The 63,984-nt window shown below is 47.3% G+C and overlaps 2 protein-coding genes across 3 annotated transcripts; both read left to right on the top strand.

Moving 5' to 3' along the window:
- Window positions 1-3,792: 3,792 nt before the first annotated feature.
- Window positions 3,793-31,085, top strand: LOC102716536. Its single transcript, XM_040527980.1, has 5 exons — window positions 3,793-4,165; window positions 23,606-24,056; window positions 28,406-29,975; window positions 30,084-30,351; window positions 30,746-31,085. Exons 1-5 carry the CDS (start codon window positions 3,793-3,795, stop codon window positions 30,973-30,975), a joined length of 2,892 nt encoding a protein of 963 aa, XP_040383914.1. The 3' UTR covers window positions 30,976-31,085.
- A 22,492-nt stretch (window positions 31,086-53,577) lies between these two features.
- Window positions 53,578-56,261, top strand: LOC102715977. 2 transcript variants are annotated; one of them, XM_015841767.1, is made up of 6 exons: window positions 53,578-53,669; window positions 53,780-54,042; window positions 54,502-54,725; window positions 54,815-55,211; window positions 55,290-55,376; window positions 55,719-56,261. In XM_015841767.1, the coding sequence occupies exons 2-6, from the start codon at window positions 53,796-53,798 to the stop codon at window positions 55,760-55,762; spliced, it is 999 nt and encodes a 332-aa protein (XP_015697253.1). In that variant the 5' UTR covers window positions 53,578-53,669; window positions 53,780-53,795; the 3' UTR covers window positions 55,763-56,261. The 2 variants fall into 2 exon arrangements, with proteins under 2 accessions (XP_015697253.1, XP_015697254.1); XM_015841768.1 differs by having other exon boundaries at window positions 53,606-53,621.
- Window positions 56,262-63,984: the final 7,723 nt, after the last annotated feature.

The following is a 63,984-nucleotide window of genomic DNA, read 5'->3' as shown; positions in this document are numbered from 1 at the left end:
CACCCAGCGTCACGGTCTCACTGCCGTCGTCGCCCGTGCGACATTGTCCTCACGTCGCTGTATCGGCGTCGTTCTCGCCCTCACCGCCATCATCATCCATTCGGTGAGCTCCCGCTCTCCTTCCCCTTCCTCCTTCCACTCTCTCCCTTGGCTCGCCGCCGTGAGCTGCCCCCTCGCGCGACGTTTTCCCCTGTCACGCCCAGAAATTCCTCACACGAATTTCTAAACTTAATTGTGTATTAAATCCCTGTCCAGGACCAGCCAGGATACACAAAAAGACAATGTTGATTACATAACCATCGTTCTTAGAAACAACTGAAAATTACACTTATTCTAGCGGAAATGCAGCGGAAAGAAAAACAAAGGGGTAGACTAGCTCCAGCGGGTACGGCTCCAGTCCACAGGCAACGCTTCGACGGCGAATCAGCTCACTCCTGAGAGGCACCTCCATCTGACTCGACTTCTAGCTCTGGGGTGGGAAAGTTAAGCAAGGCTGAGTACAAACCACCGTACTCAACAAGTAACACGGACAAGGGAAAGAATAAATGATGCATAGGGATTAACAAGGACAGGCTAGAGTTAGTTGCAATAAAGCAGCAGTTTAAACCAATAACAGAGATTAAAAAGAGCAAAGGTAATTAAACACAGTAAAACATAAATAAATAACAGATATAAAATACCACAACACTGTTCAACGTTACACCACGTTGCAACAGGCCCAACAACTACTCAACGTTACACCACGTTGCAGTAGTCCCGAGTGAAAACCAATTACTCAAGTTATTAGAGGTTCACTAATCACAGTGAGGCTGGGAGTTCGCCTGTAACCGTGGGCACGGCTATTCGAATAGTTTATACTCTGATCAGAGGTGTACTACTGTACCCACAAGACACGACTCCACTACACTTGAACGTGCGCCGACATACCACCATGGTATACCGGAAAGGAGACCGTGATCGCACCACACTTCAGGTTTCACCCCCTCCTTTACACCAAGTCGGGCAGTCCCCTCTTGTGCCTTGGTAGATCCGGAAGCAGGAGAAGCTTTCGTTACACCACGATTGCCCGTCCATACTCCATCACGCCTACCCTTGCCTGGGTACGTCAAATAGTTCGAAGTCATGCTTCAAGTCCCACCTTACCCATTTCGGCATGTGGTTAGCACTTATTTACTTCCAGGGTTTCCCGTGAACCGGTCCTTAATCGCCATGGGTGCGACTCTCAAAACCATGCACCCACAGCCCACCATTATCAATATTTTAGTTGACATTAACCCGAAACGGGTAGTGAATCATTATCTTAGCTATTCAGAACTAAGCATGATTAAATGTGATCCCATGAGCTATTTGTTCTAAGCATGGATAAGCATTAACCTAGGCCTAACTCTAATCAAGTTACCCCTGGTCCAGCAATGAATAAACTTGGATAAACAACGGCATAATAATAAGGTTTACCCGAAAATAACATAAAGTAAGTACTTTGACTAAAACAATGCATATTTGAAATAATAAAGCGGGGAATTTGCAATAATGGGTTCAATATGTTCAAGGATGAGTGTCACTTGCCTTGCTCTGGCCCTTGGGGAACTTCGGCGACGATCTCGAAGTAAACCGGCTCTTCGGCGGGGTCCGAATCTAAGCGACAAAGCACAAAAATAAAAAAAACAGGCACAAACTCTACTGAAACAGCAAAAGAAACTATTTTTAATGGATTCTTGAAAATTTTATGAATTTAATGCAATTTGAATGGACCTAAACGGAGACTAGATGAATTACTTATGAATTTTAGAAGTTTTTTGGGTTTTTAACTAAACAGAAAAGTCCTAAATCAATTATTGCGCAATTAATGGGGCTGCTGACGTCAGCGAGGAGAGAGGAAGCTGACGGCTGACAGGTGGGGACCACCTGTCGGTGAGAGAGAGAGGGAGGGAGAGACTGACACGCGGGCCCGGGGAGGAGAGAGAGGAGGCGGGCGCGGGGAACGACTGACGGGTGGGGCCCACTCGTCAGCGGGAGGGGAACAGAGAGGAGCAGAGCGCGCGGGCTCGGGCGGACGGCGGCGACCGGCGGGCGACGCGGCGGTGGCGGCGCACGGCGACGGCGACGGCGCGACGGCGACGGCACGACGGCGACGACCGGCGAGCGGCGACGGCGCGACGGCGACAACGGCCGAGGCGGCGACGCACAGGCGCAACCGGCAGAACAGCGGCGACGGCTGGCATGGCGACGGCCGACGAGCGGCGAGCGCGGACACGCGCGGGCGCAAGCGACGGCGGCTGGACGTCGGCGACGCGGAGGCGACGACGACCACGGCGACCGGTGGGAGGAGCGAGCTTCGCACTCGTCCGGCGACGGCGCGCGACTCGACGGCGGTCGGCCGGAAAGGGGGAGAGAGAGGGGAGGAGGGTACGGGTGCTCACCGGCGGCGGCGAGAGCGCGGGCGGGTTGGCGAGGTCGAGGCGGAGGAGGCGACGCGGGTGAGAGCGGGAGATCGGCAGCGGCGGCGGAGATCGACGGGTGGCGGCGACGGGCGAGACGCGGCGGCGACCGAGCGGCGAGGGAACGCGCGGCACCGAGGAGGCTCCCTGGCGACGGCGAGGGCGGCAGCAAGTCGGCGACAGCGGGACGGAGGTGGTGACGCAACAGGGCGGCGCTGACCGGCGGCTAGCGACGAGATTGCGCGGCGGCTCGGAATTTATAGGGTGGCGGCACCGGCTAGGGCGGGCGGAGGTTGGAGACCGAGTCGGGGACGACGCGGTCTCGACAGCGGCGGTTGCGGCGGCGGCGCGGAGTCGGACTCGGCCGGCGCGGCACGGCGAAACGGTCACTGACAGGTGGGCCCCACCTGTCAGTGGCGCGGGAGAGAGGAGGGAGGCGGCGCAGAGTCGCGGCGCGGGCGAGCGGGCGAGCGCGGGAGCTGGGCCGGAGCAGCGGCCCAGGCGGGGCGCGCGCGAAGGGGGGAGGGAGGCCGGTCGGCTGGGCCGGCCGAGGGGAAGGCGGTGGGCCGGCTCGGCTGGGCCGGCCCGGGAAGAAAAGGAAAAAGAAAAAGAAAAGGAAAAAGAAAGAGGGAGGAAAATTGGACTTCGGCCCAATTTGAGAAGGAAGGGAAAAAGAAAGGAAAAAGGAGGAAAAAAGGAAAACCCCACTTTTGCCGAGTTTTAAATAAATTTTTTTGGCCAAATTTTATACTTCTGCAATTTAAATTTAAGTCCTGTTAGTCGATTTGCGAGCCTCGATTTAATTGAATTAATTTCTTTTAGAGGGATTTTTCCTGAGTTAATTAAGCCAATTGTTATTTACGGATTTCTTTTTTCGATTTTAGGCTTAGGACGAAACTCCGGGTGTGACATCCCCGCCGAGCCGCCACTGCCCGCATCCTCGCTGTGCCACCGTGCTCGTGCCCGTGCCACGACGTCGACGACAGTGACTTGCCACCGTTGCACGCCCGCCCTCACCGCTCAGCCCTGTCCGCCAATCGCGCGCGTGATTCCCGCGACACGATCGCCGGTGGATTTCCCACGATTCTCACCTCCCCGTGATCCCCGGCGCAATTGCCGCGCCGCTAATCCCACCCGTCGCAATCACCGGACGTCGCCTCTCTCTTCCGCCCTTTAAAATCCACCCCCGGTCCGCGCTGCCACATTTCTTCGCCTCCCCGTGCACACCCCTCATCGTCGCCTTTCGAGCACCGACGCTGCTGTCTTGGGACGTCGCCAACCATCACTCCCCTCCGACCGTCGTGCCACCCCGGTGAGCTCGCTCTCTCCCTTCCCTCTGCCTTCCCCTATTTCCATGCACCGCCGCAAATGCCAGCCGTCGCCACCATCTTTCCCTTCCTCCTTCCCTCCTCGTTGCTACCGCCACCGCCGCGTGCACTCGTCACCATCGTCGCCCATCGCCGCTAGCTGCGACGCGCCACTGCTCGCTACCTTGCTACGCCATGTCGTTGTGCCGCCGCCGCGCGCGCACACTCTGTCGGTGGTCGCCTCCGCGTCGGCCGTTGCCGGATGCAGCTGTCGCCTGTCCCCTTCCCCTCCTCGCTGCGCCGTCATGCCGCTTGGCCTCGCCGCCACCACCCTCGGATATCACGCCGCCGTCAAGGCCGCCGCCTCTCCTCTCCTCTTCCACCACCGCTTAGCAGCTCCGCTCGCCTGCGCTGCCGCCGGTCACCGGCCGTCGCTAGACCCACGCCGTTGCCGCCGCCCGGCCGCCCCCTCCCTCTGCCTCGGCCAAGCCAATCTCCCCTCTCTCCCCTGTTTTGTGCCACCGGCCGGTGGGGCCCACCTGTCGGTGAGGCGTCTCACTAACCGGTGGGGACCAGCCGTCGGTCTCTCTCTCCTCATGGGCCCCCTTGCGCTAGCTCTCTCGCTCCCCCACCATGGGCCCCACCTGTCTATCCCTCTCCCTCACTGGACCGTGGGCCCCACCCAACATTGCCCCCTCTCTCTCTCTCTCTTTCTCTGTCTGACCCGTCGGGCCAGGCTATCAGCCTCCCTTCCTCTCTCACACCCGAGTAGTGGACCCCATGTGTCGTACTCTTTCTCCTCTCCTTGAGTCACTGCCCTGTGGGCCCTGGATGCTAGCCTCCTCTCTCTCATGTGCTGACGTCAGCTCCTCCAATTAATTGCGCAATAAATCAATAAGGTTTTGCTCTGTTTGTCGTAGGTTTTTCGCCCGTCGAAGCGCCGATCGGTCCCGAAGTGGTCGTTGAAGTTCCTCGGGAGTGAAAGCAAGGCAAGTGGCACCTCTCTTTGATCATATTGACCCTATTCTCCCGCTTTAAATTCAAACATGCATCATTTTATGCAAATTTACTGTACTTTACCTATTGGGCTATTACCTTTATTTATATCCGTTGATTCCTATTCTTATTGTGATCCGAGAGTTAGCTTGACTAGAATTAGGGTTAAGAAATGCTTAGCCATGCTTAGTTCAACTAGCTCACATGATTCATTTAATTATTGTTAGACTTTGCTAGACCTTTAATGGTTGTGATAATGATTAATCTCCCGATGTGGATTAATTACAAATAAAGTATTGCTTATGGTGGGCTATGGGCGCATGGTTTTGAGAGTCGCGCCCATAGCAATTAAGGACCGGTTCTCGGGAAACCCTAGAAGTCTTACACGTACTAACCACATGCCAAAATGGGTAAGGTGGGATTTGAAGCATGGCTTCGAACTATTTGACGTACCATGGCAAGGGTGGGTGTGATGGAGTATGAATGGGCAATCGGGGTGTAACGAAAGCCTCTGCTGCTTCCGGATTCACCAAGGCACAAGAGGGGACTACCCGACTTGGTGTAAAGGAGGGGGTGAAACCTAAAGTGCGGTTAACTTAAATAGGGAGGGTTATGTGACGGGTTCTATCACAGTTTCCTTTCCATGGTATCATGGTGATACACCGGCGCACGTTCAAGTGTAGTGGAACTGTATCTTGTGGGTAAAGTTGTACAACTTTGATCAGAGTAAAACTATTCGAATAGCTGTGCCCGTGGTTATGGGGTGAACTTACAGATTCACTCGGATTAGATGAACCCTTAATAACCTGATTAATTTGGAACTGGTTTGACCCTGCGCAACGTGGTGTAATGTTGGCAGTGGTTTGGGTCTGTCGCAATGCGGTGTAACATTGGGCAGAGGGTTAACCCTGTCGCTACGTGGCGTAACGTTCGACAGCGATTTGGGCCTGTTACAACGTGGTGTAATGTTGGACAGTCGTTGATTATTTTAAATGTTTACTTTACTTTTTATTTCAGTCTATTTTATCTACTGTTTTGCTAATTGCTAATACTTTTATGCAAAGTTAACCATTAGCCTATCCTTGACACCCTATTGCATTCATTTATTCTCCACCAGAGTAGATCTGTGTTACTTGTTGAGTACGGTGGTTTGTACACAGCCTTGCATAAATTTTCCCCCACCAGAGCAAGCGCCAGAGTTTCAATCAGAAGGTCGTCCGCAAGGTTGAAGTAAGATTCAGTCCGCCGTTAAGAATGGCTGTGGTATGGAGCCGTCTTCGCCAGCTGAAACTGAAGATTAGAGGGTGCTAGTCTTATTTTTCTTTTTCCTTGCATTTCGATAGACAACTAGTTTTATTAGAGGGTGCTAGTCGTGGAACTGTATATTAATTTGTCATAGTGTGTACTCAGGCTGATTCCTGGACCGAGGTTTAATACATGCTATTGTTCAGAAATTGGTGTAAATTTCTAGGCATGACATTCGACCACCCCCAGAAGTTAACTAATCCTCCCTCGTTTTCTACGCGCACGCTTCCCAGACTGATAAACGGTATATTTTTTGTAAAAATTTTCTATAGGAAAGTTGTTTTAAAAAATCATATTAATCTATTTTATATTTTTTAAATAATTAAAAATTAATTAATTATGTACTAATCTATTACTATATTTTCCGTGTCAGGGCATAAGTACTTATGCCCTAGTGCCGAACGCGGCCTAAGTAAGTATGCCAACAAGAATGAGCCGACGAATGTTAAAAAGGGTGAATTGCAGGAATGAAACTATGAGAATCATGGATGAACATTAAACCCTTGATTAAAGCAGAGTATATTGCGGCAAGAATAGAAGTAAAATAGCACTGCAACAGAGGGTTAGATAGCAACATATTACCTCAGGGATCTCGTATGATGGGGCCATTGTCGTGGAAACAGGTGTTGCTAGAGATGGCAAACTTGGAGATGGAGAAACCCTAGCGGCGACACAGAATCAGAACAGTCATAGTTGATCAAGAGCAGAGGATGTTTCGAGCTGGTGCGGTGAAGAGAAAGTGAGCGAAGAATTCAGGGGAGATCGCAAGGATTAGTAGGAGTTCAATGGGTGAGCGCGAGCAAAGTTGAGAATAGCGGAATCGGGAAAAGGAGAGCCATATAAAGCAAGCCAATAGGAATGTGACCATTAACACAGTGCGTAGAGAGTGAAAGCCATTAGACTATGCATTTAAAACATAAATGAGCTGATGGATAATCGGTTACAACAGAAGAAATTTCAGAACGATAAAATCATTCTGAAATTGGGGGCATGTGTTAACGCCAGAATTTAGAAATAACCGTTGAAGGAAAAATCGGGAACAGTAACCGAATCGGAGAAGAAGGAAGGATGATTGGACTGAGAAAAGGTGGAAGAGGACTCGGATACAGCCGATAGAGTTTGAGTCGGATTGGAAAAGGAGTCCGATTGAGCCTGAGAAGCATGCAGATCGATTCGGAAGCAAGATAGAATCCGTGTAAAGTGTTTATATGTAAATATTGGAGTTTGTTTTAGGTAATATCTCCAAACATAGTCCGTGTGCAATAAGTTAGGTATTAGATACAGATCCATATCCGATTTAGTTAGTTTTTGGGTTATAAATATATCACCCCGACGGTTTGTAAAGGACATCAACAATCTTATGATCAATACATCTTCGGCACATCGCCAAACTTTTGACAGAAGCGAGCTCTCTGCGCGAGGTTTGTCAGCTTCAGAATGTAGTTCACGATTGTTAACTCGTCGATCTGCTAGATAGGACTGCCTTGATTTAGTTCGATCTCCTATCTAGTTGTTCGACGATTTATCTGAGGATTGTTATTGCTTTGATCTGGTCTTGGTTTGGAGTAATAATAGGTTCTCGACCAAGGTTGCACTAGTGCTTTGGTTGATCTGTTGATATGAGCTTGGTTAACTTGATTCTGCCTCGGTTTAGTCTGATCAATCTAGTTAATCAGATTCGTATTTATAGATTGGATCGAGTGTTCGAATGATCTTATCGCTGGAGTTTTAGCCAGCATTATCTGGAGTGTTCCATCGGCTTGTTTGTTAAATTTGTAGATCTTCACGTTTTCTATAGTTATATTGTGCTAGAATACATATTGTCTCGGTTTGGTATGATCTATGTCTTTCTGGTTCGATCTACCGTAGAAGTCTATCCGATCTATTGAGTTTAATAGATGAGTTGATAAATTACGCTGGTTTAATAGTTAATTTTCGGTATGCTACAATGTTATGCTAATTTCATGTTTACTTATGTTTAAATCTGAACTACGTTGGTTTAGTCCGACCTTCTAGATTTAACGTGAGCATGCATGTGGTTGTTTATTATTGTTTTATGCAATATTAAATCTAGTAATCCAGTTTTGCCACATTTAATTCGTTTTGCGCCCTATGGGCTAGTGACTGCATGTGCGATAAGTACTAAATCAGTCTGATCGGCTGATTAGTCTTGAAACTGTCTCGGTTAAGTCCTATCTTTCAAGAGAAATTAGTTGTTTGAATTATTTAGCGGTTATCCTACTCTTAATTCAGCTGATAAGGTATATTTTATGTTATATCGTGAAATTCCTGTAAAGCTGACTGCTTTAACATATCGGCTAGGGTCCTAAAGTGATATCGGCTATCCAGCTGATGGAGTCTTTGCGTTTAACAGTTTTTCATGTCTTTTCATATCTTGTTAGTTACAGGTTCAAACTAACTGGCACGCTTGGTTTCTTTGAGAATTTAGGTCCTGCACTAGTGTCACGCCCAGAAATTTACACCAAATTTATGAACAATAGCATGTATTAAATCTCGGTCCAGGCATCAGCCCGAGTACACACTATGAAAAATCAATACACAGTTCCACGACTTAAAAACAAATAAAAACAATTAGCTATCGAAATGCAGCGGAAAAGGAAAACAAACTAAACCATCTAATCTTCAGCTTCAGCTGGCGATAACGGCTCCACACCATAGGCATTCTCAACGGCGGACTGAACCTCACTTCAACCTTCGGAACAACCTTCTTCTGACACAGGCTCTGGCACTTGCTCTGGTGGGGGAAAATTAAGCAAGGCTGAGTACAAACCACCATACTCAACAAGTAACACCCAAGAGAGGGAGAATAATGAATGCAATAGGGTACAAGGAATAGGCCAAGGTTAAATTGCACATAAGCTGTAGTGATTTAGCAAAACAGAAGATAAAATAGACTGAAATAAAAGTAAAGTAACATTTAAAATAAACATCCACTGTCTAACGTTACACCACGTTGCAATAGGCCCAGACCGCTGTCGAACGTTACACCACGTAGCGATAGGGTCAACCCTCTGCCCAACGCTAAACCATGGGCACGACTCTCAAAACCATGCACCCACAGCCCGCCATAAGCAATATTTTAGTTGTATTAATCCTCAACGGGAAATTAATAATGATTACAACAATTAAAGGTCTATCAAAGTCTAACAAATAATTAAATAAGAATTGGTGAGCTAGTTGAACTAAGCATGGCTAAGCATTGACTAACCCTAATTCTAGTCAAATTAACCCTGGGATGACAATAATAGATGGGAATCAACGGATATATTGGTAAATGCCCAGTAGATAAATACCATAAATGGATTTGCACAAAACAATGCATGTTTGAATGTAAAGCGAGGAATTTTATAAACATAGGTTCAACATCATCAAAGAAGGGTGCCACTTGCCTTGCTTAGACCCACGAGGAACTTCGGCGACGACTTCGAGAACGAACGGCGCTTCAACGGGGTCAAAACCTACGACAAACAAGGCAAAACAAACAAAACAGGCTATAAAACTACTGAAACAGAGAAAGAAACTATTTTTAATGGATTCTTGGCATTTTTCTGGATTTAATGAAACTTGAATGGACCTAAACGGAGACTAGATGAATTACTTATGAATTTTAGAAGTTTTCTAGGTTTTTTAACTAAACAGAAAAGTCCTAAATCAATTATTGCGCAATTAATGGGGCTGCTGACGTCAGCAAGGAGAGAGGAGGCGCTGACAGGTGGGGGCCACCTGTCGGTGGGAGAGAGGGGAGAGAGAGACTGACACGCGGGCCCAGGGAGGAGAGAGAGGAAGGGAGGGCGCGGTGGCGGCTGACACGCGGGCCCGACCGAGAGGGAGGGCCTGACGGGTGGGACCCGCTGGCCAGAGAGAGAAAACAGAGAGGGGGAGGAGAGCGCGGCTGGCAGCGAGCGGAGCGATGGCGCGGTGGAGACGCCGTACTCGGCTTCGGCCGGAGCGGAGGAGGGAGAGGGCGGCTGAGCGGCGGCGGTAGGCAACCAGCGATGGCGACGGGGTCCGGCGACCAGTGGTGGCGAACGCTCGGCGACGGCCGGTGACTGGCGGCGGCAGAGGTGAGCGGAGCAGCCAAGCGGCAGCGACAGGGGAGAGGAGAGGCGGCCTTGACGGCGGCGCGGGGGCAGCGACGGCCGGCGACGGCTCAACAACATGGCGGTGGTTGGTGGTCGGCGGAGGCGAAGGTGGTGGCGGGCGGAGGGGCGACGGCGACGCAAAGATGCCGATTGCGACGAAGTGGGGAACGGCGGCGTTGTCACGCCCAGAAATTTACACCAAATTTCTGAACAATAGCATGTATTAAATCTCTGTCCAGGCATCAGCCCGAGTACACACTATGATAAATTAATACACAGTTCCACGACTTAAAAACAAATAAAAACAATTATCTATCGAAATGCAGCGGAAAAAGAAAACAAACTAAACCATCTAATCTTCAGCTTCAGCTGGCGATGACGGCTCCACACCACAGGCATTCTTGACGGCGGACTGAACCTTACTTCAACCTTCGGAACAACCTTCTGACTCAGGCTCTGGCACTTGCTCTGGTGGGGGAAAATTAAGCAAGGCTAAGTACAAACCACCGTACTCAACAAGTAACACCCAAGAGAGGGAGAATAATGAATGCAATAGGGTATCAAGGGATAGGCTAAGGTTAAATTGCACAAAGCTGCAGTAATTTAGCAAAACAGAAGATAAAATAGACTGAAATAAAAGTAAAGTAACATTTAAAATAATCATCCACTGTTCAACGTTACACCACGTTGCAACAGGCCCAGACCACTGTCGAACGTTACACCACGTGGCAACAGGGTCAACCCTCTGTCCAACGTTAAACCACGTTGCGACAGACCCAAACCACTGCCAATGTTACACCACATTGCGCAGGGTCAAACCAGTTCCAAGATTAATCAGGTTATTAATGGTTCAACTAATCCCAGTGAGTCTGTTAGTTCGCCCAATAACCGCAGGCATGGCTATTCGAATAGTTTTACTCTGCAGAGGTGTACAACTTTACCCACAAGACATGGCTGCCAAGCATGTTACCATGCCCCAACGTATCACCACGATACCTCAGTACGGAAACCATGATAAGACCTTTCACCTAACCCTCCCTAGACAATCGCACCACACTTCAGGTTTCACCCCCTCCTTTACACCAAGTCGGGCAGTCCCCTCTTGTGCCTTGGTAGATCCGGAAGCAGCAGAGGCTTTCGTTACACCACGATTGCCCGTCCATACTCCTTCACGCCTACCCTTGCCTCGGTACGTCGAATAGGGACAAGCTAGATTACGAGTCTCACCGTTGCCCATTCTGGCTTGTGGTTAGTACGTGTAAGACCTTCAGGGTTTCCTGAGAACCGGTCCTTAGTTGCCATGGGCACGACTCTCAAAACCATGCACCCACAACCCACCATAAGCAATATTTTAGTTGTCATTAATCCACATTGGGGAAAATGGGTAATGATCACAACCATTAAAGGTCTATCAAAGTCTAATCAAACTGTAATAGTAATTAAACGATAATTGGTGAGCTAGTTGAACTAAGCATGGCTAAGCATTGCCTAACCCTAAGTCTAGTCAAATTAACCCTGGGATGTCAATAATAAATGGGAATCAACAGATATATTGGTAAATGCCCAATAGGTAAATAAAGTAAATACCTTTGAAATACAATGCATGTTTGAATGTAAAGCGAGCAATTTTATAAACATAGGTTCAATATGATCAAAGAAGGGTGCCACTTGCCTTGCATAGACCCACGAGGAACTTCGGCGACGACTTCGAGAACAAACGGCGCTGCGACGGGGTTAAAACCTACGACAAACAAGACAAAGCAAACAAAATAGGCTATAAAACTACTGAAACAGACAAAGAAACTATTTTTAATGGATTCTTGGCATTTTTCTGGATTTAATGAAACTTGAATGGACCTAAACGGAGACTAGACGAATTACTTATGAATTTTAGAAGTTTTCTGGGTTTTTAAGCTAAACAAAAAAGTCCTAAATCAATTATTGCGCAATTAATGGGGCTGCTGACGTCAGCGGAGGAGAGAGGGGCTGACGGCTGACAGGTGGGGGCCACCTGTCAGTGGGAGAGAGGGGAAGTGGGCGGCTGACACGCGGGCCTGGGGAGGAGAGAGAGGAAGGGAGGGTGCGGCGGCGGCTGACGGGTGGGACCCGCTCGTCAGCGAGGCTGGAACAGAGAGGAGGGGAGTGGAGAGCGCGGCCGGCGGCGGGAGCTAGCGGCGGCGGGGAGCGGTGGAGACGGCGAGGGCCGAGGAGAAGGGGGAGGTGGCGACGGCGATGACCGGCGGCGCGAGGGCGTCGACGTCGGCGACATCAACCGGCGACCGAAGGGCGACGACGGCGCGGGGGAGAGCTCGGCGGCGATGATGGAGGGAACGGGAGAGGGAGAGGGGAAACGCTCACCGGCGGCGACAGAGAAGGCGGCGGAGTCGAGCGGAGCGGCCAAGCGTCAGCGACAGAGGAGAGGAGAAGCGGCCTCGACCGCGGCGCGAGGGCAGCGACGGCCGGCGACGGCTCGGCAACAGGGCGGTGGCGGCTCGGGGAGGACGACGACAGTGACGCGACGAGCGCGGCGGTGCTTCGACGGTGGCGGGGTCGCGTCGGCGACAGCAAGGCGAGGGTGGCGGCCGGCGGACGGGCGACGGAGACGGCCGAAGCGCGCAAGAATGCGGCGGCGGCGGCTCTGGCGGCCACGGGCGGAGAGGAAAAGAGAGGGATAGAGAGGACAGCAACGGCTTACCGGCGACGAGGACGGCGGCGGCAAGTCGGCGAGGAGAGAGGACCGGTGGTGACGGCAAGGGAGACGACGCCAGGGTGGCACGTCGGCGGCCAACAGTGGCGCACGCGCCTGGCGGTGGCACATGGGCCGGCGGCGGCTACCGAAGGGGAAGAAAAAGGAGGGAGGAGGGGAAGAGGATAGCTCACCAGCGGCGACGGCAGCACCTCGGCGGGGAGGAGGAACGGACGGTGGCGAACGGAGCGGGGCGGCGACATCGCGAGCGCGGACGACGAAGTCGGCACGACGGCGAAGAGGACGAGGAGGTGGCGAGGAAGCTCGGCGACCACCGGTGGCGACGAAGGCCAGCGGAAGGTCGGCGAAGCCGAGGCGGAGGTGGTGACACGGGTGTGCGGCGACATCCGACGGCCGACGGGGAGATCGGCGGCTGACGGCGACGGAGGGAAGCTTCGGCGGAGAGGGGGAAAGTGGCGGCGGGGCGGCGGTGCGAGGATTTTATAGGTGGCGGCGCCGGCTAGGGCGGAGCGGCCGGTGGAGACCGAGTCGACGATGCGGCGGACTCGGCGGCAGCGGTTGCGGCGGTGGTTGCAGCGGCGGCGCGGCGTCCGGAGGAGTCGGGCGGAGGCAGACTCGGCCGGCTTGGCGCGGCGCGGGCGCGGGCGCTGGCGAAGGTTGGTCGCTGACAGGTGGGACCCACCTGTTAGTGGCGCAGGGGAGGAGGGAGGCGAGACGGACTTCACCGCGAGCGCGGGCGAGCGAGCGGGCGAGCTGGCGAGCTGGCCGGGCGGCGGCCCAGGCGGAGGCGCGCTCGGGCGGAGGAGGCCGGAGCCGGTCGGCTGGGCCGGCCGAGAGGAAGTGGGCCGGCTCGGCTGGGCCGGCCCGGGAAGGAGAAAAAGAGAAAGAAAAAGGAAAAAGAAAAGGGAGGGAGGAAAATTGGACTTCGGCCCAATTTGAGAAGGAAGGGAAAAGAAAGGAAAAAGGAGGGAAAAAAGAAAACCCCACTTTTGCCGAGTTTTAAATTAATTTGTTTGGCTAAATTTTATACTTCTGCAATTTGAATTTAAATCCAGTTAATTTATTTGGAACCCCGATTTAGTTAAATTAATTCCTTTTAGAGGGATTCTTCCTGAGTTAATTAAGCCAATTGTTATTTACGGTTTTGTTTTACGATTTTAGGCTTGGGATGAAACTCCGGGCGTGACAGGCGTGGAGACACGGCCGAGAGGGAGAGGGATCGGGGCGGCGCGGCGGTGGGTCAGCTGGCGGCGTGGGTACGCACGGGTGTGGGCGGAGGGAGCTCAGCGACGGCGTCACGAGGGTGACGGTGATGGCGGAGGGTGGTGGACGGCGGTGACGTCCGGCAGGGAGTTGGCGAGCGACGGCCCCAGGCAACGCGGCGACGACGTGCGGCGTGGCGGCGAGGGTCAGGGAGAAAGAGGAGGGGGGAGACCGAGGCGACGCCGAGGATGGCCGGGGAGAGGAGGAGGAGCGGCGCCGGCGACGGCTTGGCAGCGTGGCGCGTGCGCGGGGAGGCAGAGGAGGATGGAGGGAGGGGGAAACTGTGGCGACGACGGCCGCGGACTAGCGGCGACGACCGACGGCGCGGAGAGGGGCGGCGCTAAAGATCGGTGGTTAGGCGGTGACCGAGGAAGAGAGGAGGCGCATGGCCGACGGCGACGGTGAACGGCGCACGCACGGAGGGGAGGCGGTGCGGCTCGACGGGTGCGGCCGGCCCGGCGAGCAGCTGGCGGCGGCGGTGCGGTGGCACGGCGCAGCGCGGCCAGCGGCGTGGCAGCGGCGCATGCCCGGCCAGGGCGACGGTGAGGCCGACGCGCAGCGCGGCTGCGGCATAGAGCGAGGCGGGCATCGGCGCTGACGCGGCGGCGTGCAGCTTGGTCGCGGGCGGAGGAGGACGACGGGCACGCGCGACCGAGAAGGAGCGGAGAGGTGGCCGGGTGACGGCGGAGGACGTCGGCCGACAGTGAGCGGCGGGGCGCACTCGCGGTAGCACGAAGAAAAAGAGGAAGGGAGGAGAGCGGGCTCACCGACGGACGACGGCGGTGAGGGCGCGAGGAGAAAGAAAGAGGGAGAGAGGAGAGGAGAGCTCACCAGCGGCGACGGCAACACCTCGGCGAGGAGGAGGAACGGACGATGGCGAACGGAGCGGGGCGGCGACGTCGCGAGCGCGGACGGCGACGCGCGGACGACGAAGTCGGCACGACGGCGAAGAGGACGAGGAGGCGGCGAGGAAGCTCGGCGACCACCGGTGGCAACGAAGGCCGGCGGAAGGTTGGCGAAGCCGAGGCGGAGGTGGTGACGCAGGTAGGCGGCAACGCCCGACGGCCGACGAGGAGATCGGCGGCTGACGGCGATGGAGGGAAGCTTCGGGCGGAGAGGGGGTAAGTGGCGGCGGGGCAGAGGCACGGGGATTTTATAGGGTGGCGGCGCCGGCTAGGGCGGGATGGCCGGTGGAGACCGAGTCGACGACGCGGCGGGCTCGGCGGCGGCGGTTGCGGCGCGGCGGTTGCAGCGGCGGCGCGGCGTCTGGAGGAGTCGGGGCAGAGGCGGACTCGGCCGGTGCCCGGGTTCGGTCGCTGACAGGCGGGGCCCGCCTGTCAGTGGCGCAAGGGAGGAGGGAGGCGAGGCGGACTTCGCTGCGGCGCGGGCGCGGGGGCGGGCGAGCTGGGCCGACGGCCCAGGCGGAGGGGAACGCGCGCGGGAGGGGCAGGACGCCGGTGGCCTGCTCGGCTGGGCCGACCGAACGGGGAAAGTGGTGGTGGGCCGGCTCGGCTGGGCCGGCCCGGGAAGGAGGAGAAGAAAAAGAAAAAGGAAAAAGAAAAGGGAGGGAGGAAAATTGGACTTCGGCCCAATTTGAGAAGGAAGGGAAAAAGGAAGGAAAAAAGGAGGGAAAAAGGAAAACCCCACTTTTGCCGAGTTTTAAATTAATTTGTTTGGCCAAATTTTATACTTCTGCAATTTAATTAAATTAATTCCTTTTAGAGGGATTTTTCCTGAGTTAATTAAGCCAATTGTTATTTACGAACTTCTTTTTACGATTTTGGGCTTGGGATAAAACTCCGGGCGTGACAACTAGAGCGTTGTAAGCAGTGACTCCCAGGCCTCTGTGTGTGACACGTCAGCAAGCACATTTTTGACGTCAACACAAATCCTACTATCCATCTACTCGGACATGCACAGCAATCACGCTTCTTCAAAGACACTAGTCAGCAAAACCTACAGGCAATGTTTCTTCTAGCCAACAATCAATACTGATGCACCGGACCTGGTCAAGAAATATGAAACGTGTCAATTCTTCGCAAGACAGACACACATTTGGGCTCTATACTTGCAAACGATCCCCCTCTCATTGCCATTCGTTGTCTGGGGGCTCGACATAGTCGAACCGTTCAAACCGGTGTCAGGAGGGTTCACTCATCTTTTGTCGCCATCTATAAATTCACCAAGTGGATTGAACCAAGACCAGTCACAACTATTGATGTGACATAAGTCCTGTAGGTGGACATTCTGGTTCCCAGTGACTTAGTGGCGAATTAAGCAGCTATTTTTGTGGTTTGGTATGAAAAGTATGGTCAAATAACAACTAAAGCAGTACCAAACTTGCATACAAGCAAAATCGAACGGAGCTTGTTACCCAGGAAATCTAGAACCTCTCTCTATCCCTGTTAAACCTTGGCAGGCGATAACTTTAGACTTCATTGACGGATTGCCTAAATCTAAGCACTATGACTGCATTTTTTGTAGTGGTGAATAAGGTTTCGAAATATGCTCACTTCTTTCCACTGACCCATCCTTTTGGTACCAAAGGAGTGGCCATAAGCTTCAGGGAGTTTTGGGTGGGGGATCGGGTTTATGTCAAACTACAACCCTATGTACAGAATTTGGTAGCACACCAAGCTAACCATAAGCTCTGCTTCAAATATTTTGGACTCTTCCAAGTGATAACCAGGGTTGGGATAGTTGCTTAATGACTGCAATTACAAGACACTAGTAAGATTCATCCAGTGTTTCATGTATCGAAATTGAAATATTCAAAGGGATTTTTTGGACCAATTCAATAATCTTTGCCAACAAATTTTGGTTCTCTGCAAATTCCTTCAGAGATCCTAGACCATCGAGTTGTTAAACAAGGTAATACTCAAGTCCAGATCCTAACTTGCTGGTTTGACTGCAAGAAAGACGATGCTATCAGGGAGAATTTGGAGGACTTGTGTCACACCCGGAGTTTTGTCCCAAGCCTTAAATCGTAAAAGAAATCCGTAAATAACAATTAGCTTAATTAACTCAGGAAAAAATCCCTCTAAAAGAAATTAATTTAATTAAATCGGGGTTCGCAAATCATTAACTGGATTTAAATTCAAATTGCAGAAGTATAAAATTTGGCCAAACAAATTAATTTAAAACTCGGCAAAAGTGAGGTTTTCCTTTTTCCCTCCTTTTTCCTTTCTTTTTCCCTTCCTTCTCAAATTGGGCCGAAGTCCAATTTTCCTCCTCTCCCTTTTTCTTTTTTCTCCTTTTTCTTTTTTCCTTCCAAGGCCGGCCGACCCGAGCCGGCCCACCTCTTCCTCCAGGCCGGCCCAGCCGACCGACCTTCTCCCCGCGCGCGCGCCTCCTCCTCCCGGCCGGGCCACCTCGGCCCAGCTCGCCCGCGCCGCGCCCGCGAAGTCCGTTGCCGCTCCCTCCTCCCTCGCGCCACTGACAGGTGGGGCCCACCTGTCAGCGACCAAGCCCTCGCCAGCGCGCCGCGCCGCGCCAGCCGAGTCCTAGTCCGCCGCCGCTGCAACCACCGCCGCAACCGCCGCCGCCGAGACCGCGCCGCGCCTAACTCGGTCTCCAACCTCCGCCCCGCCCTAGCCGGCCGCCCCGCACTATAAATCCCCACCGCCGCCGCGCCGCCGCCCACTTTTCCTCTCCGCCCGAGTCGCCGCCGCGCTGCCCTGTCGTCGCCGTCGTTCGATCTCGCTGCCGGACGCCCTTCGCCGCCGTCCAGCCGCGTCATCACCTCCGCCTTGCCGTCGCCGACTTGCTGCCGCCCCGGTCGTTGCCGGCGGGCCTCTCTAGCACCCCGCGCCCTTCGCCGCTCCTTCATCCTCTCCACCGCCGCGCCTCGTCGCCTCACCGCCGTCCGCCAATCTCGTCACCGCACGTCGCTAGGCACCGCTCGTCTGCGTCACCACCTCCGCCTCGATCTCGCCGACTCACCCGCACGGTCGCCGCCGCCGGTGAGCGTCTCCTTCCTCCTCCCCTCTCTTTTTTCCTTCCCGGCCGCCGCCACCGAGCCGCACGCCGTCGCCGGACGTGTGCGGAGCTCGTCGTCACCGCCGCCCGCTGCTGTCGTTGTCGCCTTCGTGACGCCGTCGTCAAGCCGCCGCACCACGCGCCCGTCCGTGCCCGCGCTCGTCGCCCGGTCGTCGTCGCCGCGCCAGTCCGTCACCGCCGCTTTGCCCGGCTACGCCGCGTGCACCGCCGCCTCGGTCGTGCGCCGCGCGCCGTCGCCGGACGTCGGTCGTCGCCGTCACGCTGTCGTCGCCGTCGCCGTGCGCCGCCGTTGTCGCCGCCGCCGGCTGCCGCCATCCGCCAGAGCCGCTCTCCCCCCTCTCTGTTCCCCTCTCGCCGGCCGACGGGTCCTACCCATCGGTTGCCCCGCGCCCCTCCTCCCTCTCTCCTCCCGTGGGACCCACTGGTCAGCCTCTCCGCTCGCCTCTCTGTTTCTCCCTCGCCGACCGACGGGCCCCACCCGTTAGCCGCCGCCGCGCCCCTCCTCCCTCTCTCCTCCCCGGGCCCGCGTATCAGTCCCTCCTTCCCCCTCTCCCTCACCGATAGGTGGTCCCCACCTGTCAGCCGTCAGCGCTTCCTCTCTTCTCGCTGACGTCAGCAGCCCCATTAATTGCGCAATAATTGATTTATGACTTTTCTGTTTAGTTAAAAAACCCAGAAAACTTCTAAAATTCATAAGTAATTCATCTTGTCTCTGTTTAGGTCCATTCAAATTTCATTAAATTCATAAAATTGTCAAGAATTCATTAAAAATACTTTCTTTTCCTGTTTCAGTAGAGTTTGTGCCTGTTTTATTTATTTTTGTGCTTTGTCGCTTAGATTCAGACCCCGTCGAAGAGCCGGTTTACTTCGAGATCATCGCCGAAGTTCCCCAGGGGCCAGAGCAAGGCAAGTGGCACTCATCTTTGATCATATTGAACTCATTATTGCAAATTCCCCGCTTTCTTTATTCAAATATGCATTGTTTTAATTAAAGTATTTACTGTATTTATTTTCTTCGGGTAAACCTTATTATTGTGCCGTTGTTTATCCAACTTTATTCATTGCTAAACCAGGGGTAACTTGATTAGAGTTAGGCCTAGGTTAATGCTTAGCCGTGCTTAGAACAAGTAGCTCATGGGATCACATTTAATCATTCTTAATCCTGAATAGCTGTAATAATGATTCATTACCCGGTTCGGGTTAATGTCAACTAAAATATTGATATTGGTGGGCTGTGGGTGCATGGTTTTGAGAGTCACACCCATGGCAATTAAGGACCGGTTCACGGGAAACCCTGGAAGTAATTAAGTGCTAACAACATACCGAAATGGGTAAGGTGGGATTTGAAGCATGACTTCGAACTATTTGACGTACCGAGGCAAGGGTAGGCGTGATGGAGTATGGACGGGCAATCGTGGTGTAACGAAAGCCTCTGCTGCTTCCGGATCTACCAAGGCACAAGAGGGGACTGCCTGACTTGGTGTAAAGGAGGGGGTGAAACCTGAAGTGTGGTGCGATTAAATAGGGAGGGTTATGTGATGGGTCCTATCACGGCCTCCTTTCTGGTATACCATGGTGGTATGTCGGCGCACGTTCAAGTGTAGTGGAGTCGTGTCTTGTGGGTACAGTAGTGCACCTCTGATCAGAGTATAAACTATTCGAATAGCCGTGCCCACGGTTACGGGCGAGCTCCTAGATTCACTGTGATTAGTGAACCTTTAATAACTTGAGTAAACTGGTTTTCACTCGGGACTACTGCAACGTGGTGTAACGTTGAGTAGTGGTTGGGCCTGTTGCAACATGGTCTAACGTTGGACAGCGTTGTGGTACTTTACAACTGTTATTTACTTATCCTTTATTGTATTCAATTACCTTTATTCTTTTGAATCTCTGTTATTTGTTTAAACGCTGCTTTATTGCAACTAACCTTAAGCCTGTCCTTGATAATCCCTATGCATCATTTATCTCCCCTTTTCCGTGTTACTTGTTGAGTACGGTGGTTTGTACTCAGCCTTGCTTAACTTTCCCTACCAGAGCTGGAAGTCGAGTCCGATGGAGGTGTTTGAGCTGATCTACCGTCGAAGCTTTGCCTGTGGACTGGAGCCGTACCCGCTGGAGCTAGTCTACCTTTTTCTTTCCGCTGCATTTCCGCTAGAATAAGTGTTATTTTCAGTTGTTTCTAAGAACGATGGTTATGTAATCAACATTGTCTTTTTGTGTACCCTGGCTGGTCCTGGACAGGGATTTTAATACACAATTAAGTTCAGAAATTCGTGTGAGGAATTTCTGGGCGTAACAACTTGCATATAAGATTCCCGGATGCATCGGCTTGGGGGCAAGCCAGTATCCAAGAGAAGAGGATTGATAGGACACGGTCTAACCGAACTGATGGCGCAACTAATGTAGAAGAAGAAGGCAAGACGCAAGGCAGCGTGTCGAATACGTTATAGTGGCGCAAGGAGGGCGTGGGCTGCATAGTGCAGGACCATCGGCCCAAGAATAGCTGCAACGGACCGGATTAGGCGCGAGCATGAGTGAGTTGTTACAACTGACTTGGAAGCTGGCAATGGGGAATGTGTATAAAAACAGAGGAAGAACAAAGCAGAGGATTAGCTAGGAACATGAGGTGAACGTAGGTAGTGGTGGTCGATTCAGTTGGATTGAGATGAAATTCTATATCGTGTTCTGATTTCGTAATCGAGTTCTTCGTTGTTGAGTGAGTCATAACAGAAAACTCCCACACTTTAAGCCATAATAGAGCTAGACCTCAATGTTGATGCTGCCATCAGCATAGTTAGAGGGAAGACATCGACATCCACGACCTCACCCCCCTGCATCTTCAACCTACATCGAAGTCCAAGGAAGAACACCCCATCAGATTCAGCCACCAACGGGGAAGAACAACAGCAAGATCCACCATACGATGCTTCAGCAAGCTCTACCTCCTCTTACACGGCTACAGTGAGCTCGTCCCACACACTGCAGGTGGCTCCTATGAGTTCTTCCTCACCAAAGATGGCTCTAGCGAGTTCCTCCACTCCCCACATGTCACTCTGACATGCTCTCCCTCTCACAAGGCTATGGCGAGCTCCTTCCTCACCCCCGCACGCTCTCTCCTCACCTAGATGCCGCTTCATATGAGCTCCTTCCTCACTGTCCGCACTAGTGAGCTAGGCTACTTGCGGTGTTGTAATGGATAGACGGCGTGATACTCATGGTCCCAGCTCCTCCTCCCCTACAAGCCGCTCCGATGAGCTAGGCTACGTGCGACCAAGCAGCACAACGGTTGAGGTTGCTAGTAACGGTGATAAGTTGACGGCGTGACGGTGGCTTTGCATGATATAACGGATGAGAACAAATGGATGTAGCATAGAATGAAAAAACAACATCACCATAGTATATAATGAAAGGGATTCAAATTAGGTGACAAGTACTAAAAATACTACAAATTCAATAGTATATAACTAAATTTCTCGAACAAAATAGGTCCAAACTAAAACCTAGATAAAAATAACATTAGGAATCTTTTGTTTATTTTATTGTGATTGAAATTATTAATATATATATGTTTTAATTATAAATCATATATTTTTGTAAATTTATATAAAATGTATGACAGTAAAAAAGTAAAGGAGATATGAGAGAGCAGGGTTCACGTTACCGCAGTAACCATGGTCTCTACCGAGGGATGGCTTCGGTATATCACAGTAGGACTGTTTAAATTTGAGAAGAATTTAAAAAAAATGAGAAAATTTGGTAAAAAAATATATGCGTTAGAGATTAATTTGTTGTGAAGTTTGGTGCAAGAAATAGATGAAAAGAATAAATTTACGAACAATTAAAAATTCATTTGTGAAAAAAGAGGGAAAAAAAGAAATTTATAATAATTTATTAGGTAAAAGTGTTCGTACGCACGTGTTTATATGAAGAACTATATATGTGGATGCTATTTTCGATGAGATTGATTTGTAGAAATGTATAGTGTTTGTATGTTGTCCGGTTAGGTTATTATGGAAAATAAAATTTGCAGCTTTTACTTGTTAATTCATACTGGAATACTTGATATCTTTCTCAATTAATTTAGATAACATTTGTAACTTTTAGGGATATGTATGCAGGATAGATACACATGATTCTTGGAATAAAATATGTAATTTATTTCTAAGTTAAATGAATACAGGTGCAAAATCTCTGATGTTGTGTGGAAACATCGAGAACCTATAATCATGTTTTTCCAAAAACATGTTCTAACTTTCAAAATTATAGTTAACTACTAATTTTCTATTTTTCTTATAATTTTATAGTTTTTCTAGAATTTTTTTATAATTTTTTACCGCGATTTAAATTGTCCACGGTTTTTGCTCGAAACCGCAAGATTTTCACTCGAAACCGTGCGGTTTTGACATCTTACCGTGCGGGTTTGACTGACAAGACCGCGGTAACCGTGGATTTTGAATTCCAAAATTCAAAATTCAAAATTACATGTGCAGTAACCGCGCCTGCATTGAGGGGCGGTAGGAGGCCTTCCCATTGTTTCACAGAGCCCTAGGAGAGTAGAAAAATGCTATTATACCATCCTTAGAATGTGCGTTCGCTGAAATGCCATTTTAGATTTTACATTTGCCAGAATACCACTCTCAAACAACTCAGCTTGTCAAAATACCATTTGTCATACTTGCTACATATAAAAATGTGTGCATTTATATTATCATCAATCTTATGACCAAAATGCCCCTGCTTAAACATACTGCACCAGCTGAGTTTGTTGGGAATTTAGCTGGATTGGGGATTTAAATGAAATGGTTTAATAATTTTTATCATGTTGAAACCTTGTTAGATGAACTATGCATGTTGTTTGACATAAGTGAGATGCAAATTTTTAATGCATATTAACTATTAAAATGCTATTGTTGGTACTTTTAGTGATTCTATGCTAATCTTTTCCCCTCAATATTGTATTGATTATTTCAAAACATGTTCTAAATCAAACTAGTTCTCAATTTTAAATGAAACTATCACATTTAAATTTATTAGCCTATAAACATGTTCTAAAGTATCTCATAAGCATAACTAGTTCACATATTTAAATTAAACCGTCCCATTAAAATCCCTATTCCAACTAATTTCCCAGCAAACTCGGCTAGTGCATGTGTTTAAGCAGAGGTATTTTGGTCATAAGATTAATAGAAATATGAATATATATATTTTTATATGTAGCAAGTAGGAAAAATAGTATTTTCATAAGCTAAATGGTTTAAGAGTGACATCCTAGGCAATGCAAATGGCAAAATCTACTATGGTTGAGTAGCTTCGAGTCTTCGAGATGGTATAATAGCAATTTTATGGTGGGAGAGAGTACTCGAGTGGATTCGTCGCCCAAACAAACTGGAGAGAAGGAGGCCTCTTCCCAAATCCCTCGAGTCCGAGGCCAAGGGGGAGCCAGCCTACCTCGCCGTGGTCCAACGGGGAGCAAACGGCCTCGTCAAGATCTGCCGGCGCCCGGGAAGGTAAGCGAGAGATCTGTGCTGGAGGGACTCATACTAGGGTTCTACAGCGCGGCGATTGAGCGCCTCCCCATGGACAAGATGCCGGCGCTGCTGGCGCCGGCCATCGTCGACGGTGGCTTCTGCTTCGGGCCCCTGGATCCGGTCTCCAATATCATCGCCAACGCCGTCAGGCACCTCCCGCCCTCCGGCGCAGATGTGGAGGAATTTGGGATGCGTCAGGGCTTCACCAAGGACGGGGACAGGGAGGGATTTGGGATGAGCCACCCCTTCGCCAACGAGGCGGTGCAGCGGTCGATCAAAGCCCTTGTCGGGTTCTTGGCCTTCTACTTCCGCTACCTACCTACTCTAGAGGCACAGCACTACCTCTTCGCCGCCAAGGGGGATCTTCTCGCCGCTGTCCACCTCGTCGAGGCAGAGCGCTGCACGGGCGCGTTCGACGTCGGCTCCCACACCACCAAAACCATGATTTCCCGTGAACCGGTCCTTAATTGCCATGGTGCGACTCTCAAAACCATGCACCCACAGCTCACCATTATCAATATTTTAGTAGACATTAACCCGAACTGGGTGATGAATCATAATTAATAGCTATCCAGAACTAGTGATGATTAAGTGTGATCCCATGAGCTACTTGTTCTAAGCACGGCTAAGCATTAATCTAGACCTAACTCTACTCAAGTTACCCCTGGTCTAACATGAATAAAGTTGGGTAAGCAACGTCATAATAATAAGGATTACCCAAAAAATAAATACAGTAAATACTTTAATTGAAAAATGCAAATTTGAATAAATAAAGCGGGGAATTTGCAATAATAGGTTCAATATGATCAAAGATGAGTGCCACTTGCCTTGCTTTGGCCCCCGAGGTACTTCGGCGACGATCTCGAAGTAAACCGGCGCTTCGGCGAGGTCCGAATCTAAGCGACAAAGCATAAAAATAAATAAAACAAGCACAAACTCTACTGAAACAGTAAAAGAAAGTATTTTTAATGGATTCTTGACAATTTTATCAATTTAATGAGATTTGAATGGGCCTAAACAGAGACTAGATGAATTAGATATGAATTTTAGAAGTTTGTGGGTTTTTAACTAAACAGAAAAGTCCTAAATCAATTATTGCACAATTAATAGGGCTGCTAACGTCAGCGAGGAGAGAGGAGGCGCGCCGACAGGTGGGATCCACCTGTCGGTGAGGGAGAGAGGGGAGGAGAGAGGAGAGGGGGGTCGGCCGGGCTGACGGCTGGGGCCCGGACGACAGAGAGAGGGGGATGGCCAGCTAGCGGCTGCCAGGTGGGCCATGGGGCGAGGGAGAGAAGGTGAGGCCGATGGGTGGGCCCGTCGGCCAGAGAGAGAGAGTAGGGGAGCGGGAAGGGAGGCGCTCGGCCAGCGGCAGGCGACGACAGCCGGCGACAGCGACGGCGTACGGTGACGGTGCAGGGCGTGGCGGCGACGGCGCGGCAGCGACGACCGGCGACCGGCGGCGACGACGGCGACGGGGCGACCGCGCACGGCCGGGACGACGGCGAATGCGGCGCACAGCGGTGACGCGACGGGGATGCCGGCGACAGCGCGCGGGAATGGGAGGCGCTCGCGCAGGAAGGCGGTCGCGTCACCACATCGGCATGGCGGTGGCGACGTCGGGCGGCGGTCTAACGGCGATGACCGGCGAACCACGGCGCCCGACGGCGACGACAAGGATGAGGGAGAGGAGGAGAGGGAGGTAGGGACGCTCACCGGCGGAGGCGAAGGCGGTGGAGGGTCGACGACGAGGCGGGACAGGTGATGACGGCCGATGGCGAGGTAATCCGACGGTGGGCGGCGAGATTGGATGGCGGGGGCGATAGAGCTTGGTCGCGGCGGCAACTCGGGTGGAGAGGGGAAAATTGACGGCGGGGCGGAGAGGCAGGGATTTTATAGGGTGGCGGCACTGGCTAGGGCGGGGCGGCGGTTGCGGAGACCGAGTCGGGCTCGGCGCGGAATTGGCGGAGGCGGTTGCGGACGCAGCGGCGGAGTCTAGCTCGACCACGGCGGTGACGCGGGCTCGGTTCGGCCGGGAGGGAGGCGAAGCGGACTTCGGTGGCGCGGGCGAGCGCTGGGCCGACGGGCGCGGAAGCTAAGCCGGGGCGGCCCGAGAGGGGGAGAGGGAGGCGCGCGGCGGGGGAGGGAGAGATCGGCTCGGCTGGGCCGGCCTGGAGGAATGGGAGGGCCGGCTCGGCTAGGCCGGCCCAAGGAGGGAGGGGGGAAGAAAAAGAAAAAGAAGAAAAAGGGAGAGGGGAGGAAAATTGGACTTCGGCCCAATTTGGAAAAGAAAGGAAAAAAAGAAAGAGAAAGAGGGGAAAAAAAGGAAAGCCCCACTTTTGCCGAGTTTTAAATTAATTTTTTTGACAAAATTTTATACTCTGTAATTTAAGTTTAAATCCTGTTAATCGATTTGGAAGCACAATTTAATTAAATTAATTTCTTTAGAGGGATTTTTCCTGAGTTAATTAAGCTAATTATTATTTACGAATTTTTTTTACGAATTAAGGCTTAGGATAAAACTCCGGGTGTGACAATACTGAAGTGAAGCTGTACATTGGTTATGCTAAAGTTGTTTATTTTAATATTATGCAACTATAGGATACTGTTTGTGCAATTTTAGCATACAGGTTAATTTTGCAATTGTAGTGTGACAGATAGTTAAAGAAAAATAAATCAAATGACTAATAAAAATAGAAAAAATTAGATCAAAATGAAGAATTGTTGGGGGCAGAATGCAAAATGTGGGATTGATGTAATTGCGAGATCCAGTGTAAAAAATCTAGAAAATTAGGACATTCATAAAAAGGCCATAAAAAATAAAAAGTACATAGGAAGGCCCTGTTTGTTTCCATTCAAGATTATTACAATCTGGATTATTAGGAATAATCTAAAACAAACAGATAGGTTATTGTGATAGCTTATTACAATATGTAAGCTAGATTACTATAATATGATAAGCACCTACATAGGTGTTTTTTTTTCGGATTATTGGTTGGCTAAAGACCCACTGCGCTTTGACATTTCGAAGTCACGCACGTTGCCACCGCTTACCTCTAAAATAGTTAAGAGCATTTCAGACTTTAGTCATGCAAACCCAGTAATCTAGTCTATCCAATAATCTGATAAACAAACAGATTACGGTTTATTCTCTTTCAGTTATTGTAATCTAGCTTATAGTAATCTAGATTAATAATCTAGCTTACAATAATTCTAAGTAGAAACAAACGTAGCCTAAGTTGTACTTTATTTATGCTAAAGTTGTGTTTCCCTTATGCTAAAATTGTGTGTTTTCAATTATGCAGATATTGGCTAAGGTTTGAGCAACTTTATTCTACGCATTGTGCAAGTAGCAAAGTGATTAGTGAAGGAGGCAAAATGGTAAATGTTGAACGTCAATGATTTTTGTTTCAAAAACAAAATTAGCTTGAAGACCAACTGGAGCTACGGCCACAGGCTCTTGAGCTCCTGCTTGAAACGCAACCAAGCGTGTGTCAGTTGACTCAGTTCAACAAAAAAAACCAAAAAAAATCAAATAAGGCCAAATCGGAATGTATATGTGTTCCCCCCATTTTGACAGATCAAAAAAAGGACATGCATCCAAACTAGAGTACTAGCAAACTTAGTGTTCTCACACAAATCAACGCAAACAAAAATCCCACTTTCACACAAATCAGCACGAACGAAAACGAATTTCCCTAATCCCCTCTAGGAGCTGCTGCAAGTGGGGGAAAAAAATTTTCTGCTGCGCGAGAAGAAAACAAAGCGTGCCTTGGGTGGACAGTTCAAGTTAACGGGCCGGGACAAAACTAAAGCCCGTGACTAATTTGGGCTTGATTAGTAACGTGCTAAAGTCTGCTGCGAGTATGCATCGTGACTTAAATTTTCAGGCAGCTGCAAAATAGCAAAAGCAAAACAAAATCATATCACCATGTTATATAATGAAAGCGATTCGAATTAGGTGACAAATACCAAAAACACTTCAAATTCAGTAGTATATAGCTAAATTTCTCGAATGAAACAGGTCCAAACTAAAACCTGGACAAAAAAACATTAGAACCTTGGAGGAATCTGACGTCCAAGAATTCAGCTGCTAAAAAAAAATAATACTCCCATCACATTCAAATACATGACGGCTAACTTTTTATCACATGACCATTCATCTTATTTAAAAATTAAATAATTATCATTTATTTTACTATGATTAGATTTATTAATACATATATTTAACAATACATATATTTTACATAAAACTTTTAAATAAGATGTATGATGGTCAAAAAGTAAAAGTGGCTTCTATGTGAACTTTTAACTAGTTCACATATTTAAATTAAATCATCCCATTAAAATCCCTATTCCAGCTAATTTCCCAGCAAATTCGGCTAGTGCATGTGTTCAAGCAGGGTATTTTGGTCTTAAGATTAATAGAAATATGAATATATATATTTTTATATGTAGCACTAAATGGTTTGAGTGACATATTTTGGATGACGTTCCCGCGAATGTTTCAGGATAGTATAGTGCTATTTTTTTTATATTATAAAACTTTGTACGCTTATCTAAATTAAGTCTTGAAGTTGAAGATGTATAATAGCAATTTTACGTTTGGAGAGAGTGCTCGAGCGGATTCGTCGCCCAAACAAACTGGAGAAAAGGAGGCCCCTTCCCAAATCCCTCAAGTCCGAGGCCAAGGGGGAGCCAGCCTACCTCGCCGCGGTCCAATGGGGAGCAAACGGCCTCGTCACGATCTGCTGGCGCCCAGGAAGGTAAGCGAGAGATCTGCGCTGGAGGGACTCATACTAGGGTTCTACAGCGCGGCGATTGAGCGCCTCCCCGTGGACGAGATGCCGGCGCTGCTGGCGCCGGCCATCGTCGACGGTGGCTTCTGCTTCGGGCCCCTGGATGCGGTCTCCAATATCATCGCCAACGCCGTCAGGCACCTCCCGCCCTCCGGCGCACATGTGGAGGAATTTGGGATGCGTGAGGGCTTCACCAAGGACGGGGACGGGGAGGGATTTGGGATGAGCCACCCCTTCGCCAACGAGGCGGTGCAGCGGTCGATCAAAGCCCTCGTCGGGTTCTTGGCCTTCTACTTCCGCTACCTACCCACTCTAGAGGCGCAGCACTACCTCTTCGCCGCCAAGGGGGATCTCCTCGCCGCCGTCCACCTCGTCGAGGCAGAGCGCTGCACGGGCGCGTTCGACGTCGGCTCCCACACCACCAAGACCGCCCTCCGGTGCGCCGCGGGGGCCGCGGGCCACGCCGACCTGGACAGCCTGGTCACGGCGATGCGCTCGCTCTCCTCGAGGTCGCACGAGATCGCCGGTGTTCTCGCTAGGGCCGATGGCCGCCGTCTCACCCGCGCCGCGGTCGAGGACCTCCGTTGCTTACTCCTACAAGAAACCAGTGACGGCGGCGAGCAGGCAGCGATGGCTCTCGTCCCTCGGCGGGCGCGGCTCGCCGCCACGTTCTGCCCGCTCTCCCAATTCGGGGTCACTGTCAAGGACGAGAGAACGCTCGAACGGTGCACCAAGTCCCTGGAAAGAGTACTCCTCGACAAGATCCACGGCTTCTACCTGGAGGCGCTCGCTCTACTACCCCAGGACCAGCTCCGCCGCCGTTACCACCGCAGCGTCGTGATGGCCGGCCACTGCTACGGCCCTCTCGACCCCGTCTCCAACATCGTGCTCAACACCATCTGGTACGACGCCGCATTCCCAGTTCCCAACAAGAAGCAGCAGCCCGAGCTGGACATGGTCGGGAGGTGGGCGCTGATCCGTGCCGAGCGCCGCTGCCTCGTCGGCCTCGTCGCGGGCCTCCGTGCCTTTGCCGGGGACCACGGCCTCTCTGAAGTCGCTGCCATCCGGTGTCTCCTGCGTGCCAACGGGGATTTCGCCACCGCCATGAGCGTGCTGCAGCCAGCACTCCTGGGGCACCGACAACCTACCACAATGCCGTCCGAGTCCGAGCTGCACCGCCTGATGGCCGCCATGGCTCAGCGGTTGGAGCTGTACCGCGTGATGGCCGTCGCGGCCCAGCACCCCAGCCCTGACAGACTCCATGAGTTCCTATTGTCTGATCGCGTTTGTGCTTTGCGAACTCCATGGGAGTCTCGCAGATTCTCTCGAGAGGACGTGCGTTCCGTGATCAGGTCGCTGGACCTGGAACCACCACCGCCCCTTGGCATGCCATCAGAGCTGCTACGTTTGACGACTCAGGCCCAAAACACCATCAAACTGTTCCCTGATGCTAAGAAGCGCTTCTGTGCCGACATGAGCTCTTTCCACAGGAAGGCGAAGGCTGCATTGGACGACTATGTCCTGCAGAACATGGTATATATATGCCTCGGTTTATTCTCTGATTCTGTGTTCTTGATCACTAGTTTCTTGCAAGCACTGCAAATGGTAGCTGGAAGTGAACTGTGTTTTGTATGTTTGCAGGGCCCTGAATATGTGATGCATGTCGTCTGTGGTGCGAACGAAATGGTTGCGGATCGCGATGGCCCGGAGTACAGCAGCATTAACCGGCCACCCTCGTTCAACAAATTTCACTACTCACACATCAACTTCCTGGCGAGCCCTGTGGGCTCGAGTGCCGCCAACATGTCCCCGACCCTTTTCTTCGCGGAGTGCGTCAACTACAATGAAGAAAGCGACCGTGACAGGAAGAACATTTGCTGCCCTGTTGTCGTGCCGCCAACAAATGCCGGTGCGTCTCTCATTTACTTATTGGTGCTTTTGGTTTGACATGCCTTTTACTAGTCTCATTCACCAAGTAATGTTAATGTTAGTAGTAACTGAAGGTAAAATTGCAATCTGGAGCTACAAAATAAAAAAAGTCACCTGCATTTTGTTGTTTATACATGTGCTGGCACAAAGACAAGGAAGCTCTCTTATTTTTCTCATTTTTCGCAGCACGCTTCCCTGTCTGCTAAAATTTATATTATTTTAAAGTCTTTTATAAAAATGTTGTTTTAAAAACAAATAAATATTTTTTTCAAGTTTAAAATAATTAAAACATAATTAATTATATGCTTATGGCTCACCTTGATTTTTTTCAACACTCTCAAACTCATACTTTATCTTTATCTTATTCATGGCAGAGAGGGTTCGGTGCTTTTACTGTGAGTATTATGGGATGAGTATCATTCACCCAGTTGATGGGAACTACCATGGGTGCGACATTGACTTCGAGAAGTTAGCCCGCCATCAGCACAAAATGAACAATTCCATCGAGAGCATCTTCAACCGTGGCAACTATGTCACTAACTCCAATGGTCCAGTGCAAGAAGATTACTTCTACTTTGACCATGCGAGGGAGCTATCAGTTTGACTCTTATTCATGGTTACTGGTGTAGATCTAATTGCAGTATTTTAATTTTGTGTTGATACTGAAGTGTTGGATGTGTTTTTTTCTAAATGTCACGTGCTGGCTACTATTTAAAATTTCATCTATTTCTGTTTCTGTATTTTTTTACTTTCTCAAACTTAGCAGTAATTTTTTTACTAGGTATGTTGCTTTACGCTCTGTTTAGTTCCAAAAAATTTCACTACAGAAACATCACATCGAATCTTTGGACACCTGAATAGAGCATTAAACACAGATGAAACGAAAAACTAATTGTACAATTATGTGAGAAATCGTGAGATAAATCTTTTGAGCCTAATTAATCCATGATTAGCCATAAGTGTTACAGTAACGCACGTGCGCTAATCACGGATTAATTAGGCTCAAAATATTCGTCTCGTGGTTTACAGGCTACTCGTGACATTCGTTTTTTCATTCGTGTCCAAAAACCCCTTCCGATATCTGATTAAACGTCTGATGAGACATCCAAAAATTTTCATTTCATCAACTAAACACCACCTTATTCTTTTGTTTTCCCTTTTGTTCAATATGTTGTTGCCAAAATTTTTGGGTTAAGTGTCACATCGGATGTTTGATCGGATGTCGGAAGACTATTTCGACGATTAAAAAACTAATTATATAGGGTGTTAGGAAAACACAAGATGTATTTTTTAAGCCTTATTAATCCGCTATTACCATATGTGAGTTACTGTTACAGTTATAGCTAATCAAATGCTAATTAGGCTAAAAAAGTTCATCTCGTAAATTCCTTTCAATTAAACTGTTTAACTATTTTTAATGATTTCTACGTGTGTTCAAAGAGTTGATGTGATAGGTGAACACGAAAATTTTTAGGAACTAGACAGGGCACAACTGCAACTTGTAGATTGGAGTTGGAGCTGATCTGCAGTGTTTGACCGAAAGTGCAGCTCTCCTCTTTAATCCTAAAATACGGTCTTTACAAATAACTAGTGGAGTGTTCATGCGTTGCGACAGGAAATATAAGATTGAGATTCGCCTAAAGGTACTGATGGAGAAAACTTATAAAAACCCAAAATCTCGAATTCTGAAAAGTTTAACTAAACGGTTAACAACAGTAATATTCTTCTCAGCTCCACAAACAAGTGGATTTATTCCAACTTAACAATAAAAAATTGACAAAGCACTAAGTTGAGAACCAATTTGTTCTTTATAATCCCTATAGATCTTCATTGTTTACCATTGCATAATCACCTTATCCGTACCATGTTCTTTCGTGCACATGGGTGCCAATTTAGCTCATATAATAACATCTCTTTACAAAAAAAAACGGTTAATCAACATGTAGATAAACAATTCTGCATTCTCCAATTAAAGAATAGAGAAAACATCAGAATATTTTGTATGAAAAGATTGAAGAAAGCATAGCATATCAGATCCATATGTATCAGTAATACTTAATAATAGACACAATTAAAGTGGAGGGGAATCATAAAGTGATGGCTAAATGGGTCGGGCCAACCGTGCCTGCCCGAGTGTCACACCCGGAGTTTCGTCCTAAGCCTAAATCGTAAAAAGAAATTCGTAAGCAACAATTGGCTTAATTAACTCAGGAAAAATCCCTCTAAAAGAACCTAATTCAATAAAATCGAGGCTCGCAAATCGACTAACAGGATTTAAATTTAAATTGCAGAGGCATAAAATTTGGCCAAACGAATTAATTTAAAACTCGGTAAAAGTGGGGTTTTCCTTTTTCCCTCCTTTTTCCTTTCTTTTTCCCTTCCTTCTCAAATTGGGCCGAAGTCCAATTTTCCTCCCTCTTTCTTTTTCTTTTTCCTTTCCTTTTTCTTTTTCTTCCCGGGCCGGCCCAGCCGAGCCAGCCCACCGCCACCTCCTCGGCCGGCCCAGCCGACCGGCCTCCCTCCCCCTTCGCGCGCGCCCCGCCTAGGCCGCGGCTTCGGCCCAGCTCCCGCGCTCGCCCGCTCGCCCGCGCCGCGAGTCCGCGCCGCCTCCCTCCTCTCCCTCGCGCCACTGACAGGTGAGGCCCACCTGTCAGTGACCGTTTCGCCAGCCCGCGCCGCGCCCGCGCCGGCCGAGTCCGAGTCCGAGTCCGAGTCCGCCGCCGCGCCGCAACCGCCGCCGCCGCAACGGCCGCCGCCGAGACCGCGTCGTCGCCGACTCGGTCTCCAACCTCCGCCCACCCTAGCCGGTGCCGCCACCCTATAAATCCCGAGCCGCCGCGCGCCGTCGCCCACTTTCCGCCGTCGCTCGTGTCGCGCCGCGCTGCCGCCTCTCGCCGCCGCCGCGCAATCTTGCCGTCGGACGCTGGTCGTCGCCGTCCAGCCGCGTCATCGCCTCCGCGCCGCCATCGCCGACCGGTTGCCACCCTCGTCGTCGTCGGTGAGCGTCCCCCGCGCCGCGCATTCCTCCGTCGCGCCGTCGCCGTCGCGCCCGGTCGCCTCACCGCCGCCAATCGATCTCCGCCGCCACCGCCGATCTTCCGCTCCCACCCGCGTCGCCACCACCGCCTCGACCTCGTCGACCGGTTGCCACCCTCGCCGCCGCCGGTGAGCACCCGCACCCTCCTCCCCTCTCTCTCCCCCTTTCCGGCCGACCGCCGCCGAGTCGCGCGCCGTCGCCGGACGAGTGTGAAGCTCGCCCCTCCCGTCGTCGCTCGCGGTCGTCGCCGCCTTCGCGTCGCCGACGTCCAGCCGCCGTCGCTTGCGCCGTGCGTGCCGCGCCGTCGCCGCTCGCTAGTCGCCGTCGCCGCTGTTCTGCCGGTTGCGCCCGTGCGTCGCCGCCTCGGCCGTCGTCGTCGTCGCGCCGTCGCCGCTCGCCGGTCGTCGCCGTCGCGCCGTCGCCGTCGCGCCGCCGTCGCCGTGCGCCGCCGCCGCCGCGTCGCCCGCCGCTCCCGCCGGTCGCCGCCGTGCACCCGAGCGCGCGCTCTGTCCCCTCCTCTCTGTTCCCCTCTCGCTGACGAGTGGGTCCCACCCGTCAGTCGTCCCCGCGCCCGCCTCCTCTCTCTCTCCTCCCCGGGCTCGCGTGTCAGTCTCTCCCTCTTCCTCTCTCTCACCGACAGGTGGTCCCCACCTGTCTACCGTCAGCTTCCTCTCTCCTCGCTGACGTCAGCAGCCCCATTAATTGCGCAATAATTGATTTAGGACTTTTCTGTTTAGCTAAAAACCCAGAAAACTTCTAAAATTCATAAGTAATTCATCTAGTCTCCGTTTAGGTCCATTCAAATTTCATTAAATTCATAAAATTATCAAGAATCCATTAAAAATAGTTTCTTTTGCTGTTTCAGTAGAGTTTGTGCCTGTTTTATTTATTTTTGTGCTTTGTCGCTTAGATTCGAACCCCGCCGAAGAGCCGGTTTTCTTCGAGATCGTCGCCGAAGTTCCCCAAGGGCCAGAGCAAGGCAAGTGACACTCATCCTTGAACATATTGAACCCATTATTGCAAATTCCCCGCTTTAGTATTGTCACGCCCGGAAATTCCTCACACGAATTTCTAAACTTAATTGTGTATTAAATCCCTGTCCAGGACCAGCCAGGGTACACAAAAAGACAATGTTGATTACATAACCATCGTTCTTAGAAACAACTGAAAATTACACTTATTCTAGCGGAAATGCAGCGGAAAGGAAAACAAAGGGGTAGACTAGCTCCAGCGGGTACGGCTCCAGTCCACAGGCAACACTTCGACGGCGGAACAGCTCACTCCTGAGAGGCACCTCCATCGGACTCTGCTTCTAGCTCTGGGTTGGGAAAGTTAAGCAAGGCTGAGTACAAACCACCGTACTCAACAAGTAACACGGACAAGGGGGAAACATAAATGATGCATAGGAGTTAACAAGGACGGGCTAGGGTTAGTTGCGACAAAGCAGCAGTTTAAATAAATAACAGAGATTGAAAGAATAAAGGTAATTTAAATACAGTAAAACATAAATAAAATAAGCAGTTGTAAAATACCACAACACTGTCCAACGTTACACCACGTTGCAACAGGCCCAACCACTACTCAACGTTACACCACGCTGCAGTAGTCCCAAGTGATAACAGATTTTACTCAAGTTATTAGGGTTCACTAATCACAGTGAAGCTGGGAGTTCGCCCGTAACCGTGGGCACGGCTATTCGAATAGTTTATACTCTGATCAGAGGTGTACTACTGTACCCACAAGACACGACTCCACTACACTTGAACGTGCGCCGACATACCACCACGGCATACCGGAAAGGAGACCGTGATAGGACCCGTTACACAACCCTCCCTATTTAATCGTACCACACTTCAGGTTTCACCCCCTCCTTTACACCAAGTCGGGCAGTCCCCTCTTGTGCCTTGGTAGATCCGGAAGCAGGAGAAGCTTTCGTTACACCACGATTGCCCGTCCATACTCCATCACGCCTACCCTTGCCTGGGTACGTCAAATAGTTCGAAGTCATGCTCCAAATCCCACCTTACCCATTTCGGCATGTGGTTAGCACTTAATGACTTTCAGGGTTTCCCGTGAACCGGTCCTTAATCGCCATGGGTGCGACTCTCAAAACCATGCACCCATAGCCCACCATTATCAATGTTTTAGTTGACATTAACCCGAACCGGGTAGTGAATCATTATCACGGCTATTCAGAACTAAGCATAATTATATGTGATCCCATGAGCTATTTGTTCTAAGCATGGCTAAGCATTAACCTAGGCCTGACTCTAATCAATTTACCCCTGGTCCAGCAATGAACAAAGTTGGATAAACAACGGCATAGCAATAAGGTTTACCCGAAAATAGCATAAGGTAAGTACTTTAATTAAAACGATGCATATTTGAAGTAATAAAGTGGGGAATTTGCAATAATGGGTTCAATATGTTCAAGGATGAGTGTCACTTTCCTTGCTCTGGCCCTTGGGGAACTTCGGCGACGATCTCGAAGTAAACCGGCTCTTCGGCGGGGTCCGAATCTAAGCGACAAAGCACAAAAAATAAATAAAACAGGCACAAACTCTACTGAAACAGTAAAAGAAACTATTTTTAATGGATTCTTGATAATTTTATGAATTTAATGAAATTTGAATGGACCTAAACGGAGACTAGATGAATTACTTATGAATTTTAGAAGTTTTCTGGGTTTTTAACTAAACAGAAAAGTCCTAAATCAATTATTGCGCAATTAATGGGGCTGCTGACGTCAGCGAGGAGAGAGGAACTGACGGCTGACAGGTGGGGACCACCTGTCGGTGAGAGAGAGAGGAAAAGGGCGGCTGACACGCGGGCCCGGGGAGGAGAGAGAGGAGGCGGCTGGCGGGGAGCGACTGACGAGTGGGTCCCACTCGTCAGCGAGAGAGGACAGAGAGAAGCGCGGCTCGGCGGACGGCGGCGACCGGCGGGAGCGGCGGGCGGCGCGGCGGCGGCGGCGCACGGCGACGGCGACGCGACGGCGACGGCGCGACGGCGACGACCGGCGAGCGGCGACGGCGCGACGGCGACGACGGCCGGGGCGGCGACGCACGGGCGGCGGTGGAAGGACAGCGGCGACGGCGACTGGCAAGCGGCGACGGCGCGGCACGTGCGGGCGCAAGAGACGGCGGCCAGACGTCGGCGACGCGGAGGCGACGACGACCACGACGGCCGGCGGGAGCGGCGGGCTTCGGCCTCGTCTGGCGACGGCGCGCGACTCGGCGGCGGTCGGCCGGAAAGGGGGAGAAAGAGGGGAGGAGGGTGCGGAGGCTCACCGGCGGCGGCGAGGGCGCGGACGGGTCGGCGAGACCGAGGCGAAGGTGGCGACGCGGGCGGGTGCGGGAGATCGGCGGTGGCGGTGGAGATCGAGTGGCGGCGGCGCACGGCGAGGCGCTGCGGCGACCGGGCGGAGAGGGAGCGCGCGGCACTGGGGAGGCTCCCTGGCGACGGCGAGGGCGGCAACAAGTCGGCGACAGAGGGACGGAGGTGGTGACGCAGCGGGACGGCGACGACCAGCGGCTGGCGGCGAGATTGCGCGGCGGCGGCGAACGGCGGCGAGATTGCGCGGCGGCGGCGAACGGCGGCAGTGAGGCGGCGACTTGAGCGACGACGGAAAACGAGCGACGGCGCGGCGGCGGAGGGGATTTATAGGGTGGCGGCGACCGGCTAGGGTGGGCGGAGGTTGGAGACCGAGTCGGTGACGACGCGGTCTCGGCGGCGGCGGTTGCGGCGGCGGCGGTTGCGGCGCGGCGGCGGACTCGGACTCGGCCGGCGCGGCGCGGGCGCGGGCGGCCGCGAACGGTCACTGACAGGTGGGCCCCACCTGTCAGTGGCGCGGGAGAGAGGAGGGAGGCGACGCGGACTCGCGGCGCGGGCGAGCGCGAGAGCTGGGCCGAGGCCGCGGCCCAGGCGGGGGCGCGCGCGGCGGGCGGAGGGAGGCCGGCTCGGCTGGGCCGGCCGAGCGGGAAGACGGGCCGGCTCGGCTGGGCCGGCCCGGGAAGGAAAAGAAAAAGAAAAAGAAAAAGGAAAAAGAGAGAGGGAGGAAAATTGGACTTCGGCCCAATTTGAGAAGGAAGGGAAAAAGAAAGGAAAAAGGAGGGAAAAAGGAAAACCCCACTTTTGCCGAGTTTTAAATTAATTTGTTTGGCCAAATTTTATACTTCTGCAATTTGAATTTAAATCCTGTTAGTCGATTTGCGAGCCTCGATTTAATTGAATTAATTCCTTTTAGAGGGATTTTTCCTGAGTTAATTAAGCCAATTGTTATTTACGGATTTCTTTTTACGATTTAGGCTAAGGACGAAACTCCGGGTGTGACAAGTATTCCAAATATGCATTGTTTTAATCAAAGTACTTACCTTATGTTATTTTTCGGGTAAACCTTATTGTTATGCCGTTGTTTATCCAACTTTATTCATTGCTGGACCAGGGGTAACTTGATTAGAGTTAGGCCTAGGTTAATGCTTAGCCATGCTTAGAACAAATAGCTCATGGGATCACACTTAATCATGCTTAGTTCTGTATAGCTGAGATAATGATTCACTACCCGGTTCGGGTTAATGTCAACTAAAATATTGATAATGGTGGGCTGTGGGTGCATGGTTTAGAGAGTCGCACCCATGGTGATTAAGGACCGGTTCACGGGAAACCCTGGAAGTAAACAAGTGCTAACCACATGCCGAAATGGGTAAGGTGGGATTTGGAGCATGACTTTGAACTATTTGATGTACCCAGGCAAGGGTAGGCGTGATGGAGTGTGGACGGGCAATCGTGGTGTAACGAAAGCTTCTCCTGCTTCCGGATCTACCAAGGCACAAGAGGGGACTGCCCGACTTGGTGTAAAGGAGGGGGTGAAACCTGAAGTGTGGTGCGATTAAATAGGGAGGGTTGTGTAACGGGTCCTATCACGGTCTCCTTTCCGGTATACCATGGTGGTTTGTCGGCGCACGTTTAAGTGTAGTGGAGTCGTGTCTTGTGGGTACAGTAGTACACCTCTGATCAGAGTATAAACTATTCGAATAGCCGTGCCCACGGTTACGGGCGAACTCCCAGCTTCACTGTGATTAGTGAACCCTTAATAACTTGAGTAATTGGTTAACACTCGGTACTACTGCAACGTGGTGTAACGTTGAGTAGTGGTTGGGCCTGTTGCAACGTGGTGTAACGTTAGACAGTGTTGTGGTATTTTACAATTGTTTATTTACTTATGCTTTACTGTATTAAATTACCTTTATTCTTTAAGCTCTGTTACTTATTTAAACTGCTGCTTTACCGCAACTAACCCTAGCCTGTCCTTGTTAATCCCATCGCATCATTTATTCTTCCCCTTGTTCGTGTTACTTGTTGAGTACGGTGGTTTGTACTCAGCCTTGCTTAACTTTCCCAACCCAGAGCTAGAAGTCGAGTCCGTTGGAGGTGCCTCTCAGGAGTGAGCTGTTCCGCCGTCGAAGCGTTGCCTGTGGACTGGAGCCGTACCCGCTGGAGCTAATCTACCCCCTTTGTTTTTCTTTCCGCTGCATTTTCGCTAGAATAAGTGTAATTTTCAGTTGTTTCTAAGAACGATGGTTATGCAATCAACATTGTCTTTTTGTGTACCCTGGCTGGTCCTGGACAGGGATTTAATATACAATTAAGTTCAGAAATTCGTGTGAGGAATTTCTGGGCGTGACACCGAGTATGTCACTACAATAAACAAAACGGCCTGGCACGGGAACCTAAGTCCGGATTTTGCGTTTGGCGCAGAAAACACGATAATAGATTAGTATATAATTAATTACTTATTAACTATAAACAAGATAGAAAACGGATTAATCTGAATTTTTAAAGCAACTTTCCTATAGATTTTTTTAAAAATTACACTGTTTAGTAGTTCAGTATGCGTGCGCACGAAAAATAAGAAAATCTGGGTTATTTGTTGGAGAGATCAAACGGGGCCTATGTAAATGGGTGGTGCTGGCACGACCCATCTGCCCATGTTGTGCCTGGCCAGGTGTGGCACATCGGGTCAGCACGACATAGGGGTATTGTTGCAGCAGGCTGATATAGATGGCCATACGGCCCACCTCGCCCAACACGACCCAGGCCAGGCTCATGCCGAATTCTGTTTAGCTAGCACGACCCAATCAACATGTCGGGCCATGCCGTGCAGGCTCACGGGTTGCACCTATCGTCCAGACACAACCCAATAACACTCGTGCCGTGTTGGGCCGGTACGAAGTCACGATGACCCATCGTGTTTATTTAGTAAAAAGTCTATATTTTCTCTCTCACCTCTTTGGGCTGGGTAAATAAATCTATTTTTCATTCCTCTTCTTTGGGTTGTGGCTTGTATGGCTAGAATAAGTCTATTTTGCACATCTGGCTAAGCCTTATATGACTAAATTATATCTATTTTAGGTTCTTTAATAATCAACATGTGGATAAGCAATTCTGCATTCTGTAATTAACGAATAGAGAAAACATCAGAATATTTTGAATAAAAAGAGAGAGAAAAAAGCATAGTATATCATATCCATATGTAACTTATGTATACGAAGTGTAATACTTAATAATAGAGACAATTAAAGTGGAGGAAACCATAAGTGATGACCAAATGGGTCGGGCCAACCGTGCCTGCCCGAGTATGTTACTACAATAAACAAAACGGCCCGGCATGGGAACCGAAGTCCGGATTGTGCGTTTAGCGCGCGGGAGGTTAACCGGCGCGGCACAGAAAACACGATAATAGATTACTATATGATTAATTATTTATTGACTATAAAATTTTGAAAATAGATTAATCTGAATTTTTAAAGCAACTTCTCCGTAGAATTTTTTTTAAAAAATACACCGTTTAGCAGTCGTGATGTGGGCGTACGAAAACGAAGAAAATGTGGATTATTTATTAGGGAGAACGAACGAGGCCTATGTCGGTTATCAGTAAATGGGTGGTGCTGGCATGACCCATCTGCCCATGTTGTGCCTGGCCAGGGGTGGCACATCGGGCCAGCACGACATAGGTCTATTGCTGAAGCAGGCCGATATAGATGACCCAGCCACGACCGGGCTCATGCCGAATTCGGTTTAGCTAGCACGACCCAATTAACATATTGGCCCATGCTGTGCCGGCCTACGGGTTGCACCTATCGCCCAGACACAGCCCAATAACACTCGGGCCATGAGGGGCCAGTCTATATTTTCTCCCCCACCTCTTTGGGTTGTGTGAATAAGTTTATTTTTCATCCCTCTTCTTTGGGCTGTGGCTTGTATGGCTAGAATAAATCTATTTTGCATACCTGGCTAAGCCTTATACGACTAAATTATATCTATTTTAGGTTGTTTAATAATCAACATGTGGATAAGCAATTCTGCATTCTATAATTAAAGAATAGAGAAAACATTAAAATATTTTGAATAAAAGGAGAGAGAAAAAGCATAGTATATCATAGCCATATGTAACCTACGTATACGAAGTGTAATACTTAATAATAGAGACTATTAAAGTGGAGGGAACCATAAGTGATGGCCAAATGGGTCGGGCCAACCGTGCATGCCCGAGTATATCGCTATAATAGACAAAACGGCCTGGCACAGGAACAGAAGTCTGGATTTTTAACTTCTTGTGTTTCTTATTCTTACCTCCTAGATGAATATATTTTCTAAAAGTACATTGATATAATTTTAATTCAATTTGAATTACCCATCCTTCCAACTAAGCGAGTTTGATCCAACTTACTAGAGTGTCAACCAAGATGTCATCGGGTTGACACCAACACTAGGGTTTGCAAAAAGAAATATCGGTGCCTTTAGAAGGATTAGGAAATGCGACCAGAGTACATCGACAAATACATGGTCAAAAAGATCTAAAATTTATGGTGTCTGGCAACATTTAGATGAAATCAAGAAAGTGACCCCCGACGGTAGGCAAGTAACTTCGCAAGATGCAGAATATGTAGGTTTAAATTAACTGAAAAATCTTCTGATGGAACAGTACACATGAAGAGGCATACTGAGGCTTGTGCGAAGCAAAAAGGAATCCATCTACAGCAACAAAAAATACTACTAAATCCTAATGGGACCACACGTACATGGACTAGGATTCTCGTGCAGCATGAGTATCTCTAACTCGTTTAATTGCTAGACAAGATTTACCCTTAAACTTGGGTAAGTCCATTGCATTTTAGAATTTTATTAAAACTACTGATAATCGTAGGTTTCAAGTTGTTAGTAGATAGACCCCGACTCATGATTTGAAAATGGTTAGTGAGTAAGGTCATGACGTATTGAAGTACATATTGCTATTAGTATCACATATGATATTTGGCGTGGTTGGGCTAAAGAGGATTATATTTGTGTAGTTGCTCATTTTATTGATAATGGTTGGAACCTAAATAAAAGGATTGGCATTAAAACAAACTGTTGTTTGGCATAATGCTGAAAATATTGCTCATAATATTGTGAAAGTTGTCGATGATTATTGCATTACAAATAAAATTTTTTCTATAACATTAGAAAGTGTAGCTGCAAATTCTAAGGTTACGGAAATTCTTCAACCTATATTTGGTATTTATGATGAATCATTTCTTCTTCATCAATGTTGTGCATGCCATAATTAATATCATAGTTAAAAGTGGTTTTCAGAGAGTGCCTTCATGAATTAATGTTGTCTGTAGTGCAATAACATGATTAAATAATTCCTATTTGTGATTTGCACAATTCAAAATTTATTGTATTGCAAGTGAGAACATCCACGTAAGTTTTGCACGGATGTTGATATATACGATCGAACAAGATCAGACAAACCTATCAGAGTAGGTGAATGGTAAACCAAAGCCCAAAAATCTTTCACGGAATAAAATATTATCTCTGTCAACGAACTTGAACCTTGTTACCTCTGATCACACCGCTCCTGTGCCGTCGATCAGACTGTTGGAACCTAGAAAAACACTAGTAGACGAAAGCAGAATATGTGAATTAAATGATCTCGACTTTATTGCATCAACTAGTATTTACAAATTGCACCATCAATACTTCTGTCAAATTATTTGATCTAAAATCGAAAACTATTCTAAACTTCTAATTTTCTAATTCTAAATCTCAAAAAAAACACACTGGGGGCATACTCCTTGGCATCTATTTATAGCGAAAAAATCTATCTCTAACAAACAATAGAACTCTTATCCTAATAGAACTTATCTCTTTAAAATTATCTCAAAAATAATTTCTATCCGTAACAAAGTCATAATTTCTGTCCGTAACAAAGTCATGTTGGCACTGACGGACATAAAAACCATCTATTCTATCGCGTGGACGTATGGACGCCCGGACGTGTCGGAGTTGGACTCAGCCGGCCTGCCAACCATGCACGGCATCCATGCTGCAGCCCTGACATACATACATGTGTAGCAGCACGGTTTCTCTCTCTTTTCTTTATTTCTTCATCAACTATTCTTCAAGTTTCATCCAATTTTTCTCCAAATTTTTTTGATACGCTTGCATACATGTGAACCCTATTACACATCCATTCACATATAGTGTTTCTTCACGTATCACCTTATATTCAATGTCGTTACCCGACGTCCTTGATCGTCTGCACCTCAGCTTCTCCCGAAGTCTACTCAGGATCCTGTTGCCGTTGACTGATATTGACCTCTAAGTCACCTGCACACACAGAAATAAATCAACTGTTTTCGGACACAGATATCACAACCTGACCTACATTAATCACACACACTCACACCAATGCCTTAAATATTTCCAAACCAAATTCTATTATAAATCAATTCGCATGCCAATTTTTCATCATAAAATATTAATCATGCATATAATCTTACAGTTAATGGTCGCTAGAGTGCAACATATCTAATATTGAAGCATGTGTTACCTTACAACAAATTACTCTGTGTTTTTTTGCAAACACAACAAGAGGAAGGCATTCCGGTATTGACCGATCATGATTGGCATATTATTGAGAAATTATGTATCTTTCTTGACACATTTTGTGATGCAACTCTTACTTTATCAGGAATTTATTATCCAATAGCTAATTTAGTTTTGTATAAAATTCTAAACATTGTTAATGTATTGCAAACATATGAATATGACATTCTTTTACGAGAAGTGGTGATTCATATGAAATAGAATATCTTAAATATTGGAAGTAAATCCCCATGTTTTATGTTGTTGCATTTATTCTTGATCCTAGGGGGAAAATACGGGGATTCCTCAATTTTGTTGTCACTCTTTGGAGAAGCAACATAATTACATTATTCTAACCAATTTATTGACGTTGGGAGTAAATTATATGATGTATTTCGGAAGTATTAAATTAAGTTTCAGGAAGTTCACTTGCAAAGAGCTTCACCTGTACCTAACAAGTAAGAAGAAATTATAGTAGTGCCGAATTTTAGGTGGTTCCTCTTCCAGCGGTGAGAGTTCGTGTGCCTCAAGTACAAGTGCCGCTTTATTGGCATAGAATAAATGATAGCCTACATGGATAATGACGTGGTTAGCTACTATGCACAAGATTTCAATGTACTGAATGATCACAAGTTACATATCCCATGCTCTCAAGACTAGCATGAGATTTGTTGATGGTGCCTGCATATACTATTTCCTCTAAATCAATATTCTGTCTATGTGGACAAAGTATGGACGATAAGAGAAGAAATCTATAAAGCGAGGTGGTAGAAATGCTAGTTGTCGTCAAAGACTGGGAGCTAGTTAAACATGCACAACACACCACGGAGAACCCAGAGTTGGCTGCTCACTTCAAGAACCTCTTTCTAGACTAGGATGAGGATTAGTTACTTTTTATTTTTTTTAGTTGTGGCCTTTAGGCTGGCTGTACACTTTTTTCCTTGTTACAATTCTGTCACTTGTTAGTTTTTACATGACAAACTTACTAACGAGACATTCATGCAATATATACATCAATAAAAGGTCATTACTCATTTCTCTTCTTAATATTTTGCTACACATAATCACATTGCTCGTTTTTTCCTCTAGTAAAAATAAAAATATCAATCAAATGATATAGAAATAAATCATGATTTATTTCTTTTTTTCCTCCATATTTTTCATAAATTTTCAATTTTCCTTTTTCTTGTCAACTGCCCATATTTCCCTAAAATTTTCATGTTCTTTTTCATTTTTTCCTATTTCTTCTCTTTCTTTTTTTTTTTCCTTTTTTGGGCTGACTCCCGTTGAGAGCTGACAGGGTGACAATCGTTCAAATTTCAAAATTTTATCTCCCTCCCGCCCATGCATGTTGGAATTTTTAACTTTATTTATTAAATAATTTACAAATTTAATTTTATATTTTAAAATTCACAAAACTAACCTCCTGCCGTCATTTGGATGACGGAAAGGTGATGTGGCAAAAAGCCGCCCGGCAGGGAGGGACGGCTGGCAACGGCGGCTTAGCCTAATTTGCATTTGCCCCCTGCCGCCCTCTGTAAGGGCGGCAAATGGGTAAATGCAAAAAAGGTCAGTGTGACTGAGAGGGGAGGTAGGCTGGGGGTGCCTAGTTTACAGGCGGCCTGCTGCCGCACTTACATAGGGCGGTTTATTCGGTGGCCTATATAAGGCCGTCAGCCCCATCCGTCCTCCTCATTCTCCCCCTCCCCACTCCACTCACTTTGAGTTGTGGGGAGGACTTCACCGTAGAGGAGCCCCGTTGGATTTTTGCGGTGAAGTACAGTAAGTTTTCAAATTCTTTTAGCTTATGAAATAAATGTTGTGTTTAGGTCGAATATGACCATTGATTTAGCATGGGAAATTTGGTTCATACAAAATTTATTGTAGTGTAATAAGACATAGTAAAATAGAATTAAGTTAAATAGAGAATGAAAGTAGGTTATCTTGTAGTTAAGAACATTGTAGTTAAGAACATTGTTAAGTCATTTCAGTTTTGTGCAAAATGTAGTTAGGCTATAATGTAGTTAATAATATAGTTGCAGTTAAGACTAAGCTGAAAATCTAATTCGGTGTTAGCATGTTGTTGTTAATGTCGCTTATAGTTAAAATAGAATGATTGCTTTAGTATGCAATAAGTATTCCGTGGACTTATTATTGCAAAAATTGATGATATAGTTAATGAGAAATTAGTTTAGTGCCAAGTTAATGTAGGCTATATTGTATTTTACAATATAAAAAACAAGATTTAGTTCACTGGAAAATGTAGTCAGGTTGCGATGTAGTTAATAATGTAGTTATAGTTAGTCTGTAATATAGTACAATAGAATTCATATGAACATGTCTGTACTCATGTACTCATAAGCATACTGAAATGGGTGCCCTAAAATAGGGTGTTGAAAATACAGTCCATTCTCGTCGAAGGTATGGCAAATAAAGTGTAGTTTCGATTGTATCATGGAGAAGGAAACATTATGCATTGTCCTTGTGGGGTAGATCTCAGTCAATTCAGGTGTACTGTTAAGGGCATTGAAAGACCCGTTGAAAGGATATTTGGTGGTCTTCACAATTGGTTAATGAGGGGGTTTCGTTCCGACCCACAAACACATGATATAACCATGTCTGTGGTAATAAGCTGGGCAGAAGAAGGTTATTTTTTGGAATTCATGTGGGTGGACTCGTCAGAGACCTGGAGATGGTATGTGCACAGTGCAATGTAACGAGGATGGCCACTTGTCATTCTCGTTGTAGTGTTTAACAAGGCAGAAAGTCCAACAACGAATGCCCAAGAGGAGGAGGGGCCATGTCACAGAAGAGATGAAGCTAAATCATCTAGTGAAGATGAAGGGGATGAAGGAGAAGATAGCGGATGAAGGGGAGGTACATCCTTAAATAGTTGAGGCCATGAACAATGAAGACTCTAAGAATGAGAGGGTTGATGACGAGGAATAAACAAATGAAGAATGTGTCAATGTGTACCCATCAGAATGGTCGAATGAGGATTTTTCTAGACTCCAAATTATAGAGGGGCATCATGTGCTTTGGGTGTACAAGGAGAATGAGGTTATATAGGGGGTGAGGTATTGGTACAAGGAGGAGTGGATGGAGGCGGTGAAACAGTGGGCAATATCATTGTGGAGAGAGTTCTAGGTGGTCAAATCAAGCAGAGCATGGTTGTCCATGGAGGGTATATGCTTACAAGAGTAAATGGAAGGATTACTGGGATGCATCTATTGTCATCGACACACTTGTCATGTTCTAGGGGTTGAGAAGTATCATAGAAACATGACATCTTCGTTCATTGCCATGGAGATGTATGGTGCTGTTGTAAACAACCCGGGGTATGAACCAAGGTCAATTATCCGGCACATGGAAGAGAAGTATAATTACACAATCACATATGCGAAGCTTGGAGGGCAAAGCAGAAGATTGTTGAGCATCGGTTTGGTACATTTGAAGCTTCATATGATAATCCGGGAAGCTTCTATGATATAAAATCATTTCCATCAGCTGAACATCCGCATAAGATTATGCTTCAATGTGTATTCTTCTCACTGAGTGCATGTATATTTGCCTTCGTGCATTGTTGGCCCATACTTTGCATCGATGGCACATTTCTGACCAGGAAGTATAGTGATCAAATCTTGACAACAATTGGTGTGGATGGTAACAACTAGGTTGTACCAGTGGCATTTGCATTTGTTGAGAGTGAGAACACAGATAATTGGTACTGGTTTCTGAAGCGCGTGAAAGATGTGGTTGTTCGGATGTGCCCTGACATTTATCTTATTCATGATCGACATGAGGGGCTCCTTCATGCCATTGAGTTATTGAGAGATGGAAGCTTGGAGGAGGGTTTTGCGCAACACTGGCCAGAAGTGCAAAGTAGGTGGTGCATGCGACACATGGGTGCTAACTTCTATCGCCAATTCAGGAACAAGCAGTTCATGGATATGTTTAAGAGGCTTTGTGCACAGAATCAGGAAAAGAAGTTCAATGAACTATGGAGAAAGTTAGATGAGCTTACAACAAAACATAGTTCAGAACAGTCTACAAGGCCTGCACCTACTGGAGATGAAACCCCGCGAGCCTTAGGTCCAATCCCTAGTGATGGTCCTACCATCAGAAGAAGAGACACAAACAGCATCAGGAAGTTCTCCCATTGGATTGAGAATGAACTTAAGGAGAAATGGTCCTTATTCCATGACCGTTGTGGTGCTAGGTATGGGATAATGACGACCAATCTAGCAGAGGTGTATATCTGGCTGATGTGAGGTGTGAGAGGTCTCTCTCTTGTTGCAATCGTTGAGTTTATAATACTCAGTAGCTGCAAATATTTCAAGGACCGGTTCAGAGCCATAGGACCATATATAACCAAGGTGATTACTGAAGAGTTGGAGAAGAAAGGAACTAAAGCATGCAAGCATAAGGTTATTCCCTAGGGGACACAACACAGGTTTGAGGTTTTGTGCACTGATTGGTCTAGGCATGGCATATACCGTACAAAGGTTATGCAGGAGTGCATTTTGAAGGAAGACAGGACATGTGCATGCGCTTGTCAGAAGTTGAGACTTCTTCATAGGCCTTGTTCTCATGTTATTGTTGCTTGTGTTGAGTGCGGCATACATCAGAACATGTTTGTGTCTCTGGATTTTAAGAAAGAGGCCATACATCACATATGGAGTTCTGAGATATATGGATTCAGTATTGCTGGTTCATTTACAAATACTAATGCACAAGTGCTCTTTATACCAGACCCTAGCAAGGTGAGGAACAAGGCAGGTCGTCGCAAAACAAGGTGGATCCGCAATGACATGGATGAGTCCAAGGTTGGGAGAAGGAGGAAGCGTTGTAGTAGGTGCGACAACAAAGGTCATACGTACAAGAATGGACTTGGTGATTCACGGAACACGGTTTCCACCAACAAGGAAGACCCTTCTGAACAAGCCAGAGCAGATGGAAGTTGCCTTGTTGGCGAAGGCACAACTACACAGCGACTACGTCAGAGGTCATCGCGTTGGAGGCCATTACACGAACTAGGGCTTTGTTGTAATAACTGTGTGTGGACGATGTATCAGTACTTGCTATGAATACTGTAATGGTTGTGTTGCTGTCGCTATCATTGTCATTACTTAGGGCATTGATGTAATAACTTTGTATGCATGATCTTTTCGTACCCGACATGCAAGCGTTATGTTGCTATTTATGATCTTTGTTGTATGTCATGTAATTAGTACTACATGTGGCTAATATTATTTATGGAGTGCTCCTGACTATCATTGTTTTCATTTAGTATATTTACGATATTTTCCATTGTATCAGGCTGACCATTTTATTTCATTTTGCAGGTATGGACGACGACACACCGGAGTTACTCGATCCGACACTTGATCGGACACATAGATCGTTCCTCGCCGTCGAACGGAACACGGTTCTCTCCACGCTCCGTCCGCCCATGTACTTGGAGGCTTCCCCCCTTCGACGCCTGCCACGTACTGAGGTACTTTCTCCATGTTATATTACCTAGACAAAATTGTTGTTTAAATGACTAAATGAATCCACTCGTGAAGTATACGTGAGGCGGGCCTCCTGCTATGCTAGCTTGTTGAGCCATCAGCCGACAATTGGACCTGGTGAAGTGGTGGTTGGCCGATCGCTCGCTTCTAGCTGCTCTGATTGATAGATGGAGACCGGAGACCTACACTTTCCACCTACCATGTGGAGAGGTAGCCCCAACACTTCAGGACGTCTCCTACCTCTTGGGCCTCCCGCTAGCAGGGGATGCAGTTGGACCCGTTGATTGATTGGATGGATGGCGTGCAGACATCCTACAGTGTTTCGCTCCCTTTCACCATCGGGAGGGGCTCGATGGACTCCATGTGATGGATCCATCCATCGCATCTGGGCCCATGAAGCACTGACTGATGCAGTACATGGTTAGTAAACACTGCTAGTAACATAAATTCACTATGAAATGAATACACTATGACTTCTGACCTCAATGTTTGTTTTTAGCCCGACAAGCTAGCCCATGATGCCGACGAGTACTCCGTGCGACAAATCTTGGAGGCGTACCTGCTATGGTTGTTTGGGTAGGTCATGTTCACTGGCATGTCAGACCACTTAGTGGAGAAGGGGCACATCAGGTACACGCGAGCCATGGCTAATGTAGATGTCGACTGCATTCACTAGTGGAGTTGGGGATCCACCGTGCTAGCTGCGACGTATTGTGCCCTATGCGATGTGTGCATGGGGACGGACACCAACTCTATTTTCGTTGGATGTCCCCTCCTTCTACAGCTGTGGGCGGCGGAGCAGTTCGTGATAGGATGACCGAGGTCGACCTATCAGAGTACGAGAGATAGTTGTACACTGGGGTTGCACCAGTTGATTTCCCCATGATGGGGATGCTGTGGTGTCGTCGCCAGGTTTGTTTCTTGGACAGAACATGCATTGTCACCGTATTTGGCTAACTGTAATCTAATTTAGTATTTAACTAGTCGTTATTTGTAGAGTAAGTGGGCATACAAGCAGGTGGTGCGGTTTTACCCTGAGTTCGTGATGGAGTTAGATCGGATGCGGGCGAACGACATCGTTTGGGAGCCGTACACAAATGCAGCGATCTGCACTCGGATGTCGCACGGGCTCTCCACTTTGTGCACACAGGACAGGGCTTACCGGATGACCACCGTAGCCCTAGTGCTCGACATCTTTGTCGAGCCACACTGTCCCACCGTGTGCTACACCAGTTTTGTCTCCTTCAAGCCTTCCTAGTGCTAGTGCTGCCTGCTGCTAACCACAGGTATGTAATATAGTATTGTTGTAATTAGGCGTACGCCATCCGTATATATGCTAATTATGCCATTTTTGTTTGTAGATTTAGTCGACGTGGATAGGATCCAGGGACACGGTGGGTTTCACGACTACAGAGTTACATGACTGCCTTTCTCATCACGACGGAGGAGATCGTGTTGGAGGATCAGCCGCACACCGACACAGACTACGAGGAGTAACTTCGCTTGTACCAGACACGGACCCATACCCACGTTATGCACACCTCAACGGAGCCTGTGGAACATGCTGGTAGGGTGGGCGACCAGTACCCCCATGTGCACCGTGACCAGGAGTACTTTCGTGTGGTAAGCCATTCGTCATCATCGAAGATTCACCTTCTGTTCGATTATTGGAAGTAACGCATGTTTGTCGGCATAGGTGGAAACCACGTGTGAGATATAGGGCGAGGTGGATGCAGTTGTCCGACGTTTGGATGTTGGTGTCACACTTACTGACCAAGAGCAGAACATCATGTTCATGTTCCGTTGTCGACACTGAGTTGTCGCGGTGACGATGTTCCACGATGTGGTGGCGGTTCCTCAGTGCAACATTAGTGGTAAAGCATCACAGATGACAATATGATATATGTACTAACGAATGAAGTACAACTTTCTCGACATCGTACTTTGGAGGCATAGGGTGGGGACATCGATGCAGGCTACAGGGTCATCGAGGCACAGAGGAGGTACTTCTACTCAGGCAACCAACATGTTGACACAGGCTTCATGGATGTCAATGCACGGTGTGGGGACGTCCACATAGGCAATAGGAGGAGGTACTCAGGAAGCGTTCTCCACGCAACAACCGGGGACCACCATACGGGCGCCAGGTGGAGGTACACAGGGATGGGGGTTGTTGCAGCCTGTAGGTACCGCGATGACTCCCATCGGCACGTTCTCGTAGTTGGATCCATGGACGTGGAAAACGTCAACAGGCACGTCATCCACATCAGCATGGCCGACCCCACCGGTTGGAGGGTGGTTCTCCGATGCTAGAGTGATTTGGACACTTGAGGGAGGTTGGACCACCCACCTTACTGGCTAGACCACCTCGACACCAGGTACTAATCACACCTTTGCTCTAATGGACTAACCAGTACAACTTGAAGCATACTGCATATGGATATTTATAACTTGGTATATGTTGTACACTTTCATAGGTTGGTAGGACACGGCGGGAGGTAGCTCGTCGGGATGGGGTTCAGGGGTTTTTTTGATGTGAACTAAGTTTCCCGATCTTCTAAAAGGTTTTGATAAACAGTCGATTTGGGCGGAGACACGACACACGTCGATTCGGCTTCTTGAGCCCTGCAATCGCACCACCACGTCTCCTCTGGTTACCACCGTGCCAGAACACAGATAGCCTTGCCGAGAAGACTAATCTCTGCTTATGAATCGAAGAACACAAACAAGAACAAGAAAGAAAGCAACCAAAATTACAGATGAATGATTAAGCTCACGTGTTGGGGTCTTATAAACCGATCTAGCAGCGAAACTGTTCTTGTCACAAATAATCTAAGGAAAACCCAACCCTAAACTAGGTGATGGCTATTCATATATAAAGGTTAGAGTCATGCAAGACCCCATAGATGCGTCACTAATGGACTCGGACACGATACATAGCCCAAAAGACCCAAAGACGGTGACGCAGCACCGGAACATATTCTGAACTCCAACTTGTTCGGTCGATTCCCATTGACTCAGAATGAATTTGGACGTGGGGCCAGATCCATTGGAAAGGTTATCTTCTTAGCCTTCCATCCATATAAAGAATGCCCCAATCCGAGTACTTATGCGACCTAGGCGCCTGTTTTAGTGTAGACTAGTCCTGGACTCCGAACAGTGGTCGAAGTCGAATTGGTTTGGGCCTCCATCTTGACTTGGACGTCCTTGATGATCCTCCACACCTCCAAGCATCTCTCTAAATGTCTCCATGTCATCTCCATGATTTCTAATCATAATATAATCACTAGGTAGCGATCTATTCTCCAAATCATATAAAGAAGGTGTATTGTGTGCACGAGCTCACCTCTAAATAAAATTGTCATGCACGAGCTCTAGTGATTGGACCTTGAATATCCATCGGAAGTGTATTATGTGCATCGGAAGGAGTGATGGCCTCATCAGTTTTGGTGGCGATGATTTTGACGCCGATTAGGACGTCATCGATGCCTCCCAGCTTAGTGGAGCTCTGCTTCCGATAGAGTTTCCTACCTCCTCGACTCCACTATCCCTGACTTGTACTACCCGCGACGTGCCACCAGATCGTCTTACATACTCATAGGGCCATGTGAGGGCGCAGGGGAGGAGGGGTAAGAGGAGTAGGTGCCGGGGTACGAGGACTTAGGGTGGGGGTTAGCTCGCACCTATCTACAGACTTGTGCTCTAGTTATGTTTACATTTGTCACCCAGACTTGTATGTACCGATGTTATCTATAACTTCTCGTACCACTGCTTTGTATATGCTTTGTTCGTCCTGTAGCGTGCCACACTTGACGATGCAATGATGTTCTCCGATTAATAAATACATGTCACGAGGTACTCAACATCACATCCCCATGGCGTCCCATCGTGCATGTCTAGCCGACCCATAGCCAAGTAGTCACAGTCAACTTTCGACGTGGCGTGTGCGAGCATTTACATCAACCGCCCTGAGATGGACACGGACGAGGTTGGGACGCCGCCACCCGGAGCAGCAGCCGCCGTCGCCGACACTGCCAGGTGCAGCGGCGAGGCGGAGAGAGCGAGGTAAGGTTGGGGAAATTTTTTTGGGAGGCGTAGCAACGGAAGCGGCGGTGGAGAGGGTTAGAGAAGATACAATAGCAGATTATAAGCCAGCTATAAACATATTTTAAAGAGGTAAGGAAGGAGAGAGAAGAGTAGTGGGCTACTAATGTGTAGCCAGCTGCACACGGGCTCCAAGACGCACTGTGTGTATGATATGTGGGACCATGTATTAATTGGCTATTAGATTGGTGATAGATGATTTAGAGCTAGTAGTTGGCTATACTATTGAACTTGCTCTTAGAGCAGGTAGAATAGCAGGCTATAAGTTAGCTATAAGTATATTTTAAGAAGGTAAGAGATAAGAGAGAAGAGAATTGAGCTACTAATTTATAGCCAGCTGTAGCACGAGCTCCAAGACACAGTGTGTGTATGATATGTGGGACCATGTATTTATGTTTTCGAGGTAATTATTATATGAATTTGTTATTAGATTAACTATAGATAAATTGGTAGGTAGTAGTTCGCTATACTATTGAACTTGCACTTAGGTGCACCTGAATTAATCTGACGCATCCACACGCGGCAGCGCGCAGACTCTCACCCATCCATCCATCCATCTCGGATCGGACGGGCAACGGAATTCCTGCGAGCCTTTATATTCTCGGATTCTTCTTTAACCAGCGCCCGTAGGGTTTTCCTTTCTTCCTTCTGCGACCGCGACTGCTGCCGCCGCCATTGTGAGAGGTTAGGGTTTTCGTTTTCTCCGTCCGCCTATCGCCGCCATTGTGAGAGGTTAGGGTTTTCGTTTTCTCCGTCTGCGTATCGCCTATCGCCTACTCTTGGTATACTCCTCCGTTTCCCAGATTTCTCCTTAGGTTCCCCGTTTCGTCTCTTGGTTACAGCTGTTGGTGATCTCTCATGGCGCCCCAAGATTGCTTCAGGCGCGGGATCAGAAGCAGCTACGACGCGAAGCCTTGGGAATGCTTTCAATGCAACACGATGAACTTACCAGTGCAGAAGTTTCTATTTGATCTCCCATCATTTAGATGTTCTGGATGCGGCTCTCCGTTTCTGGATGATTTCGAGTTCTGCTTTGATCTTGTCAAAGCGAACACGCATCAGTTGATTGGCGGCCTTGGCAATGTGAAGTATCAGTCAGATAGTCGTGAGTGTGTTCCTCGTACCTTCGATTTTGGCCTGCATATTACGTCTTGCTTCGTGTTGGGCCAATGGAATCTTTTTTTTACTGCAATTTTCACTATCGGTTTGTTGATTATCTGGCCTTGTACTGGCCTCATGCTTTGGCAAGTGTAGTTATGGTTGGATGTTCGCAATGTGGATGATGTATTGATTTTTCTTTTCAATTGATACAAATAACAGTACTTTTTACTATGCTGGGATTCTGGTTTGTCTCCAACTCATGACCATGCCAGTTTATAGCTGTCTGTAATTTGTTTGACAGCAAAGGTTGATTGTCTGCCAAACATGATCTAGCATGGTATTGAGCCACTTGTGTTTCAAGATAGGCTGGGAAGCTGTGCACCTAATTATTTTGCTTAATGGATTTGATTTATCTGATAGCTGCTTAGCATCTGCTTAATCCCATTACTCTTACCTTTTGTAGCTGAGTGCATTGCGTTTTCCATAGCGTCCTGCCTAGAGATTGCGAAGAGGATCAGGAAGGTTTTTCGGGGCAAAGATCCTGACTCTGTAAAAGGGATAAACCCCTTTGAAATTGTTGAGATGTTTGAAGAGAAGTGTAGGCATGGGATGTCCTATGGTGAAACTGGTATCGGCAAGCTAGTGACAATGGCCCTTACTGTGCAAAATGATGGTATTACTTCAGAAGTGAGTTGATTGTATAGGTAGCGGGTTATTTTTCTATTATATATATTTCTTATATTTCCAAGACATTACATGTTTGCTTATAACTGTAGGACCATTTAAAGCACTTCTCTGCTGTAGCTGTGGAGACGATTGACAAATTTGACTTTGAGAAGATTTGTTCGGTACTCGCTGATGGCATTCCACTTATTGGTACACTGTATAGCGGTGACAGATTGAAGAATCTGAAGTATGGTCAGATTTACAAAGCGCCTAAATTGGCCAGGTTTCTTGAAAAAGGCATAATTCCTGTTGGGCATGCTGTTGTTATCATTGGAGCAGGAATGCATTCTGGACAACAGTATTTGTACTTTCTCAATTCATGGGGTGCTGAATTTTGCCCACGCTATGACCAAGATGGTAATCTTGTTAAGGGTGGAGTTGGGAAGATGAGACTGTATGACTTGATCTGCAATCCTATTCTTTTTGCCACAAATTTTACTGAATGCGGTAGGAAATCTATACATTTTTTTATGGCTTGTAAATTGGTTATATTCTCTCTTCTAAACTTCATGTTAAATTTTGCAGTTGGTCAGAATAGGCTAATGCCTATGAACATCGGCAAGTTGTCAGACTACAACAAGAGGGTTCTGATGGGAGAACGCCAAACTAATGGTAAGCACATTTTTCACTCAACTCCACGCGCATACAAAACCTGAGTGTGCTAATGGACAATTAGCCTCCAAGATAATTCTTCCTCCCTAGATTACTATTGGCTCTATGTGCTTAAACCAGCTAGTCTTTAAATATTTAATAGGAACATATTCTTATTTTTTAACGGAAGGTTCTCTTTTTAACCAGTCATATGTTTCCATTTTCCAGTTATACCTGAAATCTTTAGATTGCTATTGGCTTTATGTGCTTAAACCGCTAGTCTTTCAATATTTAATAGGCACATGTTCCAATTTTTTAACAGTTCTCTTTTTAACCACACTGTCATATGTTTCCATTTTCCAGTTATACTTGAAGATCTTATTATTGCTGGTGTAAGCTCTGGGTAGGGCATCAACCAAAATTAGAGTTGAATAGGAAGGCCCGGTTTAACTGAATAATTGAATTGATGAACTCGAAGTATGGCTCAAGTGATCGTAATTATGCATGTCCATGGAGTTTTGCAATAGCCACTGCACAATTACTCGTCTACTTGGATGTGATCTATGCATGTGTTCGCTGCATTGACAGTGACACCGGTGGTTTGTTTGGAACTATGATATATACAAAAAGAAGAAAGCCCCCAATGCTTCTGTGTAATTGAAATGGCTGACTTTGTGAGGGTGATTGTCTAACTGCAGTACTGGAGCCAGCGACGTTGTGCAGTCTAGACGACAAAGAGTTGTGCAGTCTAGACGACAGAGAGCATTTAGTTGTGGGATAGTTTTTGTAGGCATTTTACATGAATGATAGTGCTGATAGCAGCGGTGGACCTCGTTGGCTGCCCGGCCAGCATAGGAGCTGTTCGAAATTGCAGTTTAGCTATGTTATTTATCCTTTTTCAGAGCATTCTAAAGTACTAAACGGCGTGTTTTTTAAATCTTTTATATATAAAAGTTTCTTTAAAATAATCAAATAAATCTATTTTCCAGTTTGTAATAACTAATACTTTATTAATCATGTGCCAGTGGCTCTCCTTGTTTCACGCGCACAAATCAGCACAGCCACGGCTGCTGTTGCAAACGGTGCCATAGGCCTGGAGAAGCTAGCCTCCGGCCTTCAATCCTAGACGCTCAGTTTTGGAAATAATTTTTATTCGGGTTTAGTTTTTCAAAATACTATTAAAAAGTAGTTTACTGCCAAAACTCAAATGTGACTGATCAAATGCAACTGATGGGGTCCACATGCAACAAAAGATATGCACCCTCGTTAAATTCCTTGCGCAAACAGATTTTGCATCTACATCTTATTTAAACATAAGTACTCTGAAATAATCTGGTAAACAATCATCTGTTCTGGACCAAGCACTCACTAACTTGGAATCAAAGGCTTTTCTTTGAAATAGTTGTGTGAATTTCATTAGCATGCACCAGTTTCCTATTAATTCCATTCACACTTCGTGTTCTATTCCAGTTTGATGATCCAGAACCATGATTCAGATTTAAACTGGTATTATAAGGTTTCGAGTGTTGCAGTTAGTATACAATTTGGCCTTTTTGGTTTCTATGATCCTTCCTGATCTTTACTCATATATGTGATACATATGTATGCCACCATTGCACATTCCCAGAAGAAACCTGGCCTGTATTGTTTATTATTATAACTTTAACTCCTTACCCGGTTTCGTCACCAAAACTCAGATCCTACATTAGACAATCATACAGTCCCAGAATAAGTTGATGAAATATATTTATGGGTAACAACCACATGGAATTCTAGATATAGCTAAATCTAGGACCGCACTAGAGAACTCGAGAATGGTTGCATCACTACTGATTAGCATCATTCAGATATAACACAAATATTTGGGTTATTGGAGTCAGAGCTACAGCTCAAAGAATTGTCCTGTCCTATTTCAAAATCTGTCCCCTAATGAGTCTACCTTTTTCAGGAGTGATAAGGGCATGTTTAGTTTGCGAAAAGAAAATTTTAGAGTGTCACGTTGGACGTTTGACCAGATATCGGAAGCGGTTTTCGGAAATAAATGAAAAAACGGATTTCATAGCTCGCTTGAAAACAGCGAGACGAATATTTTGGGCCTAATTAATCTGCTAGCATATGTGGGTTACTTTAGCTTTATAGCTAATCTTAAATTAATTAGGCTCAAAAGATTAATCTCACGATTTTCTCCCGAACTGTGCAATTATTTTTTTATCTATGTTTAATGTTTTATTTAGGTGTCCAAATATTCTATGCGATGTTTTTTGGAACTAAACGGGCCTTTGGTGCAGCTGTCTGCGTTTCGCAGGAAAATGCTGTAAGTATCATCCCCACAGTTGTCCTGCAGCAAGCACATACGCCACGAAATAGACAATGTATGTACTGTTATCATTTGAAGGAAGATCATTGTTAACTATGCACCTTTGCTTCTACAAGGATTAAAGGCCTTGCTTCAATCTTAAAATGACGAACAATTGCAGTGCGCCACAAACCATTTTAGTGAACAACGATTACTTCCCGGCCTGATTCCAGCTCTGAGAGATAGCTAGCTACTTCGGCCACCAGGGTCCAGGGGCTGCAACATATATGTATGAACAGGCCCCTGAATGGAGAACAAATAGATTCGTATTACTCTTTGCTGTGTTGCGATGCCTGCAGTAGCTTACTTCAACAGAAATTGTTGATATCTTACCGCACTGACCCTGAAAGGCCTTCTTGCAATGTAATTTCTCTCCAAGCATTCAGATTTCAGAGTAAACAAGAAATTGTTGATATCATATACCGGCAGACTGGTGATGCTTGAAACAGGTAATTAAAAGGCTATGCATTTCTATTGGCCGCATAGTAGTCCATCCATGTAGAATGATTTAAGCAATTCCGTGCAGCAGGATATATTTCAAAATTTCATTTATATATTTAGTCTGGTACCTATAATGAACAAGTGAGAAATATACACAGACCAGAAGGCCATCACCTGGTCGCATCATACTGCAAAGATCCAGACAAACACGATCACCCATACTAACAACTTCAACCTTTGACACAATAGCTTTTGTCACACAACAACCATTAGCAATAATATGAGATATCCTTTTCACAATTAGATTTAGATATCTACGTGTGTATATATATACCACAAATTGTGCCTCTGTACACACGACCATATTACTCACACCGGGTTTTATTAGTTAAAACCAAAGAAATTTGAAAAAAAAAATCTGATGAAATAAGTTGCGTTTGATAACATCGTCCATGTACTCTACTTCATCTACTATAGTGCGCAAATGTAAAGTTCTCACTTCTACAATTCTCACCCCTCATATCCAACGTGTCACATTCATCTACCTTGTAGTTCATAAACATGAAGTCCCCACTTCTATAATCCTCACCCCTCATATCCAACGTGTCACGTTCAATATACCTTGAAATCAACGAATGAGTTTATTTACTAGTAAAGTATATATAATGCATAATTATAGAAACTACAATTTTGAAAATGCATAATTAACGAATACGATTATATAATATCATTGAATTTCTATGAAAAGGAATATATACATTTTATTCTAACATACGCTTTTCAATAATGTAGTCACTATAATTATGCACAATCTATATTTACAAACATTAATGTCTATGATAGAGTCTGGATGCTAGATAGTCCGAGCAACAGCTGTAGTCTGGATGCCGAAGTTCTACACTAGAGCCTGACCCTGCAAATTGAGTATGAACATGTCGATAGATTAGACAGCAACGAGTAACTGCTAGGTACAAGTTGTTTCTTTTATTTCTTTTCACTTCTAATTAAAAGAGGTATTTCAATAATTAACAATAACATGACTTATTTTATATTTGGTTGTTTAATTATTGCTGTTGTTTCTGAATCTTATGAGGAATATGTGTTTGGTGGAGTTAAAACTCAGAATGATAAGTCTCTGATCATTATGCTTCTTAAAAAATAGAGCAATTTTACCATTCTTGAGAAGGTACTAGGAGATACCACTGTTTTCTAGATACTAGAAGGTACCAAATTTACATAGAAAACAGTGGTACCTCCTAGTACCTTCTCAAGAATGGTAAAATTGCTTAAAAAATATAAGGTTTTCTCTCAGCAACTTTAAGTAATTCTTTCTCAACTTTCCATTGTTCACTGGTCTATATTTTAGTATCCTATCACTCAGATTTTTAAAAAATAGGTTGAAATAAAATGTGAAGTAAAATATTCATGGATGTTAACCAAATTCAATCATGTCAAACGTGATCATATCATTATTTGTGTTATTTTAAAATTAATAGATGATTGCACTATATTATATATCCTGTACAATGCTAAATATATGGATCAACTGGCGATGAATAAGATTTCTTATATAATTTCAGTTAATATAGTTTGATAAACAAGATGAACCATTTCTATATAATATTATGGGTTTTTTATAAGAACGATATACATTTTTCAATTATAACATCTATTATAAATCTATTGGCATACCAAGAGAATATGTGAAAGAAATATTTCTTAGGGTGCACAAGATCTTCTTAAGTGTATTTGCTAATGCTAAAAGTTAAAATAATTTGATTAGTCAATGTATGGACAATTTCTTTAATCAATGTTTATGTTTTGATCTTGTTTGTGTCCGGAATAAGTTAATATAACAATATTATATCATTCTTTCTTATGTAGATGTGTATTATTCTCATATATATGGTCATATGGACAACATATATTTATTGATGATATTGAGATTAATATTTATAGGTAATATTATACTATTGCACTTTGGCTTAATTATATTCAACATGTGACATGGATTGATTTAAAGCTTGATTATAATTATTGTAATTTAATAATATATTACCAAATTCTTAATAATATGTTATCAAATATATATTTTGGAACCATAGTATTAGCTGGGCACATTACTAGTCAAGTATAACTAGAAAAGTCTGCTGCTACTGCTTTCGTTATATGTTTCCAAATGAGTGGTACCCGTAATTCGTAAGCAATTTCATTCTATTCTGTAATATGCAATTTCATCCTGTTTCATTCGGGCCGGAATGTTCAGATGCAGCCGGTTTATGGGGTGAGTTCTATCTCCCAATAAAACAGGGAGCATAACTGCAGTTAAATATCTAAAGTCCTGAAAATACAACTGGCATCTTGAAAATACTTGAAAACGACATATGCAGATATAATATACATCCTGAGAATACTTGATTCATCCATGCAATAGTCTTGGAAAATACTTGAAAACGCCATATGCACAGATAATATACATCCTGAGAATAATTTTCATCCATTCAAGAGTCCAATAAAGTCCTTAAGACACCTAGCAATTCCATCGAAAGGTGATTATAGCAAACCATAATCCAGCTGCATTGATCACTGTTAGGCATCACTGATGCTAAAACTAAATTATGCAAACAAAGCGCTTCCTCTTCCAATCCAGTCCATGGATACCTTTTGTCTTTTGCTCATGGCCATGTGTGGAATAGAGATCACCCAAGCTACGTACTACACTAGAACCCCATACCTGTGACGGCATATCACTGACGGGCCGATGGTCTGGTCAGAGTTGACCATCACCTTTGACTGGTCGATAGGTTAACCGTCACAGGTGTGGCATCCGGCCGCGGCCTAGCCGCGGCCCGTCACTGGTGATGCTACCAGTGACGGGCCAACAAAACAAGCCGTCCCAGACTACCAGTGAGGTTTTCAATAAAACTCGTAACTGATATAACCACATCTTTGACGGGCGTTTTAACGGCAATCCGTTATAGATGATGGTCCGTCACCTGTGACGGGTATAAAGTTATGTCCGTCTAAGGTGTAACTTCAAGCCCATTTGAGTTGAGTTGAGTGCACTGTCCATAATTTGTTTGGGACTTGGAAGGATGTCACATCCGGAGTTTTATCCTAATTCATAAAAGAAATTGTTAAAAAACAAATGGCTTAATTAACTCAGGAAAACCCCTCTAAAAGGAATTAATTTAATTAAATCGAGGTTCGCAAATCGTTAACGGGATTTAAACTCAAATTGCAGAGGATAAAATTTTGCCCCAAAAATTAATTTAAAACTCAACAAAAAGGTGAGGCTTTCTTTTCTTTTTCCCCTTCTTTTTCTCTCTTTCTTTTCCTTTTCCTTTTCTTTTTTCAAGATTGGGCCGCAGCCCAATTCTCCCTTCCTTCTCTTCTTTCTTTTCTCCTTCCCCTCCCCAGGCCGGCCCAGCTGAGCCAGCCCACTCCCTTCCTCCCCATGCGCCACCTCCTCCTGCTTGGGCCGCGCCCCTGTCTCGGCCCAGCTCCACGCCCGTGCGCCGCCGAAGTCCGGTCCGCCTCCCCAGCGTCGGCCGAGTCCGCCCCGGCCCTGACTCCGCTGCGCTGCCGCCGCCGTGACCAAAACCGCCGCCGCCTCCCTCACTCGTGCCTGACCCAGACTCCCCTAACCGTCGTCCTGCCCTAGTCATCGCCACCACCCCAATAAATCCCCTCTCCCCGCGCGCCACTGCCTATTTTCCCAAGCTGCCGCCGCACTTGAACCCGCTGCTACCGCCCGATCTCCTCTGCCGTTGGCGATTGACCTCGCCGCCGGCTGTCATCCCGCGTTAGACGCCCACGCCGACTCACCACCATTCGTGCATCGTTGGTGAGCACATCTCCTCCCCTCTCCTTCCCTCTTTTCCTTCTCAGCTGCCACCGCCGACCCCGTGCGCCTCCGCCACGCACTTGCGTCGCCGGTCGCAATCGACGCGCCCCCGTCGGCACGATCCCCTCCGCCTCGCCGTTGCCGACGCACCCACGACGCCCGTGCCTCCCCGCGCTGCCCGCGCGATCGCCGTTCGCCGCCATGGTCGCCGGTTGCCACTCGCGTCACCCGCGACGCTCGGCCGTGCGCCATCCCCAGCTGCCGCCCCGGCTGCGCGTCGCCCTCCGTCACCTGTCGCTTGCGCCGCGGTGCTCCGCCGCTCCCCTCCGAGCCGACACCGGCGCTGTGCCCCTCCCTCCTCCCCTGTTCTCTCCCACTGGCCGGCGGGGCCCACCTGCCAGCCGGCTACACCCTCCTCTCTCTCTCCTGACCGATGGGTCCCACCCGTCAGCCTCCACCCCTCTGACCCCTCTCTCCTCCTCGGGACCACGTGTCATCCCCTCAATCTCCCCTCTCCCACTGACAAGTGGCCCCCGCCTGTCAGCCACCCCTCCTCTCTCCTCACTGACATCAGCGGCCTCATTTTATTGTGCAATAATTGATTTAGGACTTTCTGTTTTATCTTAAAAACTCAGAAAACTTCTAAAATTCATAACTAATTCATCCGGTCTCCGATTAAGTCCATTCAAATTTTATTAAATTTATAAAATTGCCAAGAATCCATTAAAAATACTTTATTGTGCTGTTTCAGTAGAGTTTGTGCCTGTTTTATTTATTTTTTGTGCTTTGTCGCTTAGATTCAGAGCTCGTCGACGCGCCGGTTTACTTCAAAATCATCGCCGAAGTACCCCAAGGACCAGAGCAAGGCAAGTGGCACTCATCTTTGATCATATTGAACCTATAATTGCAAAAAGCCCCCCTTTATTTATTCAAACATGCATTGTTTTAATTAAAGTATTTACTGTATTTATTTTACGGGTAACCTATTATTATGTCGTTGTTTATCCCTCCTTATTCATGTTATACTAGGGGTAACTTGAGTAGAGTTAGGCCTACGTAATGCTTAGCCCGACCAAGAACAAGTAGCTGATGGGATCACACATTAATCATTATTAGTTCTCGATAGCTTTTAATAGTGATTTAATACCCGGTTCGGGTTAATGCCAACTAAAATATTGATAATGGTGGCCTGTGGGTGCATGGTTTTGAGAGTGGCAGCCATAGCAGTTAAGGACCGGTTCGTAGGAAACCCTGGAAGTTATTTCCATGCTAACCACAAGCCAGAATGGGCAACAATGGGATTTGAAGTATAATTGCAAACTATTTAACGTACCCAGGCTAGGGTGAGCGTGATAGAGTTTGGATGGGCGTCGTGGTGTAACGATGGCCTATGCTGCTTGCGGATTCGCCTAGGTACAAGAGGGGTCTTCCTGACTTGGTGTAAAGGAGGGAGCGAAACCTGCAGTGTGGCGCAATTGAATAGGGAGGGTTATGCGATGGTCCTATCATAGTTTCCTATCCAGTATGCCATGGTGGTATGTCGGTGCACGTTCAAGTGTAGTGGAACTATATATGTCTTATGGGACAGTAGTACACCTCTGATCAGAGTAAACCTATTTGAATAGCCGTGCCCACGGTTATTGGGTGAACTGCTAGACTCTCTGTGATTAGTTGAACCTCTAAGAACTTGAGTAAACTGCCTTTAACTTGGGACTACTGCAATGTGGTGTAGCGTTGAGTAATGGTTAGGCCTATCGCAGCGTGGTGTAACGCTGGACAGTGAGGTGGTATTTTACAACTGTTATTTATTTACTTTGTTATTTACTTAATCACCTCTATTTAGTTTAATCTCTATTATTTATTAAATGTTGCTTTATTACAACCAACCTTAGCCTGTCCTTGGTGATCCTTTGGATCATTTATTACCCCTCTTTTCCGTGCTACTTGTTGAGTACGGTGGTTTCTACTCAGCCTTGCTTACTTTA

The sequence above is a fragment of the Oryza brachyantha genome, chromosome 10 (genome assembly GCF_000231095.2).
Source record: "Oryza brachyantha chromosome 10, ObraRS2, whole genome shotgun sequence".
Classification (NCBI taxonomy): domain Eukaryota; kingdom Viridiplantae; phylum Streptophyta; class Magnoliopsida; order Poales; family Poaceae; genus Oryza; species Oryza brachyantha.
Note: the sequence above shows the minus strand (reverse complement) of the source record. Positions and strands in the feature narration are given on the sequence as shown.

Bases quoted from the DNA above. Each gene is read 5' to 3' on its own strand.
- LOC102716536 (XM_040527980.1), top strand. From the start codon at position 3,793: ATGCACCGCCGCAAATGCCAGCCGTCGCCACCATCTTTCCCTTCCTCC. The intron at 4,166-23,605 runs GTCACCGGCCGT...GGCCTCGTCAAG, and splicing joins GCTCGCCTGCGCTGCCGCCG to ATCTGCCGGCGCCCGGGAAG. The intron at 29,976-30,083 runs GTATATATATGC...GTATGTTTGCAG, and splicing joins ACTATGTCCTGCAGAACATG to GGCCCTGAATATGTGATGCA.
- LOC102715977 (XM_015841767.1), top strand. From the start codon at position 53,796: ATGGCGCCCCAAGATTGCTTCAGGCGCGGGATCAGAAGCAGCTACGAC. The intron at 54,043-54,501 runs GTGAGTGTGTTC...TACCTTTTGTAG, and splicing joins GAAGTATCAGTCAGATAGTC to CTGAGTGCATTGCGTTTTCC. The intron at 54,726-54,814 runs GTGAGTTGATTG...TTATAACTGTAG, and splicing joins ATGATGGTATTACTTCAGAA to GACCATTTAAAGCACTTCTC.